The 60,948-nt window shown below is 42.9% G+C and overlaps 1 protein-coding gene across 2 annotated transcripts; it reads left to right on the top strand.

The window, feature by feature from the left end:
- The first annotated feature begins 15,351 nt into the window (after positions 1 to 15,351).
- Positions 15,352 to 30,835, top strand: Tlr8 (toll like receptor 8). 2 transcript variants are annotated; one of them, XM_076561560.1, is made up of 2 exons: positions 15,352 to 15,643; positions 26,319 to 30,835. In XM_076561560.1, exon 2 carries the CDS (start codon positions 26,325 to 26,327, stop codon positions 29,409 to 29,411), a length of 3,087 nt encoding a protein of 1,028 aa, XP_076417675.1. In that variant the 5' UTR covers positions 15,352 to 15,643; positions 26,319 to 26,324; the 3' UTR covers positions 29,412 to 30,835. The 2 variants fall into 2 exon arrangements, with proteins under 2 accessions (XP_076417675.1, XP_076417676.1); XM_076561561.1 differs by lacking the exon at positions 15,352 to 15,643 and adding an exon at positions 16,787 to 17,240.
- Positions 30,836 to 60,948: the final 30,113 nt, after the last annotated feature.

The raw sequence follows: 60,948 nt of genomic DNA, 5'->3' as shown, positions 1-60,948 counted from the left end.
GTATAAGCTGTCATTGGTATTTTTGATCTTAGCCATTCTGACAGGTGTAAGATGGTATCTCAGAGGCATTTTAAATTGCATTTTCCTGATAACTAAGGATGTTGAGTAATTCCTTAAATGCCTTTTGGCCATTTGAGATTCTTCTGTTGAAAATTCTCTGTTTAGATCTGTACCCCATTTTTTAATTGAATTATTTGGTATTTTTATGTCTAGTTTCGTGAGTTCTTTATACATTTTGGAGATTAGCCTTCTGTGAGATGTGGGGTCTGTGAAGATCTTCTGTAGGCTGTCGTTTTGCCTTATTGACCTTGTCCTTTGCCTTACAGAAGTCTCTCAGTTTCAGGAGGTCCCATTTATTAATTGTTTCTCTCAGTGTCTATGCTACAGGTGTTATATTTAGGAAGTGGTCTCCTGTGCCAATACATTCAAGGATACTTCAAAACTCAAGTCCAAGTGAATCAAAGACCTCAACATGTAGATAAATTGTTAAACAGTCTTATTAATAAGAAACTCTGAGTCAGAAATTGGGGTTAAAGCATGAGAGAGATCAGAGGAATAGGAAAAGCCACAGCTAACCTCACCTTACCAATTCTGCAGCTTCCAAAGTGAGCTACTTCATGTCTACCCACACCTACCTATATGCCTTTCTATTCTGTTCTCTCAGCCCAGCTACATCATTTCCTCTTCCTGCCCAGCTCTATCACTTACTGTCTGCCTGTACAGACCTCCAGACCTCTATGGTTAGTGCTGGTATTAAAGTCATGTATCACCATGCCTAGCTCTGTTCCCAGTGTTGCCTTGAACTCACAGAGATCCAGACAGCTCTCTGACTCCCACGTGATAGGATTAAAGGTGTGTGTGCTACCATTTTCTGGCCTCTAAGTCTATCTAGTGGTTATTCTGTTCTCTGACCTCAGATATCTAAGTTTATTAGGGCACACAATATATTGGGGGACACAAAATCACCATATCAACATAAATCCAGTGACACTGAACCTGATAGAAGAGGAAGTGAGAAGTAGTTTCTTGTACTTTTAAATTTTTATTTTAAGTATGTGTTTTGCTTACATGTATGTATATATGTATATCTTTGCAGTTTTATGTATATCTAATCTTAATTCATCATTATATCTACTGTTCCATACACCAGGAGGAATGCAGTTGAGGTGTGTTGTTCTCAACTTGTGGCTTTCAATTTTTTAAAACCCAGGTAAGCACCCAAGTAGCAGAGAACTCTGTCCTATCCATAACAAAGGTTACAACCATGAGGAGTTTTATTGTGTAGATAAAGCCATAACATTCAAGCAAGGGGTATTTCTTTATTGTGAGAGTCCCAGTAAACCTCAGCCATAATTCCTTCACTTTTTACAGTAATTTTTTTTATTTTATTTTCAGAAATGAGTTTCTCTGTGTAGCCTTGGCTGTCCTGGAGCTAGCTCTGTAGTCCAGAGTGTCCTGTAACTCACAGAGATCCATCTGTCTCTGTTTCCAGAGTGCTGGGATTAAAGGTGTGCATCACCACCACCTGGCTTACAGTAAATCTTAAGTTTGACTGCACCTTGAAATTACCTGGACAGCTAAAAAAGGGACAAATAAAGCACTATGCGGGCTCTCATTTAATTGGTTAAAACTGAAGTTTCAGCTTTGGATTTCAAAATGTGAGGTGGATTCCTATCAGCAAAAGGAGAAAGAAGCACTACTTTCTGATCCAATCAATCTTATTGCAGCAGATTTTCCAACATAAACAGCCATCCAAGTCATCTGAGAGGCCTAGGGATGACACTCACTGGAAAAGCTCATGGCCTTGATTTTGACCCTCAGTGCTAGAAAAAAAAAAAATCACCTGTTAATGCTCATATTTCTGTTCCCAGTGGAAGGAAGTCTGGAGATAGAGCCCAGTTATTTGCATCTCTGATGAGCTGGTTCTAGAGCAAAGGTTCTCAACCTGTGGGTCGTGACCCACAGAGTTTCAATGACCTTCCCACAGGAGTTATAACACCATCGGAAAATGCAGATTTATGTACATTATGATTCATAATAGTAGCAAAACTACGGTTATGAAGTAGCAATGAAAATTATTTTATGGTTGGGGGTCCACAATATGAGGAACTGTATTCAAGGGTCACAGTGTTGACAACCACTAGCCAGAGGATGGATGCATTTAGTACCATGTTTACTTTGTCCAGTGGTTCTCAGAGTTCCCTGGTGGAAAAACTCTGGGCACATTCCTAGGTCCTGCTGCAGTGCCTACGGATCTCTGAATGTGATCTCGATTATCTATATTTTAAATAATAATAATTTTTAAAAACCCTACCCAGATGATCTTGATCCAAGCGACCAAAGTTTTATTCGTGAGGTGCACAGATAGGCAGCTGGTTAAGATGTCCGAACCATTGGGTGGGAGCGCCATCTCGTGGCAGAATGATTATTAGTTCTTTCACCGTTGGTTGGGTTTTCCACTCATTACTGACAGGAGGCTTTCTCCAATAGTACACGTGGCACATGCAGAATTATAAACTTGAAAAGGAGAACTAGAAGGAAAGAAGAAAGAAAAACATGTCGAAAGAAGGGAAACAGGCGTCCTAGAAGTTGTGAGACCTTAAACAAAGGAAAAGCTTGAAGAGAATGAAAACTAACAGAAACATCCCCTTCACAAATCCTCATCTCCATACCGTGTCCAGGGTCTCAAACCTGCTCTTGCACTTTCCAGGCTGTCCTAGCGTATTCGAAATCATTCACTGGCCCCAGGTTCTTCCCACGTGTCTTCAGTTTCTGGTACCGACCTTTCCAGCCAGGCAGCCTTTCCCAGAGTACACAAGCACTTCCTCAAATACCCTCCCCCTACAGCAAAAGGTCTCCTGTCACCAACTTCCCCAGGATCTGACAGAAACCAGAGGTCTCAACCCCACCCTCACACACACCCGCCTGTCTGCCTTCCTTCCCAGCCCTCGAGAAGAGGCAGACTTTCCCCTTTCTAAATTGAAAGCCGGTTCATACCCTCTCCGTGCAGGTCACTCGGTCTTGTCACTTGAAACTGGCTCTTTGCCTTTACTTCATTTGTTGGGGAATCGCTCTTCTCCATTGGGATGCCTTTTCCTCACAGGAACCATCCTCATTTTCCAACTAACTTCCTTCTAACATGGTGTGCAATTTCAAAAACTGGACGTGAAACACTAAAGTTGGTCCAGAGGAGACGCATGAAATAAAATGCTACCCATATCATTCTTAATTAATTATTTTTAAAAATCAGATTATAATCCCAGCACGCAGGAGCTCACGGCAGGGGGATTATGAGTCTCAGGCTAACCTAGGCTCTAGACAGAGGTCTTGTTTCAAAACAAAACAAACCTTCCAAACTAAATTAATTAAATTAAAAAAGAAAAAACAGAAGACACATCTATATCCGAAACAGAAGTGTTAAGCACACAAAAATGTTAGAAAATAGCACATTTTCAAACACATATTCATTTTTGCTATGGGTGGGAGGAACCAGTTCTCTCCTTCTACAGTGTGGTTCTAGGGATTTAACTGAAGCTCTTAGGCTTGGTGGCAAGTGCCTTTACCCACTAAGACACAACTCTGACCCCTGTGATCCATCTTTCCAAAAGAATTTTGTATGCAGTTAGATGATAAGATACATATTTTTAAAAATTCTGAAGAACAAACATCCATTCTTGTATTCAAATGTTTGGAATCACATGGGAATAATATTGAAATACATATGCATAATAATATAATCATATGTATATATGTATCAATTCTACCAGTGCCACCCTCTGTGTCTCCATTTCATTTTACCAACTGACAATTGAGTAAGACTGACTTGGATACATACAATATTCTTTGGTTTCACGTTTTACAGTATTGCTGGACATGGTGGTACCTACACACCTATAATCCCAGCACTCTGGAGGCTGAGGAATGTGGATTGAAAACTTGAGGCCAGTCAGGACTGTAAAGTGAGTTTGAAGCCAGCCTGACCTTCAAAGAGCCCTTATTCTCAAAATAAAATAAAACAGGTGAGCGTGGGTGCACACTTGTCTGTGAGTGCCTGTACATGTGCACACTTGTGTATCTGTAGGGGGATGCCAGAGATCAGCACCCGGTTTTGTTTCTCAGAACCAACCACTTTGCCTTTGAAGACAGGGTCTCTCACTGGCCTGGAGCTCACTGATTAAGTGAGGATGGTTTGCCAGCGAGCCCCAGAGATCTGCCAGTCACTGCCCCGTCCAGAATATTACAGGTCCATACGACCACGTCCAGCTTTGTAAATGGCTCTCCATGCTTGCACTTACTTCTTGGAGCCACCATCCCCCCAGCCTTCCAACACATTTCCCAATGTGCTACAGAACGTCAGGTGAAACCACAAAAATAAATCTAGAACAGGCAATGAAAAGTGCCAGGGAGCTTTCCGTTCAAATCCCAGCTTAGCAACTAAGCATAGGTACATTACTGGTTCTCAGCAAGCCCTCTCATATTATTCTGAGAATGAGATTCTAATAACAAGAAAAGAAGCATGTGAGCTGTGAAAGAGAAGGGTCAAAGATGGGTGCGGGTCAATGGACACCACTGAATGATCCACGGGCACTTGGAGACAGAATGCAGAGAGTCTATATCCACTAGAAGAAGACAGTAAACGGGACAGAACTGTGACAGACTGTGTCCCAAATGATCATGGCCAGAGACACTCATGAGAGCACAGAATGAGAGTCCCCCTGATTTACAGAGCTAGGGTCAAGTGGAAGCCTCCAGAGACCTGTCCAAGAAATAGAAATCAGGCCAAGACTTAGCGAGTTATCAAGGAGCTCAGGTGGCCACAAGAACTGAGATCCTGGAGTATTGTGAGGGGCGGTTGAGAAGAGAGTACCTCTCCATTGCAGAGAAAGTTGACTAGCAGCTCACCAGTCCATTCATCTGCTCATGTTCTGCTACCACATCTGCTCATGTTCTGCTCTTGTTTAGCCTACAACCAGACTTGATTCTACCTCCACATTGTCAAAACTACTCTCTTGATTGTCATGGGTAAACTTCTCTTTGACAAATTAGGTGACTTCTACAGTTTCTTGTACTGCTGGGCATCATTGCACTATTATATGATGGTTAAGAGCACAAACTCAGGAGCCAGCATAACCCAATTTTTCTTTACAAGTTCCTCCCTGTAAGAAATGGAAATAGTCACGGCTATCCACCACAGGTTCTCCTTTTTAATTCCTCTTTTCTTCCCTCCATATTCTAGAAATATCTACTTAGCCACCAGGGCTGAGTGCAATGGGTTAAATGGACAGCATTTACCTTCCTGGAGAAACTAGAGTGCCTTCCACACTGTTTGATCAGTGAGTGATAAGAGGTTTTTGTTGTTGCTGTTTTTTGGTTTTTGGTTTTTTGGGGGGGGCTGTTTTTTGTTTTTGTTTGTTTGTTTGTTTTTCAAGACAGGGTTTCTCTGTGTAGCTTTGCACCTTTTCTGGAACTTGCTTTGTAGACCAGGCTAGCCTCGAATTCACAGAGATCCACCTGCCTCTGCCTCTCGAGTGCTGGGATTAAAGGCGTGCGCCACCACTGCCCGGCTTTTTTGTTTTGTTTTGTTTTGTTTTGTTTTTTGTTGTTGCTGTTGTTGTTGTGATAAGAGTTTGGAAGGAGGAAGCAGAGAATGACTAGACCCTTGAGATCCTAAAACAGGAGCCTCAATAGAGCCAGGAGTGAGGCAAGTCCAGGCAAGTCATGGCATCGTGGAGCGATCACAAAACACAGCCCCATCATTGTGCTCAATCCTGGTTTGTCCTCTTCCCTGAGTCGCTCTGTCTGGCCCCTGTGACAGCTCTGTTCCCATAACTTTGATTCAACAATGAATTTTCGGGGCTGGAACTGTAGCTCAGTTGGTAGAACACTTGCTTATCACACATGAAAGTGTTGGGTTTGCTCTCCAGCACCAGTATCAACCCCACCACAAAACATTCGTTTCAATGAGTCATTGGTCTGACTCAAAGCCTCTGGTTTCTGGTACTCCATCATCACTGAGCTGGGCCCTCAACGAAACTCCCCTCAGATAGCCTGTCGCTGCCCCGAGTCATGGAGATTCTGTGGTTATTGTTCTGTAGAACCAGTCCACTTGTGCACTCCAGCAGGTCAAAGATGAGGCAGCTGGACCAATGGCTGAGCCAACGTAAGACCCAGGATGTGGGTCTGGGTGGCAATCGAGCTGGTCTGTCTGTGTCACTGGGACCACACCCTCAGATGCGGGGCAGATCCAGCTCTCCCGTGACCATGGTGCGGGGAAGGAGCATCTCTCTCAAGTGCTGGGATCAGCTCTCTCATAAGGGCAGGGGCAGCGCCAGCTCTCCTGTTATACTGTCCAGTGAGGGCCAGTGAGAGCCAAGGCTGGCTCAGTACGGCCTTTGAATTTCAACACGCTAGGTTCCATGACCCCCTGTGGCAACACTAGCCATGGAAATCAGTCCAGACCCTGCTGTTGGACCACTGGCCCAAATATGGCCCATGGCAGGAGCCTGGGCCTGGGCCTGTGTGTCTGTGTAGGCCACTCTGATTGGCCTGACCTCCATGGTAGTGAAGCCCTCAGACATCAATATGGCCCAGGTGGCAGCCCAGACCCCTGGCATCAGCACTGCCCTCAATGTTATGAAGAGGCACAGACATCAACACAGGCTCTGACTGCTGTAGGGCCACAGACCCAGAAATGGCCCTCAGCAGCAGCCCTGGCCCAGAAGACACCATAGCCCCTGTGGCAGCACAGCCCTGGAAAACCAACATGGCCACAGGATGCAGCCTAGACTCCATGCATCTGTGTGGCCTTTGGTGGCACCACTGGCCACATACATCACAGACCCTGACTGTGTTAGGACCATGGACCCAGACATGGTTCCATGCAGCAGCCTGGGCTTGGATGTCACCATGTACCCAGATCGAGGTCCAGACCCCTGGCTTCAGCATAGCCTTCAATGGTATCAGGAGCCACAGACATAGACTCAGAACCACCCTAGCTGTGGTAGGGCCATGGACCCAGACATGACTCCTCAACGAAGCCCAGGGTCAGATATCAACATGGCCCCAGGTGTCAGCATAGGCCATCCAGATTAGCATGGCTCCAACAGAAGCATGGCCCTTGGAGACCAACATGGACTCAGGTGTTTGACCACAACCCAGTTATCTCCACAGCCTTCGATAATAACCAAAGCCCTGGACATCAACACAGACCCTGGCTGCTGCAGGGGAATGGACCCAGACATGGCCCCTGGCAGCAACCCAGGCCTGGTGTCATCATTTTCCCCAGGTGGCAGCACAGTCCACCCAGACCAATATGCACCCAGTGGCGGCACAGCCCATGGCCACAGGTGTTAGCCCACACTCCAGGCCTTCCTGAGGCCCTGGTGGCAACATGAGTCATGGACATCAACATAGACCCCGGCTGTTGTAGACCCAGATATGGCTGTAGGCAGCAGCCCAGGCCTGGATGTCACCTTGATCCTGGGTTGCAAGCACGCCACCAACATCAGCCCATTCCTCTCAATCCTTCTTCAGAACTTCCTCTTACGACAGCACATGGACCATTCCACCTCATTCCGCCTCTCTTTCTCTCCAATTTCACCACCATATACTTGTTCATAATATTGACACCCAACCACCTGGTGCCTTGTGGTGTCTGGCTAGCCTGTGGATGCTTAGGCAGCCCAGACCTTGAGGACCTAGGCTGCCCCATGGGTGTCTTCCACCTGCCTGACACACAAAGTGCCAGGCAGGCCTGTCCATCTATTTTATTTAAAGATTTATTTTTGTTTTAATTATGTGTCTGTGTGGGGGTATGGGCAAGTGAATGTGGGTTCTCTTGGAGGCCAGAGATGTCAGATGCCCTGGAGCTGAAGTTATAAGCAATTGTGAGTCACTTGATGTAGGTGTTAGATATTGAACTCAGGTCCTCGGGAGAGCAGTAGGAACTCTTAACCGCTGAGCCATATCTCAGCGCTCATCTATTTTATTTTTAATGAGTAAATAGTTGTGTGACTTTAGAATAATTTTAGACTTTCAGAAATATTGCTATCAGTTTTCTTTTTTCTCTCTCAGTTTTTCTTACCACTAGTATCTTACATTACTATGAGAAATTAGTCACAATTAATGAACTGATACTGACATATTTTCATTGATCACAGTTTATTCAGACTGCAGTAGCTTGTTTATAATGTCCTGGATACATTATATTATAGTGTTCATCCCATCTACTTAAGCTCCTATGACAGTTGCTCAGATTTTCCTTATTTTTGATGACCTTGATTTTTATTTCTTTTTTTTCATTTTTCTTTATTAAGACATTTTCTACTCACTCCACATACCACCCACAGATCCCCTCTCCTCCCTCCTCCCACCCCCCAGCCCTCCCTCCCAAGCGATCCCACATCCCCACATCCCCCAAATCAAGGTCTCCCATGGGGAGTCAGTAGAGCCTGGCACACTGAGCCTAGGCAGGTGGTGACCTTGATTTTGAGGAGTACAGGTAAGGTGTTCTGTAGAATGTTCCTTAATTTGATTTTGTATAATGACTGTCTCATGATTAGACTGGGGTCATGATGTTTTTTTGAGATGAGACACCCACAGAGAGGTGAAGTGCTGGTGTATTATATTTTGTTTGTGTTCTGACAAATGAAGCTTGACTGCAGATCAGAGGGCGGAGCTAGCCATTAGTTAACCATAGAGGCCAGGTAGTGGTGGCACACACCTTTAATCCCAGGACTTGGGATGAGAAAGCAGGAAGATTAGAAGTTCAAGGCCACCCTGGGCTGCATGAGATTGAACCACTCTATAAGAGAAAGAAAGCTAGGCAGTGGGGGCTCACACCTTTGATCCCAGCACTGGGATCTCATGCCTTTGATCCCAGCACTTGGGAGGATCATACCTTTAATCCTAGCACTAGGGATGTGAAGACAGGATCTTGGCCCATTCAGTCTGAGGGTTCGTATACACAGGATAGCTCCCCCTCGCCTCCATTCAGTCTGAGATTTCATAGAGGTAAGAAGTCTCTGGTGGCTGGCTGTTCTGACTCTCTGATCTATCAGCTTTCACCCCAACATCTGACTCCAGGTTTTTATTGTTAAGACTGTGGGAGCCCACAAAGGTTTTCTAGTGAGATCTGAACTTGCCTTACACAACAGGGCTGCATTAGAGGATGACTGGACCACATGCATGGCATCCGGTATCTGGGATGGTCTACACCTGGCTGTGCTGGGGGAGGTCTTTTGCTCCACCTCTTGGCATTACTTTAAAAGCCCTTTAGTAGAGACAGAAGAAGCTGGTGGGTTTTGACCCAGACCCTCCCGAAGCTATCCTATGTTTCTAACTGTCTCTCTCTCCTCTATATTTCTATCTACATATTCCTTATTTCTCCCTGCTCAAGAGTCCGGGGGTGGCAGCTGGTCTCCCTCATAAAACTAACTAGGATCACACTTCAAAGTGTCATTCGCCACATGTCTTAGTTACTGTTCTATTCCTGTGACGAGTCACCATGATCAAGGCAACTTAGAAAAGAAAGCATTTAATTAGGGGCTTCCTTACAGTTTCAGAGGGTAAATCCATGACCATCATGGTGGAGAGCCTGGCAACAGGCAGGCAGAAATGGCACAGAAGCAGAAGCTAAGAGCTTACATGTTGAGAAAAAAAAGCACAAGTTAGAGAGAGATTGGGTTTTTGAAACTTCAAAGCTCATCTCTAGTGATACACCTTCTCCAACAAGGCCACATCTAAACCTTTCTGAAACAGTTTCACCAACTAAGGACCTAGCACTGAAATATATGACGCTATGAGGGCCATTCTCATTCAAACCACCACATCACACTTATCAGAAGCACCTGCTGCCAGCTGGACATGGCACTGTTGTTCACATGGCTGTCTTAGAATTCCCAACAGTGAATAACACCCTCATTTCCATGATGTACTCTTTGAAAATGAATTGCAGCCCATGTAGGAAGTAGGCAGTTGGGTGGTGGGACAGGATGGGAATCTCCATGAACTCTTTGGAATTCTTTAAAATGTGGAAGATGTCTCTCCTCTCCCATGTATTTAATCATTTATTCATATATTATCTCTGCATGAAATCCTAGATGTTTGTGTCATACTTTGGGCTGAAGTCCCATATATTTTAAAGTATTTCCCCAGTTCTAGCCATTGGAATCTTACTCTAGCTAGGACAATTTTTTTCCTCTTCTTTTCTTTTCATTCATTGTTTCTTTCTTTCTTTTGGATAGTAGATTTTATTTCATTAAAAAATAAAAATAGACTTGCAAAACAATTAGAAGTCTCAACCATTTTCCAGTATTCCCAGTAACAAGTCAAGTCATTAGAAGATGCTGTGAAAAGATAAGTTCTTAGGAACCAGACCTTCCTATGGCCAAGCTGCAATTATCCTTTTCTCCCAGTCCCTTATTTTCTGATTTGTTCCTGTAGTTGTGTCAGTGAGTGTACCCAGAAGAACTTTAAATGGCCAGGACAATGACAACAGAATCATAACCCAGAAGAACAGCTGACAAGAGTCAGCTGACAGGAAGAGCTTCCTTTCTCGGTGAAGACTCTTTGACCCAGTACTCAATTTCATGTGAACATGTTCATGAATGTGTTCCTGTCCCTGAAGCCAACACTTCCTATCTGTGGTCACCCTTCCGTAAACAACCCTTCATGTTGACCTCCAAATGGAAACTACATGGAGAAGGTGAGAAGCAAAAGCCACACATCTTGGTTCCCAGGGAAGTCCTGAGTCAACACCTCTTGTCGACATCATCTAGAACTTAGAAACATATCAAAAAATCCCCTGTGAAATGTTTTATGTACAGGAGATAACTGTGAGGAGTCAGGGCCATGTAACCAAGAGGAATGCCTTCTCCGAGGGGGCAGTGTGAGGAAGAGGAGGCATGGTCTACAAGCACCTAACATGTGCAGAGTCCTGGGGGAACAGGCTGGCTGTTAGAATCCAGCACAGACCAAAGGCCCTTCAGAACTGCCGGTCATATGGCCTCCTATTGCTGGAGCCCTGGCACTGTCCTGTGGCCACTGATCCCCATGGGCTTCACTTGTTGTTGCCTCTCAACTCTAGAAAGACATCCCTTTACCTATTGATAATGAATGCTGGTTATTAAAATGTAATGAGCTATAAAGCATTTCCACATGACTTCAGTCAGATACAACAACAATCTACAGAATGGCATTGCTTCATCAACCAGCCTATTTGCTGTGGCCCTCAGTCCTTGCTGCCATCCACAGGTCCCCTGACCTGACTGGATCCAGAATTCAATCTTGCAGCAAGCCTTTACTCTTTCTCCAAAGTCTGTCCACGTTATGGTATTCTGGGACTTAGGACAAACCCGAGTAGCAATCTTGAGCCTTCTCTTCTCCCACTCGGTGGTGGTGAGGAAAATTCCAGATACTACTCTTTCTCAGACTCAAATGGGCTGTGAAGTAACCAGTTCCTCTTGTTCTGAGTCTCACAACTTACCCAGGGCTTCTAAGTTCCCTCTGATCCTGAACTCCTAATCATTGGCCCACCTCTTCGTTGAGATACAAAACAGATCTTTCCCTATTTTGTTTCTCTTTGCAACCTATTTTCTCCAGACCAGAGCCAATCCATCCTGCCTATGGAATGGTACACTAATTATTTCTTGTATAGTTTTCCTATAGCGTCTACATGTAGAAATTGCTCCCTTTTGTTTAAATCTACTGAGTCTCCCACCTTACTCCCAGCAGTCTATTGGTGGAGTTAGAGATATCATGGTGGCGGGCATACTTAGAGGAAGGGAGGTATTGCCATACGTAGACTCCCTATAATGATTCTCTGATTCATAAATCCATTTAGGTTGGGAATATTTATCCACACCTCAGTTTTCTTTGGTGGACCTAGAAGCACAGAAATGATCACCAGAAAAAAATATCTAGTCCGTCACTAGAGAAATGAACTAGATGGTTGTGATGAGGGCTGGAGAGATGGTTCAGTGGGTAAAATCACTTGCCATGCTGACATGAGAGCCTGAGTTGAAACCACCATAACCTATGTAGAAGCACAACATGGTGGCATAAGGACCTTTATCTCAGACCCCTTACAAGGAGATGGGAGGTGGAGCTAGAACAATCTCCAGCTCATGGGCTAGCTAGACTAAAGTCAAAGAAACTCTGTACCAGACAACGTGGAAAGTAAGGACCAACACCCAAGTTTGTCTTCTAACCTTCACATATGCACCGTGGCCTGAATATGATCTTATTCACACACACACACACACACACACACACACACACACACACACACACACACAACCACATGCATGCACACATATACATTGTACACACACAAACAAAAGTAACAAATATTTTGAAATATCTATATACAGGGCCATCAAGATGACTCAGTGAGTAAAGGTCATTGCTGCCAAGCCTAACGACAGGAGTTTGAACCCTGGAACCCACACAAACAACAAACAACCCCTGAAAGCTGTCCTCTGACCTCCACATGTAAGCTGTAGTGCATGCACCACACACACATGCTAATGTACTAGGTGTAATTTTAAAATCCTAAAATATTTGTACATGAAAGCAGAGAAACTGGGTGGTTATGATGGGATTTTTATAAAAGAGCTAGGAAGTAAGGACAGGACACTGGTTGAAAGAGATGGAAAATGCATTACAACCCTTTCCTCAAAACAGTGACAGAATACTTGATACCATCCAACTTTTCATTTGGGACATGCGTGAAGAGAGACTTTGAAATGCATTAGCGTGGAACTTGAGTGGTGAGAGTTTGAATACCTACTTTCCCATTATTGAACACTTGGCCTTTGGATTCAATTCCCTTACTCATAAGATTTGAGGACCCTTTTTAGCTCTTAACTTCTCTGCTTACTTGTGGGAGCACAGGTTAGTATTTGGAAAAGCCTGGCTTAAGCAAATGCAGAAAAGAATGGGAACTGGGGGGAAGAACAGAGTTTTCAGGTAATTCTTCTTTAGCTATAGAAGGACTCAAGAAAAAACTTATAGAGGACTGTGGGGATCTTGCCTTCTCTTGTTACTGTGCAGTTATACTAACCATTGGAAGGAGATAGGCCCCTCCATCACGGTCAAATGCACTATTGTGCACAGTTGCAAAGGTTGTCCTCTGCAAGCCTACCTACTCAACCATATGGTCAAATAAGCCTGTCATTTAAGCCCTCCTTCCTCTTACCTAGCTCTGTTCACTGATTTGGAACTCTATCAACTCACGTAGAAGAGTGCCTCTGGCTAACGTGTCTGTCCAGAGAGCCCATCAGTTCCTAAGGAGCACCGTGAAGTTGTATAGATAAACACTTCGAGCTAGGAGTTGAAGTGAGGAATAGGTATACAAATAGAAAACAACCAAAGAGACTAGGAATGAGTCAAGGGTAAATGGCTTGGTAGAGAAAAGGGAAATGTGTGTTTAGGAGGTACCCAATAGCTTTATACCTGCCAGTCAGGGACAGGGCAGGCAGGGAATGCAGAGAAATCCCAACAGTTACCAATGCTAACTCTTGGGCTTGACCACAGGGCAGGATTAGCTGACCACTCTGCATGTTGGATGGAAGTTCTTCTTTTCAGGGTCCTACCTGTCCTCCTGTCAATTCTCTTTTCATTCTCATCATTGGTTGGAAACAGTAACAGATTATTTTATGCATTTGCCTGGCAGATAAAGCCTGTGTGTGTGTGTGTGTGTGTGTGTGTGTGTGTGTGTGTGTGTAATCATATTTTAGAAGATTCCAATTAACTGTTCTATAATTCATTGGTATTTTGAGCCTTTGAACCCAGACCACAAGAGTCATATTCTAGTATCTAGTATCTAGTCCAAGATATCCTGCTCAGCCACCTTGCTGCTTTTCTATTGGTGCCGTTATTGTTTAGAGTGTTGGTTTTCTGGAACAGAATCTCAGTGTGAAGCCATTGCTGACCTGGATCTCACTATGGAGACCACGCTGTTCTCAGATGTGTGGTGATCATCCCACCTCTACATTCCAAGTGCTCAGATTATAAGTGTGTACCATCATACTTGGCTAGAACTTCTGAACAGTGTTTCAAGCAAAACCAAGAAAGTGAGAGGTATACAGATGAAGTCTATGATTTCTGAGGCCTTCCTGGTACTCCTGAGGCTATGCTTTCCTTGTGCTGATGGACTGTATCATTTCTTAGGCTGAAAGCAAATGAAAACAAAAATAAATCTTTCCTCTCTTAAAAAAAAATGGCTGGTTATGTCACAAATGCCTGAGCTGCCTATGTTCCTTGATGACCTGGGTCCTGGAAAGCTTTTCCCAGCCATGGCCAAATCTTGAATTCCTCAAGGACTGGTCCTCAGAGGTCAGTCTAGGAATAATCACCCATGCCATTCTGTGACTTTTCAAGGCATTCTTTCATTACCAGGACTTCTACGGTTCACATAAATGAATGTCACCTCAGTGTAGTTACCTCTTATTCAGTGGAAGAGGGTACTATAGGACAAATCATCTCACTCAGACCTATTTTTTTTCTCCAGAGGCCAACAAGCTCTTTCTGGAAAGAGTTGGCTTTTCAGGACAAGGGGCAAATTTCTGGTATCATATATGTCCTCATACAGTGAGAGAAAAACAATCTCCCACAGCTATTTTGTTTACAAAATTCAAAACCAAATAACAGTTGAGGGCAGTTTTGTACTATCTACTTAGTGATGAGAAAAAAATAAAATTACTTTTTGAGCACGATAATATTTTTATAATTAGAGATCAAAGCTGGTAGTATTAATCAGCATGTCAAATTGCCAAATGTTCCTCTGTAAAATTTCATTTTGAATTCTGGGCCAGATTTGGTTCCAAGGTTCTTGATTGTGGACTTGTGGACACCTTTCCAGGGGGAACTTGATGTGGTCCTGGCCCTGGAAGCTTTAAGACTAAATTTATCCAACCAAATCCAAGAAGGAAAAATCCCCAGCTTTTAGAATGCTCATTGTCCACTCACTCATTCATTCACACAATGAACATTCATTTTATTCTTTGAATGAACATTTATTGAGCTTACATTGCATGCCAGGTGCTACATGAAGTAGAAGGACCCCAGCCATGGGTCAGTGAGCAACCCCCTAGCCACCTATACAGTGTGGCAGCCTTGATAAAATGTGTGCAACAAAGCAGAAGCATTTGTGACTTAAACAACTAAACATGAGTTTCAGAAATTCCAAATTCAATACAAATTCATGGCAAAAGTGTTTTTAAAGGAATACACAACATCTTTTTTCACTAAAATGATATTTTCTCCGTGTTTCATCACCTGTTTCCCCCAATCCAGCTCTCCAACACCCTAAGATATTCATAGACATAAATACATATCAACTCACAAAAGTATGCTGTGTGGGTTATATGAAAATAATTTTATAAATGACTTTTCCTCTGATTTAAGTTGCGAAATTTTGAAGTACGGCCAATAAGTGATTTGGCAACAGTTAGGAAATCACAAGTTTCTGTCTTCCCATATAAACTTCTGCAAATCCTAGGTTCCGCTGATGCTAAAGAGACCAAATTTCAGAAGTTAGCCAATGTCTTCTCTCTGCACACCTACTGTACACAAGGAACCACACTTGCTACTACTGCAAGCTATTGAAAGAGAACCGTGAAGGGACAGCAACCGGAAAGAGGTAAGTGGGGCCTGATCGTGTCTCAAAGATCTCCTGCAAAACATGGTTTCCTACCCAGAAATCTGGGTTGGTGACTGCTGATGAGAACAAAGAAAGTACTAACTGAGCAAAGCAGTGGCAGAAGTCAATGGAGTCCAGCAGCACACATTGCATGCCGGGGAGGATTACCTGTCTGATGAGCATGTGTGGATGTTCGTATAAACTAATTAGAAAGTAAACTTTAAAAGCCCAATGCGGTGAAAATCATATCATTTTAAACAGGAAAGCAAGACCCTTCCAAGATAGAATTTGAGCTGGTCTATTATTTTCTGGCCCCGCTAAAGAGCGTATTTTCTTCTAGAATGACAGGGTTGGAGATGATGGGGGAGACAAACATTTTTAATCTTCCTTTGGCTGTGGAACATGGTAAGATCCCTCCCTTTACAGCAGTGGTTCTCAAACTTCCTAAGGCTGTGACCCCTTAATACAGTTCCTCATGTTGTGACTCCCCCAATCATAAAATTGTTTTCATTGATACTTCATAACTGTAATTTTGGTACTATTATGAATCGTAACATAAAAATCTGTGTTTTCCAATGGTCATAGGTGACCCAAAAAGGGTTGTAGCCGGTAGGTTGAGAACCACTGCTTTACAGACACAGATCAGTCTCTGCAGCCCAGTGATGGCTGAACTGAACTCCTAAAGGCTTGAATTTCAGTAGCAACAGCTACTTTTCCTGTTTGGAGCTTTAAAACACACATCTCACTGCCTCTGCCCCTCTTGCTCAACATTGTCTAGATACAGTAAGTGGTCTGCTTTCATCAGTGTCAAAAAGTATCAGATTGAAAAGCAAACAAACTACAAGTCTTTCTGAATGATGTATTTTATAGAAGAATCAGAGGAGTTTGAAGAGCACTTGGAAAGTCTGACTTGAAAAGAATCTCACCCAAAATTGACCATATGTGTTTTCCTCAGCCATTAATGCTTATTAAAGTCATTGGTGTGCATTTTGACAATAATTTAACGTTTATTTAACTTATTGGAAGTTAATTTTGATGCTCACTTAAGGTCTATTATGGATCTTGGATATCAACTTATTTTGCACTAAATGTTATAAATGACTTCAGTGGGCTATATGAGATTGGTCCAAATAGACCAATAGCACATGTGACATTGCAATTGAACTTGTGCAGTTTCCAGTTGGTAAATTGCTATGATGGTCAACATAGCTGTGACATTAGAAACTAGAATATAGACTAGTAACAGAATCAAAGTAAGCTTGTACAACTACCCACCTCAGTCCCATTGGTGACAGGTAGAAGTCAAGAACCTCTTGGTACAAATTAGAACCATGGAGAGAATCTTAAGGGGATAAAAGGGTTATGTCTATCTAGGCACTGGTAGCTTTTGAAGCCCCCTTGTATCTCCAATGTGAAGCCACAGTTAAAAACCATTTTCTCGGTGACAAATGAAGGGTTTGGTCTCTTCATTAATGAACACAGTATTTTCTTGGGTATAGGAGAGAAGATTCTGGAAAACCCTGAAGCTTGTTTACTAGCCACCACGGCTTGATTTCACAGAGCAAAGTAGAAGTTCCAGATCTACTTCTCTGACAAGGTGAGGTCATGGATAAATATGATGGCAGTTGATTGCCCATATACAACCCAAGATACTAGTATTATGTCTGGAGTTCAGCCTGAGCATGATGACCCCAAAGTTTTACAAGACTACTTTCTCTCACTGTTCTATATTCTACTTTCTTATGACACAGTTATGTTGTCCATCATAGAGTTCATCCTCCTTCAATCACTGCTTCTTATCTTTCCATGTGATAATTCTAAAACCAGCAGAATTTGATGGGAGAGAAGACAGGCTTGTGGGAAGCTCAGACTGAGAGAGAATGTCATGGCAGAGGTCATTAACCATAATTAGTTAAATAATAACTAGGTACATCGTTATGACAGCCACTGGGTCTGTCCTGGACATCACCATTCTGAAGGAATGCCTTTCTAAGTTTAACTGGGATGTTTAATAGAGCTGAAAGGTTTGCTATTTTTACGTGTGTGTGTGTGTGTGTGTGTGTGTGTGTGTGTGTGTGTGTGTGTGCACCTGTGTGTTCAGGAGGACATGCATATGTGTCATCCCTTAGACTATTCACTTTAATGTTTAATGTTTCAAACAGGGTTCCTTGCTTGGCTGGAACTTGCCAAATAGGCTATGTTGGGTGATCACTGAGTCCCAGTAATACAACAATCTCTGCCTTTCCAGCAACTGTACCTAGGTTTTCTTTTCTATTCTTTTTCTTCCTTCCTCCCCCACCCCACCCCTTTCTAAGGTGGTTCTGGAGGTCAAAATCAGTTCCTTGTGCTTTCAAAGCAAGCATTTTATCAACAGAGTGTTGTTGGAGGGCTTCTCTCCAGGATCCACCAAACCCTGCAGTCCCACAATCCACGTATAAAATAATCACTCAGACGCTTATATTATTTATAAACTGTATGGCCGTGGCAGGTTTCTTGCTAACTGTTTTTATATCTTAAATTAACCCATTTTTATAAATCTATACCTTTTCACATGGCTGGTGGCTGGCCATCAGTGTTTTATTTATATAGAACGATATCCACAGCAACAGAGCCATATCCCCAGGCAGATTTTTACTATTTTTTTAAAGATTTTTTTTTTTTGAGACGGGATTTTTCTGTGTAGCCTTGGCTGAGATTTTACTATTTTTAAACTATGGATGCAAACATATGATTATTCATAAATATAAACAAAGTGTTTATTTTAACACAAAGCCTGTGGTTCTGGGTGGGCATTAGCAAATCCAAGTTGTGCATTCTTTTCAGGTGATTTGAGAGCTGCTCATTGATAACTCTATCTAAACTCAGTAGCTTTGGCGTCAACCTATTGAAATTCAGAGGATCAGGAATGTCAGGGATACTCTCTGTGGTGGCCTAATCAGCACAGAAAGGCAAAGAAGAGTATCTGCCCCCAGTGTTTGTATCATATAGATTTGAAATATATGATGGTTTATCATTTTTGAGAGTTGTTTATTTGTTATTTGTTTGACTGTTTTTCTTGCATGTGTGTATTGTACCATGTGTGTGCCTGGTGCCCAGAGTTGTCAAAAATAGTGTCAGATTGCCCGGAGCTGGAGTTTTAGATGGTTGTGACTCAACAAAATGTGCTGGGAACAGAACCCAGGTCTTCTGCAAAGACAATGAGCCTCTTAACTACTGAGCCATCTCTCCAGCCCCTAGCTATGATGATTTTGCTCATCACTGTAACCAGACAATTGTCAATTTGCTCCTTAGGTTCCAGCCCTAGCTCCTTAAGTCATCTGAGCATATTTATGCTCTGTTTCAGTTTGGTTACCTACTATGGGAGCAACCTTGAATAAATTAACCTCTCAAAGTATTAAGTTCCAAGTCTGAGCAACAGAAGCTTATGATACCACCTACCTTGCTGATTTTTATGAGGATGAAATAAACAGATGCATGCACTGTACTTGCCTTATGGCAACCCCCTCCACAATCCAAAAGGCATATTTTTTGCAAATCCTTAAATATGTTGAGTCAGAAGCCATCTCTTCAGCATCAAGTACATTTGATTGGCATTATGTTTTCTCTTGTTCTCCAAAGCAGTGCATGAATCCATCAGATTTAGGGTAGACAAAATGAAGAATCAACTAAGAATGTAAATCATATTTATATATCTATTTATTTTTAATATTTATATTTTATTTTGTGTATATAAGTGTTTGCCTGCATGTATGGAAGCGTACCACATGCATGGATGGTGCCCTTGGAGACAGTGTAAGATTCCCTGGAACTGGAGTTACAGGTTGCTCTGAATCAGGATCCTTTTCAAGAGCAGTAGGTGCTCTTAAGCACTGAGCCATCTCTTAAGCCCCGTGTACATCTATGCCTTGATTAGTAAACTGGCATAACAAATCAGTGATCAATATTATCAAATAAAAACTAATCTGAAGCCATTGAAGGTAAGGCAGAGCTTCAGGCTAGCAAATTTTCAGCTCTGCTTGATCCCATCCACATGGTGCCAGAATAGCTAAGTGATTCAATTTGTATATAATGACCAATAGGATTTTTGGATCCTTTGGAGTTACCAAGCCTAAGCAGGACCATTTCCAGAAAGGGGTACAGCTGGTCTAAGGTAAATTACGCTGTGTTAAAAGAAAATCAAACTTATTTTTCTTGTATTGCTAGAGGGAAGAATTCAGGACCTCTGGCAAGCTAGGTGAACACTCAACTGACTCAACTGCTAAGCTACATTACCATATTCTTTTTGTGTTTTGTTTGTTGGTTTGGTTTGGTTTTTACTTTTTATTTTTTAGGACAGGATCTCACCAGGTAACTCGGGTTGGTCTTGTCCTCACGATTCCCTTGCCTATGAGTTAAACTTGTCTTGAAGGAAACATTGAAGATGGAGAAGGAAGGGGTTATCTATGTAAAATGACTGCTTGAATGCTAAGAGGCTAGCAAAAAGGGTGTAACTCTACACCCTGCCGCCCACCTGCACTGTGGATTGTGTGGGGTTCATTTCTGCCTCACCTAGAGGTGCTATGGTTCTAGTATTCATGCACCTAGAGCTTTCCTGTGTGAAGACCACTGGACCAACAGGTACAGGGTGGCTCCCAGCCCAACCCTAATCAGCTAGGGGGCACTTTTTGAATTGCTCTTTTCATACACCAGTGTTTCCAAAGGTGTCCATCAGGGTACAGTAGGAAAAGAAAGATTTGTGTGAGGTGACAAAGATACAGCTCCTTGGGTTGATTGATGCCTTCAAGAGAACCGAAGGCTGTGTACCATGGATGCAATCAGTGTGCAGATGATGCACAGAAAAAAAGAAAGCAATGAAACTACTTCCAGAGTGGTGGCAGCTGTTTTTCGGTAGACAAAAGGAAGTTAAGCAGTTTTCTTTCTTTCTGTTGTTACTTTTTTGGTTGCTGTTTATGATTCATGGATGTTCTTGAAATAAATGAGTTTCGGTTTTCTCTGGTTGACCAAGGTAACACCCAATAAATCCTTTGAGCCTTGCAGCTCGGTCCCCCTCTGCAGGGATTTTAGGCTGTCAGCTCAAGAGCATGACTGTGCAGAGCTTTTTGGACCAATTATCCTGGTAGCGGGGTCCACTGAACCACTGTTTTTTTTTTAACCCATTATCACTTCAATGTATAACAAAGTGTCACAAATGCGAGTGCTCAAACAGCAGAAATATATGCTTTCACTGTTTTTACCACAAGCCCAAAATCCACGAGATATAGGCAGACTGGAATCCTTTGTGGGGGCTCTGAAGAGAACTCTAAGAAAGGACGGGGCACTAGGAAGCTCAGTATTCAAGATAAATAATCTCGTTTTGCTTTCATTAAAAACAAACCAGGGACTGGAGAAACTGTTCAGCAGTTAAAAGCATGCATTGCTCTTATAGAGGATCGAGAGTTCAGTTCCCAGCACCCAAGTAGGGTGGCTCACAACCACCTGTAACACCAGTTCTAGGATATCTGATATCCTATTCTGGCCTCCAGGGGCACCTGTACTCACATGCACATCCCCAACACACACACACACACACACACACACACACACACACACACACACACACACACACAAGTATACACAATTTAAAATAAAAATAAATCGTTCATAAAAAGAAAGAAATTACAAATCAGGCCAGGTGTGATGACATGCAAGTGTAATCCTGGCATTCAGGGAGCTAAGGAGGATCATGAGTTCAAGGCCAGTCTGGGCTACAGACTGAGATCCTGTCTCAAAACAAAAAGAAAATAAAAAACTCAGCAAGCCTCAGCCCTCAACCCATATCTGTTTATGTGTAGAATGTTCTGTTGGAACTGGAGCCAAGGTGAGGGGAGCAAATGAGGCCTTGCCCTTTTTAAAGATGCTTTTTGGTCCATCATGGATTTTCATTGACCACGTTTTGTTTTCAAGGTCCCCTATCATTTTGGGGTTATGACATGTGTCTCCCTAGGGTCACCTTGATCCAGACCCTACTTCCCCAAAGTGAGTCCATGCAGCTTCCTGCCCAGGCAGCTGAAGTGGATGTTCACCAGTGAGACAGATGCCAGAGTTCCCAGAGCTGAGCATGGAATGAGTATAGTGTCCTGCGTTCCACCGGCAGAGCATTCTTTAACCCTCTATCCCTTCCTGTTCTCTCTCCAGTAGCTCATACTGGCCTTGACTTCTGTCTAAGGCTCCTAGATTTCACCATTCCAGACTGTAAGTCTTGGTAAGGGGTGGAATGAGGATAATCTAACATAAAATATATAACATAATACATACATAACATTATATATATTATATGGGGGTGTTATACCTGGTTGTATGTCTGTCCATCACTTCCATTCAGTGTCTATAGAAGCCAGAGGAGGGTGTTGGATCCCCTGCAACTGGAGTTAGAAACAGTTATAAGCTATCATGTGGGTGCTGGGTATTTAACCCAGGTCCTCCAGAAGAGCAGCCAGTGCTCTTAACCACTGGGCCCTCTCTCCACTCCCCAGTCTAACTTCTTTTTCAAACTCTTAACCAATCCACTGGTCTGCCTCCTCTGAGATAGCTTTGCTTCCCAACTCCCAAACCTTCCCAGGATTCTATGATGCAAACTATTCCATGGAATTCCCCCATCTCTGTATGTGTCTGTCTCTGTGTGTCTGCTTCTATATATTTTATTTTCATTATTGCATTTCTGTGTTTTATTTGAAAAGTTGTTGCTTCTCTATTTTATTCTCATAGGCATCGTTTCATATGTGTTTTATACTATGGTGAACATGAATTTGTGGTAGAGCACTTGCCCCAGCATGTGTAAGGTCCTAAATTCCATCTCTAACATGTCAAAGAGGGAAGGAGAGTGAAGGGTGAAGAGGAGAGAAGAAAGGATTAAGGAAGAGAAGAGAAGAAGGAGGGAGAAGAGGAGAGAGAAGAGAACTGAAGGAGGTGAGGGGAATAAGGAGAGAAAGAAGGAAAAAGAAGATAGATTTTGGTCCATGTTCTACTAGGCTGTGTTCATAAGAGGGCTCTACATATTAAGTATGTATCAAGCACAAATAGTCAGATGAAATGGATCAAAGAGTCTAGGAAGAAAGGGAGGATGGAAGGAGGAGAGAAAGAGGACAGGAGAGGAGAGAGAGGAAAGGAGGAAAAGGAAAAAGAAGTCTACCTTACTTCATCTGGTGATTCAGCTTCCATTTGCTACCCTTACAGTAACACTTTACTGAAGAAATGCAGCCTTTGCTAGGTTATTTTGATGTCTACGCTCTCTGCCCCTCTAAAATCCAGACGGATATGGTATGCTCTGCCAGGGAGTATTTGATGACGTTCCCTGGACTTCGGCTGAGTACCTTGCAATTAGCAATTGTGGTATTTTGAATGAGAATAGCCCCCATAGCCTTATAAATTTGAATGTTTGATTCCCAGTTGGTACACTATTTAGGAAGGATTAAGAGGTGTGGCCTTCTTGAAAGTGGTGTATCTCTAGTGGTAGACTTTGAAGTTTCAAAAGCCCGCACCAGGTCCAATCTCCCCCTATTTCTGCCTACAACTTTGTGTCAGATGTAAGCTCTCAGCTACTGTACTGCCCCAGGACCATGCCTGCCTGCCTGCTGCCATGCTCCTCACTGTGGTAATCATGGACCAACCTTCTGAAACTGTAAGTAAGCCTCCTACTAGATGCCTTTTGTTATATAAGCTGCCTTGGTCACGGTTTCTCTTCACAGTAAGAGACAGTAACTAGGACAAAAATGAACAGAAACTCTGTGAGGGCCTGTGTGGAGTGTCCAGGCATCAACTGGTCAATCAGCCATTTCTCCTCAACTTTCTTGCTGTCCACTGCTCACCATTCGATGCGCTTTTCAAATTTCAGCTATTTGGAATGTGTTCCACTCATGTTTTGTCTCAGTGTCTTTTGAGAACCTAGTGTTAGAAACTTCCGGCTCTTCACTCAGTTCTTTTTTTCCATGACCCATGACTCATACCCAGTTACTTTAGACAGTGTGTGAGACTGGTTTCATCCTGAAGGAACTTTGAGCAACCCTCCATAGACTCCTCTATTGGTGGCAAATGGTTCCTAGCGCTTTTCATGCTCAATTGCTCTGCTTTGTATGAAATAGATAATTGTGTTTGAAACTAGGTATGGAAATCTTAATTTGAAGAAAGTGGGGCCACAGTAGATGGAGCCTGTTCTCTTGATTCACCAAGAATGTCTTACCTATTGATAGCTTTATTAGTTTGCAAAGGAAAATGTCTGGGATACGGTTTTACCATGACACATGTTTCCCATAGTCCTCTTTAAAAATCAATGTTTTTTTTTTTTTATTTTGTAGTTGCAAGTTGTAATAGGAACCTTACCAAAACTCTCTCAGTGAGATGATCGAGGTCTGTATCAACTGGGAAAGTCATGTTGATAGCATGTAGTCTTGGTCTTATTAGAATGACACACTGTATTTCAATGATGCCGTTCTTCCAAAACCTATAGCCTCAGTCTAATCATAACAAAAATGTCATGTAAGTACAACTGAAGCACCTTCTACATAACCCTCTGCCTTCTCATCTTTACTATCTTCCATCTAAACTTCTACCTAACTTTCTAACTTTCAGTATACACATCAGATAGGCAGGTATATTTTTTTCTAGTGTTAAGTTTGAAAACAATTCCTGAAATGAAATACACACCCAATAAATATTTGCTGAATGCATGAATATAAAAATTGTTATATATTTTTCCATTTCTATACAGTATTCTGTGATAGGACTACAACCAGACCTCTATCCATAAACATTTAGATTGTTTTCAATCTTTTGCTATTGATAAAGTTTTGCTTAGAACATCTTTCTGTGTAGACATTGGCATGTGTAGCTATGTCTTCAGGATCTACTTCTAGAATTGAAATTGCTGCTTCCAGGTATATACTTCTGGTTTTTGAAAGGTGTTAAAAACTGCTGTCCACTTTAGAGGTAGCATTAACTTCTATTTCTACCAGCAAAATATGAGAGTTCCTGTTTCACAACAGGTCCATCTGGACAACAGATTTAGTTTAAAACTGAGATCAGTGTAATTTATGGAGTGAGATGTGTTTTTCTGTGCTTAAGAAGTATTCAAAAGGGTGGGAGAGATCGCTTGGTGGTTCACAGAACTCTTCCAGAGCACCCAGGTTCAGTTCCCAGCACCTACATGGTAGCTCACCACTGTCAGTAGCAGGGGGCCCAATACCCTCTTCTGGCCTCTAAGGATACCAGGCACACATGGTACACAGACATACAACCAGACAAAATGTCTATATACATAAACACCTACTCACATTTTTAGTTTTTAATATAAATGGACAGATGAAACAGATCAGAGAGTCTGAAAATGGATCCAAATATGCAAAAGAGTTGTACGTGGAACATTGAGCATAGCAAAGCAGGGGTCGGGTGATTCAGCAGGTGATTCTGAGACAACTGGCACTCCATTTAGAGAAGAATAATTTGCCAAGTGGTGGTAGCTCACGCCTTTAATCCTGGCACTTGGGAGGCAGAGGCTGGTGGATCTCTGAGTTCAAGGCCAACCTGGTCTACAGAGCAAATCCCAAGACAGCAAGGGCTACACAGAGAAGCCTTATCTCAAAATAAAACAAAACAAAACAGAAAAAAATAAGACTTTACCTCTCACACTTAATGCCAAAAGAGTTTTAGTGGGGTAAGTTATTTTAATGTGAGAAAATGAAGTCATAAATTTAACAGGGAAAAATGTTAGGGAAATTGCTGTTTCTAGCAATTGTTGTTTCTAGCAATGTAAAGAACTATGAAAAATGATATGTGTCATCACCACAGATGAACAAAAACAGGAGGGGAAATAACTACAAGATCTATGGAAAGCAGGTGATGACTTCAACTTAAGTGTCCTGGATGGTACTGTTATAGATGAGGGACTTGAGTTCTTGGGAACTGGACAAAGTTTTATCAAGAGTTATGTTAAATAGGGCTGGAGAAACAACTCAGTGGATAAAGCACTTACTGTGTAGTATGAGGACCTTAGTTCTGAGCCCCCAGAAGCCACATATAAGCTGAGCAAATGTGGTGGCCTACCTGTAATCCCAGCTCTCAGGAGACAGACACACTGGATCTCTGAGGCAAGCTGCCTAGCTAGATTAGCCAAATTAGTAAACTTTGTGTTTCCCGAGAGATCTCACTTCAGTAAGTAAAGTGGGCAGTGATAGAGGAAGAAAATTTGTGTCAATATCTGGGTTCCACATGCATGCATGCACACTAATACACACATGTCCACATACATGCACCCACACGCATGCATACACACTACATATGCAAAAAAATTATACCACTAGTTTGCTGCTAAAAAACATATGCCATGCCATGCTATAGACTTTGTATTACCCACAACCATGCTTCATCTCAGACCTGATGTGGTGGGGGCATCTTGATTAATGCTTCTTCAAAATTTTCTTGTCATCATATCTCAAAGAGTTTCATCTTTAACTTTTTTTTAGCCCCCTGGAAGGTAAAACATACAAATATTCTGAAACTCATTGGATATAATGTATTAAACTATCAGTAGCATTTCATACCTCAAAGCTCATGTGAGTATGATGGAGCAGTGCTAATTTCACCAAGAAATGCCCAGCAACTGTTGCCACTCTAATACTGTACTTCCACTTTTGGTTTTCCTTAGGAGAACATGTCCCTTCAGCCATGGATTCTGACCTACTTTTGCCTGCTCACCTCTGGAGCCAGTGGGTCCTTTTTCAAAGCAAATTATTCCAGAAGCTATCCCTGTGATGAGAAAAGACATAAGGCCCTTGTGATTGCAGAATGCAATGAACGTCGACTACAAGAAGTTCCCCAAACTATAGGCAAATACGTGACAGAAATAGACTTGTCCGACAATTTCATCACGCACATAACAAGCAAGTCCTTTCAAGAGCTGCAGAACCTCACTAAAATAAATCTGAACCGCAATGCCAACCAACAGCACCCAAATGAAAATAAAAATGGTATGAATATTACAGATGGGGCATTCCTTAACCTACGTAATCTAAAGGAGTTACTGCTTGAAGACAACCAGTTAGACGCTATGCCTGCTGGCTTGCCTGAGTCTTTGACAGAACTTAGCCTGATTCAAAACAATATAATTATGGTAACTAAAAACAACACTCTGGGGCTTAGGAACTTGGAAAGACTCTATTTGGGTTGGAACTGCTATTTTTATTGTAATCAAAACTTCATTGTGGAAGATGGGGCATTTCAAAACCTTACACGTTTGAAAGAGCTCTCGTTATCTTTCAACAGTCTTGTCCATGTGCCTCCCAAACTACCAAGCTCCCTAACAAAACTTTTTCTGAGCAATGCCAAGATCATGAATATAACTGAGGAAGACTTCAAGGGACTGGAACAATTAATAGTACTAGATTTGAGTGGAAACTGTCCAATGTGTTTCAATGCCCCATTTAATTGTACACCTTGCAGAATAAACTCGTCCCTCAACATACATCGTTTTGCTTTTCGAAGTCTCACCCAACTTCGCTATCTAAACCTCTCCAGCACTTCCCTCCAGTCGATTCCTTCCACCTGGTTTGACAATTTGACAAATCTGAAGGAACTCTATCTTGAATTCAACTATTTAGTGCAAGAAATTGCCTCAGGGGAATTCTTAACAAAACTACCCAGTTTACAAGTCCTTGATCTATCTTTCAACTTTCAACATGAAAAACATTTACAATCTATTACTATTTCCCCAAACTTCTCTATGCTTCATTCTCTCAAGAAATTGCACTTAAAGGGCTATGTGTTCCGAGAACTTAAACGGGAACATTTCAAGCCCCTCCAGAGTCTTCCAAACTTAACGACTATCAACTTGGGCATTAACTTTATTACAAAAATTGATTTTAAAGTTTTCCAAGATTTTCCCAATCTTAAAGTTATTTACTTGTCAGGAAACCGTATATCACCTCCAGTAGATTGTACAAACAGCGCCTCTTTGCCAAATCATATTCTTAAACCTCGCTCAATAGTCCCTGAGTTTGATCCACACTTGAATTTTTATCATAGCACCAAACCTTTAATGAAAAAACAGTGTACTAATTATGGCAAGGCCTTGGATTTAAGCTTGAACAATATTTTCTTTATTGGGAAAAATCAGTTTGAAGGTTTTCAGGACATTGCCTGCTTAAATCTGTCCTTCAATGCCAACAATCAAGTGTTGAATGGCACAGAATTCTCAGCCATGCCCCACATCAAATATTTGGATTTATCCAACAACAGATTAGACTTTGATGATAACAAGGCTTTCAGTGAGCTTCACAACCTAGAAGTGCTTGACCTGAGCCACAATGCACACTATTTCAGTATTGCAGGGGTAACACACCGTCTAGGATTTATCCAGAACTTAACAAACCTCACGGTGTTAAACCTGAGCTACAATGGCATTTACACCCTCACAGAGGACAAAGAGCTGAAAAGCATGTCCCTGAAAGAATTGGTTTTTAGCGGAAACCGCCTTGACCTTTTGTGGAATGCAGATGATAACAGCTACTGGACCATTTTCAGAAATCTCCAGAATCTGACACACCTGGACTTATCTTACAATAACCTTCAACAAATCCCAAATGAAGCATTCCTCAGCTTGCCCCAGAGCCTCAAAGAGTTACGTGTCAGTGGTAACAAGCTACGTTTCTTTAACTGGACATCACTCCAGCATTTTCCTCAGCTCTATTTGCTGGACTTGCGGAGAAACAAGCTGTATTTTCTAAGCAATTGCCTATCTAAGTTTACACATTCCCTGAAGACACTGCTGCTGGGTCACAATAAGTTCTCTCACCTGCCCTCTGGCTTCCTCGCTGAAGCCAGTAGTCTGGTGCACCTGGATCTAAGTTTCAACATGATAAAGATGATCAATAAGTCCTCCCTGCAAACTAAGACTAAAACAAACTTGTCTGTTCTAGAACTAAGTGGGAACCATTTTGACTGCACATGTGACATAAGTGATTTTCGAATCTGGATAGATGAAAATGTGAATATCACAATTCCTAGACTGGTAGATGTTATTTGTTCCAGTCCTGGGGATCAAAAAGGAAAGAGTATCATGAGTCTAGAGCTCATGACTTGTCTTTCGGATACCACTGCAGCGATCCTGTTTTCCCTCACATTCCTTATCACCTCTGTGGTTATGTTGACTGCCTTGGTTCATCGTCTGTTTTACTGGGATGTTTGGTTTATCTATCACATGTGTTCAGCGAAGTTAAGAGGCTACAGGTCTTTGGCCACATCCCGAACTTTCTATGATGCTTACATTTCTTATGACACCAAAGATGTGTCTGTTACTGACTGGGTAATCAATGAGCTTCGCTACCACCTTGAAGAGAGTGAAGACAAAAATGTCCTCCTTTGCTTAGAGGAGAGGGATTGGGATCCGGGATTAGCCATTATCGATAACCTCATGCAGAGCATAAACCAGAGCAAGAAAACAATCTTTGTTTTAACCAAAAAATATGCCAAGAGCTGGAACTTTAAAACGGCTTTCTACTTGGCCTTGCAAAGGCTGATGGATGAGAACATGGATGTGATTATCTTCATTCTCCTAGAACCTGTGTTACAGTACTCACAGTACCTGAGACTGCGGCAGAGAATCTGTAAGAGCTCCATCCTCCAGTGGCCTGACAACCCCAAAGCAGAAAACTTGTTTTGGCAAAGTCTAAAAAACGTGGTCTTGACTGAAAATGATTCACGGTATAACAATTTGTACACTGATTCCATTAGGCAATACTAATGCTGGGAAGTCATGACTCCATACCATCATAAAAACACACAGCTTCTCTTTGCAATGAACTGTGGTAAGCGCAGGGACACATGGCTTCTGGAGGTGCTGAGAAAAAGTAAATATTATGTGCTCAGCCCTAAACAGGACACTTGTACCAGCCCCTCTAGAGCTCAGGTAACTTTGTGGAGGAAGGGGTGGAAAGAATGGATGATGGAGAAGGGCTGAAAATGCTATCTTCTGGGATTGACACAGCCTCTGTAATCATGATCTCATAGCAACTATGGTTGCCTAAAGTGGGCCTACACAAAAGTACTGAGCATGAGGGCTGGAGAGATGGCTCAGAGGTTAAGAGCACGGACTGTTCTTCCAGAGGTCCTGAGTTCAATTCCCAGCAAACACATGGTGGCTCACAACCATCTGTAATGAGATCTGGTGCCCTCTTCTGGCCTGTAGTCACATATGCTGTATATATAATAAATAAATAAGTAAATCTTAAAAAAATTGATCTTATTTTAAAAAAGTACTGAGCATGAGAAAGGTCTTATAAAGGTTGGCAGCAGTGAGAGGGAGAGAGAAAATGGTGGGCATAAGAGTAACTGAGAATGCATCGGTCTCTCTTAGAGACTTCACTCTGAGATCCACTCCCAAGCTCACATCCATGCAATTATCCTCAAGATTCACTTTCTCCTATATGTTAGTCAAAGACTGCTCTCAGCTGCCTACTATGTGGGTTTTTCTCCCAAGGCAGCTTGCTTCATCAAAGGCAAGAAGAGGGGACACAGAGGTCTATAACAAGAGCCACTCTTTTGGAAGCTAATAGGGCAAATGAGAGCCCACCACTGCAGCAGTATTCTATTTTAAAGTCAGTCATTAACTGTTTCCTTGGACTGAAATTGAGGGATAGCCTGCCATCTTTATCACAGATCATCAATACCAGAGGGTTAGATCACATGGGCAATCTTCTCAGGCAGCCTATTATAGCTACTTTTCAATCTCTAAGAATATTTGCTACTGTAACTTGACATTAAGATGGTAGTGAAATTGATGATATAGGCATGGATATGGGGTTATATTACATTGTGATTGCATTGATCCTTTTTTACAATGACTTCTTAAAATATTTTTCAAGATTATAATATAATTACATCATTTCCTCCTTCTCTTCCCTCCCTCCAAATCCTCTCACATAACCCGCTTTGATTTACAGACACTGCCTACAATATTTACTTTTAAGGTTTGGTGTTACTTAAAAACTGAAAGGGATAGTTTTCAAATTCCTTTTATTCTTAACCATTTTTAAAGGCATCCATTTAAATGAAAAGCTTTTGAAGTATTTGTTAATTCCCATTGGAATCTTAAAATGAATGATTAATAATTCTTCATTTTAAATGACAAATGTGTGATAAATCTATAATAGGAAACCAGAATTGTAATATAAAAGTTGTCATCTATATTGATTATTGTTGAGATTTTTTTTTTTGAAAAATTTCAGGGAAAAATCAAAAGGGAAGCAGCTTTCACAATTAGACAATTATTATAGAGAAATTAATTCTATCTTATTTTAGTCTCAGAAGAAAAAATTCCAAGTGTCTATTGGTTTCTTTTACTAATTCTCCTGAACAGAACAAGTTTGACACTTCTCACTACATCTAAAAGCCTCTTGCTTCTTTTGGTCAGGCTATAGCATCCTCTTTTATTGGTGTGAAGCATCTTGTGAAATTTATATGAAAACAACCAGAGATTATGCAAATATAAGAACATAAGGCCTGAGAAGATAGCTCCCTTGGTAAAGTGCTTGCCACATGAGGACTCAGAGGAGTTCTCATAACACTAGTTAAAAAAAGAAAAAGAAAAAGAAAAAGAAAAGGCCAGGTGTGGTAGAATGTACTTAGAATCCCAGGGCAGGGGTTGGTGATAGTGGAAAGATGGCTTGATGGCCAGCCAGCCTATCACAATCAGTGGAGCCCTAGGTCTCAGTGAGTGATCCTACCTCAAAATGCCAGTGTAGATGATACCCAAGAAAAACAACAACCAAGTTGTCTCCAAATAAACTCACATATATGAACATGTGCAACTACCCAGAAAGGGGGAGAATCCCTTTAAATGTAAAGAAGAAACCCCTTCAAAGCACCATCTTTCCTTAAACACAGTTTGTATTACCGTTGTTAAGTACAGCTTTCGTTACCTTGCAGGATGGGATATTATAAAATATGCATTTCTAAGGACTTTACCAAAATAGTATGTTATAATATTATTTAATATGGACAAAACAGAAATTAGAACAAGTTGGCCAAAGACAATTTAATTTTGTCACATTGAACCTGTTTTGTGACCAGGATAAGTTTGTAGGAACAAATGAGGCATGAGGACAAATATCTAAAATACAAAATCATCCTACCAAACTGACACAAAAGAGTGACAGGAGCAGCTAGAGATTGTCTCTTGTCTTGGTTGCTTTGGGCTGCGGTCCTGTGGTACACAGTACCACAGACTGACTGGCTTCCACATAACTGAAATTGGATTCCATCGGCTGTACAGATTTCAAGTGTGAAATGAGGGCACCAGCATGACTGGGTTCTAGTTAGTGTTCTCTTTTGTGTTGCTGACTGCGGATTCCCATGGTAAAAACACGTGAGTGAGCTCTCTGGGGGTGCTTTACACAATAGCCCTCATCTCATTCCCAAGGGCTTCACTACCTAGTTACTTTCCAAAGGCTTCACTTCCTAGTAACCATACTAGCGGGGTTAGGCTTTCCACAGAAGTTAAGTTAGCACAAGCAGTCAGTTCATAATATCCCTGTTGTCACAACATTAACTTCATGACTGATAAAAATATTTTCTTCTAGTCCCTAATAGTTTTGATTAAAAAAAAAATTAAGTAGACATTGTTTCAGTAGTGTTACTCTTATATTTGAATGGAAAATGCCCCCCACAGACCCATGTGTTTGAACAGTTGGTCCTCAGCTTGTGGTGTTATTTTAGGAAGTTGTGGAACCTTCTGTCCATGAGGCCCAGATAATAAGCATAGAATTGTGGAGGTAGGAGTATGGCTTATAGTCTGACACAGTTCCAGCTTGGGTTCTCTGCTTCCTGAGTACTAACATGGGGCAACTAGCTGCCTCATGCCCCAGCTGAGATCCCTCCCACTGCCATGTCTTCCCCCACCAAGACAGACGGTTATTGCCTCAAACCATGCACCACGGTATATCCTTCTTCCCTTCAGTTACTTCTTGGTGGGCTTTTGTTCACAGAGACGAGAAACGTAAGCAATGCAGGAAGTCAGGAAGGCTCTCTATGAAGCATATGCTCTTTGGAAGAAGTCTGTTGACAGAACCCAGAGTTAAGGAAAGTGACAAGCGGTTTTATTTTCTCCTTATGAAATGTACTTAGGAAGTGAAGAGAGTGAACTCGTTTGCTTAATGAAGATGTTTCTGAGACTCATTGATTCCTTATTCAAGTTTCCGGTATGAGAAACTCAGACTTGACATTTCTTGATTAAAAGTTGTTTTGCTCTGATTTTATTACTAATTTAAAAGCATATATGTGCCAGGCAGTGGTAACGCACACCTTTAATCCCAGCACTCAAGAGGCAGAGCCAGGCGGATCTCTGTGAGTTTGAGGCCAGCCTGGGCTACCAAGTGAATTCCAGGAAGAGGCGCAAAGCTACACAGAGAAACCCTGTCTCGAAAACAACAACAACAACAAAAATAAAGCATATATGCTAGTGCTTACAAATGGTTCTTTAATTTTCACATATCACACCAGGATACACAATGAATCATAAATCTTTTTTTTTTTTTTTTTGGTTTTTCGAGACAGGGTTTCTCTGCGTAGTTTTGCGCCTTTCCTGGAGCTCACTTGGTAGACCAGGCTGGCCTCGAACTCACAGAGATCCGCCTGGCTCTGCCTCCCGAGTGCTCGGATTAAAGGCATGCACCACCACCACCACCACCACCACCACCACCACCACCACCACCACCACCACCACTGCCCGGCTGAATCATAAATCTTTACACGACCCATCTTTTGCTTCCCAAGATATCTCTCTGTATTGTAACAAAGTGTATAGGTTAGGTTGTGGTAACACAGAGATCCAATAATACAGAATTTTAATTCTCTGTACCAATATATTAGCTATTTTTCTTGTTGTTGTGGCAGAATATCTGACGAAAAGAGCTTAAAGGAGGAAGAGTTCATTTTGGCTTACAGTTTGAGGGTATAGTCCATCGTGGCTAGGAGAGCATGGTGGCAGGAGCTTGAAGCAATTGTTTATATTGTGTCTGCAGTTAGGAGGCAGAGGGAAATGAATGTTGATATTCAGCTCATTGTCTTTTTTTCCCAGTCTAGAATCTCAGGTGAGGGTATAGTGTCATTCAGTTAAGGTGGGCCTTCTCACCTCCACTATCCTAATCGGATAATCCCCCCAATAGGCATAATGAGAAGCTAGCCTAATCCAGAAACTCTCTTATAAGGCATCCCTGATGTCTGACTTTTGGGAAGTTCTAGATTCTGTCAAGCAGACAATCAACATTAACCATCATATCCAGCATTGATTGACCCAGTAAATACAGTTGAAGTTAATATCGAGGCTCTCCTCTGCGTGGATGTCCAAGTTTCCTTGCTATTGTTATATTGCTGTCCTCTAGGGAATTAGCATCATCTGCATGGCCTCTGGTGACTTACCACTTCAACTGAATTCAATTCAAAATGTCCCACACATTGTGACAAGGGATCAAAAATCAAGAAAAACTACAAAGGTTGAATCATAATGTCCAGACTCACCCATGACATGTTGTCTTTGTCCATTGGTGAAGGTCTAATTGACTCTACTTAACTGCTAGGTCTGCTAGAAAATACACTGAGCAAAGTCATAATGATGGAAGAAAAGAAATACAGACTTATTATACTACTAAGAGTCTCTGCCACAACTTTTAGTTTTCAGTGCACATCCAAGCCTTTATCTCTTCTTCAACCATAAAAGAAAAATAAAAAACACGTCTCCTTTTTGTTTTGCTCTGGGTTTGCAATATTTCTCAAAATGTATACTTTTCAAACATTTTCAAAAATTCTTTCTTTTTATTTCATGTCTTTGAGTGTTTTGCCAGCATGTATGTACGTGCACCATGTGGGTGCTGAGTATTGAACCTGAGACCTGTGCAAGAGCAGCACATTTGGAACCACTGAGCCATCTCTCTAGTCCCTCAAAGCGTTTCAACAAGCACATAGCATTTCCTTTCAGAAATATACCGTAAGGCATTTTCCCGGTCTTTTACTGTTGAACATTTAGATTGCTTCCAATATTTTGCCATTGAAAATAATCACATAATACTTATGTCTTTGTATTTATATGCACATGTTGATAGAGTAAAATAAGTTTACAACAATGACATTTAAAGGGTCATCTGAAGCACTGATCTGTGGACTGAATATTCCTGGTTTGTAATGAGGTAAACACAGAAATTGTGAGTTTCTATCAAATTGATGGGGTCATGACATCCACAATCAGTGATTTTTGGCAGGTTGGAAAGTTTTTCTACATCTTATTTTCCACTGCAGATATGTGCCTTCATCAATTTTCTGTTGCTATAATCGAATACGTGAGACATGATGGTTTCTAAACAAGAGAGGTACCTGTAGGCCTGTTGACACAGAAACAAAAGGTTTACCTCAAACCTAATAAATAACTATTCTCGAGCCAAATCTGAGTAACCATGGTCCAGGAACGCAAGCTTCGGTTGCCCTGGAAGATGTGCTCCAATATGGAAATAGTTACACCAGATTTTATTAGTTTCAAGGCAAAGAAAGTCATACATCAAGGTGGGTCACACATCAAATACCTCGGTGGGTACCAGAGGAAGGTGGGTTGCAGCAAAGCAGGGAAGCCTCTGCCACAAGTTTAAGATGCCATCCTCTGCCATTCTCACCTTTTGGATTCATGGGAGCTAAGAATGCATTTTAAAGGTCTTAATAATCACAAAGATGTCAAACATAGGGGTGAGAAATGAGTAGTTTTCAAAGGGACTAAAAATACCCCCAAGATAATGTGTCTGCTCTGAACATTTTAACCTTCGATAATGAGGACGTACAAACTCTTTTAACACAGGTGTGACTTTTCTGTTTTCTGAGAACTTCGGTTTACAGCTTTATGGTTGTGGATACTGGGAATTTCTAGAACAGGTGGCAAAGAGCTTCATGCTGCCTCGGCTTCTGGTGGAAAGTGAAAGGGCAAGCACAAACAAGTACAAGAGACAAAACACAAGCAGCAGCTTCACTTCATAACAACCCACTCTCGCGAACGTGCGAACTCACTCACGGGAGAAAGCCAAGTGTTCATTCACAAGAGCTCTTCTCACACATCCCATACGCTCCCCACAGTCCTCACCTCCCAACATTGCTAAGCTGAGGAAGTAGGATTCAAACATATATTAATGTCCTTTTGAACACGTAAAACATGTTCATTCCATTTCAATAGTACCAATCTTAAATGATTCCAGCATTGGCTCAAAAGTCCCAACTCTTAGCTAAGACTTGAAGCAATTTCCTTCCAGCTTCAAACCTATAAAATCAAAATAAGTGATCTGCTTCTGATAGGCAATAGTGAGCTAGAGATAGAGCAGACATCTCCCTTCCTGAAGGGAGAATGAAATCAAGAAGAAGAAGTAACGGACTCCAAGGGAACCCAAACCCAGAAATGTCAACATCATCTCTTAAAACTGAAAGATAAACTTTCATTCCAGGTACCACTCTCTGGATACATTGGAACAAAGAGGTGGATTCCTCTGGCTACAAATAACCCTGCCTCTGTGGATTTGTGAGGCTCAGTTCATACAGCTGCTGTCTTCAGTCCGAACCACACACTGTCTGCAGCTTTCCCAGTATGCTGTTCTGTGCTATGCATGCTCTATCTTGGGGGTTGGCAGTACCAGCAGCGGAGATAGCCTTCCCATGGTTCTACTGGGCACTGCACTAGTGGAGATTCCCTGTGTTTATTTCCAGCCCTGCCTCAGGTTTCTGCCTTGTCTGCCAAACAGTCCGCTAGATCCTTTGTAATCTAAGAGGGAGCTGCCACACCTCCGTGGCTCTTGTATTCTGCACACCTGCAGAATGAGCACCACATGGGCATTGCTGAGGCTTATTGCTTGGGCACTCTCGAGTGCTGGTTGAACCCACCAGAAGCGCATCTGAAAACCAGGGAGCAGAGGCGAAGGTGGCCCTGGGCAGTGAGCCTATTCTGCCCTTTAAGGCTCTAAGGTTGCTGGGATGGGAGGGACAATCTTAAAAGTCCTCTGAAATGCCTTTGTTCTGACACATAGCACCTGCCTCTCCTCTAGTTGCGCTGATTTCTGTACTAACTGGTTGCTTGCCAATCCTCGAACGGAACATTCTGGGGTTTGTTTGTTTGTTTGTTTGATGTACAGGCTGCAAATTTTCCATTTTTAATACTCTGTTTATCTTTTAATTATAATTGTAAGTACATCCTGGGTCAGTCCTTCCCACACTCATCTTACTGTAAGTGGGTGTGTTAATTACTTTTCTCTTTGCTGTGACTAAATACTTAACAAGAGACAGCTTAGGAGATGAAGGAGTTACCTGAGCTTATAGTTCCACTTACCACGATTAGGAAGGAAGGCTTGACATGACATCAGAAGCCTGAGGCAGCTGTTCACATTGTGTTTGCAGTCAGAAGCAGAGAGAGGGAGATGAACACTGGTGTGGTGTTCAGCTCCGTCTCTCCTTTTGATTCCATCCAGGACTCCAGCCCAAGAAATGCTGCCCTTCATAGTTGGTTGAGTCTTCCCCTCGCCAGTGAATCCAGTCTAGAAACTCCCTCATAGACATGCACAGGACTTTGTCCCCTAGGTGATTCTATGACCTGCCAAGCTGACCCCAGCACTAACTGTCCAGAGTGGTTAAAGGTATGGCACAGCTGCTTCAACCCTTTCCTGCTTAGACGTTTCGGTCCCTCAGATACCTAGTCAGTCTTTTTAAGCTACACCTCTAAAGGCCAGGTGTGATGATACATATCTGTAATCCCAGTACTTGGGAGACAGAGAGGCAAGAGGGCTGCTGCACATTTGAGGTCAATTTGGTATACAAAGTGAGCTCCAGTCCAGCCAGGGACCCTGCTTCAAAAAACAAACAAACCAATTCTACCTTCCAGCAGCCTGGGCATAAGAGCATGGACATAATACAACCAAATTATTTGCAACTATATAATAAGACTAACCCTTATTCTAATTCCAAATAAGACTTCCTTCGTCCCATCTAAGATCTCATCTGAATGGAATTTCTTTGTCCATGTTTCTATCAGTATTCTGGTCATAACCCATTGCAACCTATTCAGTGACCAGTGTTAAGGGACAGAAGTTGAATTTGAGGTTCAACAGAACCAGGGGGCTCAAGGCAATGCTGCTTAAGAGCCCTTTACTGGGCATCTCTCAAAATTCTGTTCCAAGATAGCTCAGGGTTCAAAGCAGGGACAGGGCAATGATGCTAAACATACAGAGTGTTTCTCGTCACTGTCAGCAGATGTGCTGAGAACACAAAAGGTCACATAGCCAAATAGGGACTGTTTTCACAATCTCCTTGAGTGCAATCAGCTGGATTGTCGAGGAGGGAGAAGAAACATCTTGCCTGTGGCATTCACTGGGCAGGCCAAGGCATTCCTCCCAGGGGTGTACACAAGGTTCTATGGGAACCGGGTTCAGACAGCAGAATAGCATAGCAAAGTCTATTATATGCAGGCTCCAATGACGGCTGATTAACTTCTAAGATGATCCTGAAGTCACTTAATCCTCTTGACATAGGAACCCTCATCAGAATTGCTATTAATGCTGTGTTTATGGTATTCTAGAATTTGCTTAGTCTTCCCCAAATTCTACACTTCTTAGCATGACCTACTTCCAAAGCCACATCCATATCTACAGGTATATTTATAGCGATGCCTGATCCCTGGTATCACTTGTGTGTCTCACTTTGATTTCTATTACTATAACAGAATACCTGAGACTAGGGGATTCGTAATAATAAAAGGCGCTTTTTAGCTTATTGTTTCAGAAGCTGGGAAGTCCAAGATTACTGGCCAGAAATGATGAGAGCTTCATGTTGTCTCCACTCATAGCAAGCAGAAGAGCAGATAGGAGTGTGTACAAGAGGCTAAAACATGAGGGACAGTTGTAGAGACAAAAAGGCAAAAAATAAAGAGACTAAAAGTAAACTGCACATCTCCTACTCTCTAGCAGTTGGACCAGAACTCTACACAGCTGACTTGAGATGCCTTATGTAAACAATTATAGCCTAACTCCTAAAGACTCCTAGCACCTCACCCCAAATACCCAGTCTCAGAAAGGACAATAGGTGTTACAAAATTTACTACATAGCAAGAGAATGAGCTACCCAGTTCTTATCTATTAAAACATGCCCCCACAAAAATGGTACAGGAAGCAAGGCTAGGTAACTTCTCCTAACTGCTATAGCAGGACCGCACTGTGAATTCACCTGCTGTGTTCCTTTGATTCTTTATTAAAACTTTTATAACAATTTTGGGATGATGATAAATACATTGACACCCCACACCTTCAGCTCTGTGCTTCTACCAGGACACCCATTTTCAACAAAACTAATCCAACCCTGCAAGAATGAGAAGTGACTTACATGAGAACATTCTAGAAGACCTCACCTCTGTAACCTAAACTCTCCCCTACTGGACTCCACCTTCCAGTGCTGCCTCATTTAGAAATCAAAGTTCCAACCCACACACTTAGGATTGTCGGAGAACTCTTGATTTAACAATATTCTTAGGTCTTCAGTGTCAGTATTCTTGAACTTAAAGCCATTACCCACTATTTCAATGAGCACCAAAGAAAGTCACAAACCAGTCCCTTCATCTCTAGCATTGAAGAGGGAATTGGAAGGCCCTCAACACTTATTTAGCAATCCATTGTCTCCCTCCTTATTCTCAGTGGCAAGTAGGTTGATTGTGTCTAGGGTACTACAGAGCATCAACAATCTTGGGTGCTATAATGTTGATTCCACAAGGCTCAGTGTCTGGGCAAGACTCACTTGTATTCTTATCTGACTATTGGGCTGTGGTTCAACAAAAGCACAGTACGGATCAAGAGGAGTTCAAGAGAATGTGTCATGAAATAGAAATTAATACATGGATTGCTGTGCAGCAGTGACTTCCTGATGATCCATAAACAAATGTGTAGAATGCCAATGAGTCTGGATTCAGACTTGTGGAAGGCTGGCATTGGCTTCCTCATGTAATTCACATGTCCTATGACATTATTCAAAGCATCATTGTCCCCAAGTTAATTCTATAGCATGGTAAAATACTGTAAATGAAAAATGTTCTTTTATAAAATCCTAAAATTAGAACTACTATACAATCCACATATACCACTCTAGGGTATATAATCAAAGGACTCTATGTGAGCATACCACAAAATACTCAAATATCCATGTTTGTTGCTACACTGTCCACAATGGCCAAAATGTAGAATCAGCCTACATGTCCATCAACAGAGAAATGAATAAGGAAATAGGGGTACATATAAACAATAGAGTTATCCAGTCACAAACAAAAATAGAGTAATTTCATTTATGAGAAAAATGATTAGAAAAAAAAGTAAGCTAAATCACGTTAAGAAAAGTAAGCAAAACTCAGAAAGACAAAACTACTGTATTTGTCTCTTACTTATGGGGTGTGTGCATATTTACTAGGCCACATATATGTGTAAAGTAGAAAGAGGAAAAATGTGGAGAAAGAAAGGGACCTAAAAGGGAGAGACAGCCAGAAAGTAAAGAATAATAGGGCAAAAGCATGACAAGTCTCTACATTCTCGTTCATCTGTGGAATGTGTGTGTGTGTGTGATAAAGAAAACCCTTCTTCAGGGCAAAAGGCTTGGTAATCACACAGTTCTAGTTTGCACTGTGACCCCCGCAAAGAGATCCGAATTATACAGCTTCCCTAAACATTAGTCTGTGGATTTAAAAAAAAAAAAATGTTGGCTTGCAAGGTATGTGCTAAAACCAAAGGTTTCTCATCCAAATTGCTGATTTAAAGACCCTATGGAGAGCCCCTTAGACCCTTGAAAATGTTCCCAAGTGTATGGAGATGGTCACTATTCTCCCATGCATACTTATGTTTTTTAAACAGAAAAAAATAAAAATAAAAATCGGGCCACATTCCTTGAGCTGTTTATATTCCATTGATATGTTTCTTGATCAGAACATACTAGCTTTCCAGAAGGGACTTTATTCCAAAGAAGCAGGTGACAATAAGGTGGATCATACTTCAGAAGTCAAGAATAATGAAAGACTAACCATGACGGTTCTTCTTTGGTATAGGATGAAGAAGCTAACATTCATTTCAAGTAACATTAGTATCATTAGCATCATTAGCCATAGATTGGATAAATCCAGCACTTAACACAAACTGAAAATAGACCTAATACTTCCTTTCATGGACTAGGCTAACTTTTGCTGAGAGTGAAGAAGGTCTCTGGTGACTTATTAGGAAATAATATACTTTCAAAGATGTTGAATCCTGTGGGAATAACTGAAGCAATTTGTTTCTGATCTTGAAAGAATTTCCCCCTTTGAAACATTAAACTTGATCCAACTAGAGTTGGATCATCTGGAGATACTATTTACATTGAATAATAACATGAAATATGTATATGAATGTACCAAATATTTATATGGGTAAGTGTCTACCTGTAGATGGAAATGGCCATCATTAACTGCCTAGTAAGTATAAATGGAAGGAATAATATTTAAAAGAATGAAATATGAGGGGCTAGAGAGATGGATCAGTGGTTAAGAGCACTTGCTGCTCTTGAAGAGGACAAGGGTTGGATTCCCAGCATGCATATGGCAGCTTTCAGCCATTTGTGATTTCAGTTCCAGTGGATCTGATGCCCTTTTCTGGCCTCTGTGGGCACTTGGCACATAAGTTGAGCACAGACATACATGCAGGCAAAACCTATATACATAAAACTAAATAATAATAATAATAATAATAATAATAATAATAAATGTAAAGAATGAAATAAGAACAGAGGGTAGCAATAGTCTACTACACAAATGTTCTGGTTGTATGTGCACATGTATATTCATGAGTATGTGCACATGAATGTGGAGGCCATAGGCCATCCTCTGTTGTAGAAGTAGATAAGCCCAGGGTCATAAGCATTTTTTAAGGTAGCAATTTGTCTTTTATTCTTGTGCTCACCACTGGACCTTAGGAAAATATAAATAAATTGTTAGTATCAAACCTGGGTCTTAGAATAAAATAATAAAATTTTCTAATTAAGGGGAGAGAGAGTCTAGAGGGATAAAGGCAAATTTGTATATAGTAATTTGCTAAGAAAAAACTTTAAATGTTTTCACAGTAACAATGATGGGCTTTCTTTGTGCTCATCATTTTGGAATGTAGCAAAATTTCTTAGTTTCCAGATAAGTGTTTAAGAAATCATCTGAAAACACACCTAGGAGAATGTATCCTCTGTTGGTACATAATTGTCTTCTCATTTCTTGTCTTCACTCAATGCAATGTACTTAATCTTTGTTTCTTTCTTTTTTTTCACACCAGAAGCAGAACTTTGATAAGCATAGATACTCATGACAGAAGATAAAAGGGGTGGTGGGAGAGTGACTCTGGTGTGTGTGTGTGTGTGTGTGTGTGTGTGTGTGTGTGTGTGTGTGTGTATCATCGTGCACATGGGCATATACGTGGGGTAATTAGAGTAAAACATGCACCAATACATTTCAATAAATGTCAGAAATGCATCCCATTTCTGAAAGGAGAAAGAATTGCTTCAGGGTCATAAGCATTTATATGTTGGCTTTGAAGTGTTGGTGAGATATGTCAGGGTGACTTTGTTACCGTGGCACTGTTGACGTCTTGGGTGGCATTCTTCTTTGGTGGGGATTGACAGGAAGGAGCTGTCCTAAGCATTTTCGGGGGTTTCTTCACAGCATTGGAGTCTTGCTTGGGCATTACCAATAGGACCCTCCCTTTTTGCAGCTGTGTACAATACATAGAAGAAAAACATATACTAAATTCTTAGCATGGAAGTCTGCATCTGATTGTCTCCTTTTGCCTTAAAATTTGTTTTTTAAAGAAATTTTTTATTCATTTTACATACCAACCATAGATCCAGATCCCCTTCTCATCCCTCCTACCCCCCCCATTGTGGCTGCATCGCAAGACCCCAGAGCAAGACCACCACAGAGCCAATATCCAATGCAAAACACACAGGGGTTTATTGATAACAAGCAAGCCTGGGCTTGGTCTGTGTCCAACACTCGACACAGCGGGTGGAGGAGGATGGCCCTGAGCTCTCAGGGTGAGGGGTTTTTAAAGGGAAAAACTGCAAGCAGGATGGTACAAGCCTTGGCATCATATGATTGAGTGAGGGTGTGTAACCTTTGAATTTACTGGTTAAGGGGTTATAGTTATCATTTTTAGGCAGGCCTGGACAAGTCCTAGGCTCTGTCCTTGAGTTGCCATGGAGGCTGGCTGGCCTAGCACATTCATATTGATCCCATGCACATAGCTCTAAGTAGGTGAGGGGTCCCAGACAGTAAACAATTGGCTAAACCTTGAACAGTCAGAGTACATGCAGAAAGGGAGCTACTGCAAGGACTATGTCTTTTGTTCATGGCCCTCCCAGAAACTGCTTGCTCAAGTCTCAGAAACTGAAATTGAGGCCTGATCTCTGAGAGAAGACCGAGCAGCCTGTTATGGCATCTGCTTGGTCCTTTCACCCCCAGCCCCTCCCAGACCCAGCCTCATCCCCTCCTCCACAAAGGTAAAGGCTCCCATGGGGAGTCAGCAACGCCTGGTACATTCAGTTGAGGCAGGACCAAGCGGCTCCCTCCTGCATCAAGGGTGAGCAAGGTGTCTGACCACAGGTAATGGGCTCCAGAAAGCCAGCTCATACATCAGGGATAGATCCTGATCCCACTGCCAGGGGTCCCTCAAACAGACCAAGCTACACAACTGTCTCCCCTATGCAAAGGGTCTATTCCGGTCCCATGAAGGTTCCACAGCTGTCAGTCTAAAGTGCATGAGTTCCTATGAGCTTGGTTCAGTGGTCTCTGTAGATTTCCCCATCATGATCTTGATGACGCCGCGCCCCCCACAAACACACACCTTGCTCATGTAATCCCTCTTCCCTCTCTTTGACTGAACTGGTGCTTGGCTGTGGATCTCTGCATCTGCTTCCATCAGTTACCGGATGAAGGCTCTATCATGACAATTAGGGTATTCACCGATCCAATTACCAGGGCAGGCCATTTCAGGCACCCTCTCCACTACTGCTAGTAGTCTAATCTGGGGTCGTCTTTGTGGATCCCTGGGAATCCCCCTATCACCACGTTTCTCCCTTGCCCTATAATGTCTCCCTCTATCAAGATATCTCTTTCATTGCGCTCCCCTTCATCCCTCCCCCAGCTCGACTCTCCCATTCCCTCATGTTCCCATCCCCCACCCCTCCCCTCTATTGTCCCCCTCTCATCCCCCAGTTTACTCATGGAGATCTCCTCTGTTTCCCCTTCCCAGGATGATCCATGAGTCCCTCTTTGGGTCTTCCTTGTTATCTAGCTTCTCTGGAGTTGTGGGTTGTTGTCTGGTTATCCTTTGCTTTATATCTAGTATCCACTTATGAGTGGGTACATAGCATGTTTGTCCTTCTGAGTCTGGTTACCTCACTCAGGATGACATTTTCTAGTTCCATCCATTTGCCTGCAAATTTCATGAGATCATTACCACCAAAGTGTCTACTTTGACTGGGGGAGAGAAGAAGAAAGTCGCTAGTTGGTGAGATGTGGATGCTTCTGAAGATGCAAACTCTACGAGTCTGGATTGACCCTGAGGGCTGCCATTTTCACATCCAGTCAGGGGAGCCCATTTGCACTCACGGGAAGGGTCACCCCGCATGAACTGAAAACTCTCTAAGCGGCACGAAGGCCATTGTAAAGGCCACATCTGCAGTGAAAAGTGTGGAGTGAAAAACCTCTCAGACTCAGGACTCATTCAAGGGCATCCTCAAGTTCACCACATGCCTGCATTTTCCCATGGAGGACGGATAGGGCTTTACAAAAATGAAAGGGGGCTGGGGCCATAGCTCAGTCAGTAGAGGCCTGCCTAGAATGCATAACGGCCTGTGTTCCATCCTCAGCATCACGTACACTAGATGTGGTGGCACAGGCCAGTCATCCTAGAGCTTGGGAGGTAGAGGCAGGAGGGTCAGAAGCTCAAGGTCGGCTTCAGAGTGAGGTAGAGGCCATCCTGAGCTACATGAGACTCTTGTCTCGAAGCAAATAGATTCAGATAGATATGGACGTAAGGCAAGGTCCACTACCATCAGATAATAATGTCTCCCTCTCATGGCTACCTCATTTGATATATTGGAAGGGGTCCTTTTGCCTACAGAGACTAAGGTAAAATGGAGCAACAGCATTAGGATATTCAGGCTTTATTTACCAGAGGGACCTTGCCACACTCACGAATCAATACCAAGCACTGCCAGAAGGTGGCAGTAAAGGTCCGTCTGGAGCTCTGGCTTTGGGCTGGCCTGGAGCTCAGGGCGTGGTATCTTCATTGTTGATTCTGAAACCTGGCCCCTCACCTGCCTAAGAAATCTGATTAAAAGCCAAATTCCCTGTGAATCAGAGCTCTCCTAAACAGATCGCTGTTGGGAACCTCGCCATACACGGTCAGATGTGCAGCCTACGTGGAATCAATTCAGACCTTAACAAGTAAACTCAAGTGCAAATTTTCTATTGGCTCCCGGTGATGTCACTTGCTGTGGCTGGGAGGCTGGGAGAACTGGTTTTCTAGGTGTGGGGAACCTTTGTTCTCTGCAACACCCACCTGGAACCCTGGGGCCTCTCTGTGAAGCCAGGGGCCTCCACGGTAACTGAATACAGTAACACTGCTTTGCCCCAGCACACCCAGAAAGCCTAAAAAATGCAAGTGCAAAGAAAGGGTTAGGCAAATTCACTGTGTCTCACCTTGGCTTCACGGGACTCAATCCTGGGGGGCCTTTAAGCCACTCACATGATACCCTTTGTTCCCCAAGGTCCTGGCAGACAGGTCCTGGGCTCTTTCTGAGAAGCTCCTGAGTGGTTGCAGGCATTCTGTCTTGACTCCTGGGTTCATTAAATCCCCGCACCCACTAACCATTTTAGATTCCTTCCACCTCCGGCACATTTAAAATGAACTGCAAACCTTAACAAGGCAGTGTTAGGCAAGGGCTAGAAGAATAGAAGCCTGATTACTATACAGCATCAAATCAAGCAAAAGCGTTTTCTCCACCAACCTCCCCACCCCACCGCCCCAAACTGCCACAATTTACATTGTTCTTAAAAGGTCAGCTTGATATTTGCTTTGTCCCTTTCTGAAAGAAGCACTTGTGTCTGTCTGACTGTGTTCAAAGACCTATAGGTTGTCTTAGAGGAAGTCCGGTGAGGGTGTTTTTTTTTTTTTAAACTTTTGCAGGACCTGGCATTTGTTTACATCTAATCCCTTTAAACCTCCACAGCTGAGGGTGGAGAACTCATGGTTTTCACGTGCTGTGGGGAGCTTCACGCTTGATGTAGGACAGGTCAGCAGTGACCCAGGTGAGCCCGGTGAAGTGCCATCTCCCCTGGTCACACTAACAGCGCCATTTCCCCTCCACCTCTGATAGTGTAGTGGCTGCACTTGAACTCGCCCTTTAGTCCCACAGTTCGCCTGGGTAGTTAAACTACTAAAGCCTTCCGAGGTAGCCAGTGTCCCAAGAGTACGGAATGGTTGTGAGGGTGTATGGCAGGAAGCCCAAAGCTAGTTGAGGGCACACGGAGCTGAGCACACTGGGTGGCCGCCCACTCAAAAGCCGGGTGAGCTTATTTATAGGACTTGCCACTGCCTCAGAGCCTCTTGGTCCACCTCTGCTATCAAGGAAGAAAAAACATTCCCGGTGGTTTTTCTTAACCTGCGGTGTGCTGAGAAATGGCGGGTGACTGACTGACTGGTGGGGTGGGGGGAAGCCCTGTTTGGTAGTGCTTGCCAATTTCCCTGAGTCCCAGCTCACGTGCCCTCTCCCGGAGTCTCTTTCTTGCCCTACCCAGGCTTTTGCTTTCTTCCTTGGCTCCCCATGCCTGGCTCTTAGCACTTCCCCTGTGATTGTGACTCTGAACACCTTTCAGCCTTTCCCCTAATCCCTAAGGATAAAATGAATACCTTTGTCATTTTAGTTTGCATCCCCCCCCCATACTTCCTTCTTCTCAAGATCACAGCAAAATGACTGGATCTGGAACGTATGCTTGTGGGAATAAATGAAGGGGTGAATGGAAGCTGACATTAGCAACGGTAAGGCGGTGCCTCCCCGCCGGGAATTGGGTGCCAACCTCTGCATGCGGCAGAGCAATGGAAATCATCTCTTTTTGGTGGGTAGGGGCCTATCCAGGCCCTCCTGCAATGTATCCTAGGATCCGCAGGGGAAACCAAGTCTGGCTGGCAGAAGCAGCCCTCCCCTCAGAGACCAGCTGTGCCCTCTGTTAGCATTTTCTTCGTGGAGGGAAAAGGTGAGGAGTCCTAGGAACCACAGATTCTGCTGCAGGTACCTTTGTTTCAGTAAAGCTCCTAACTGGGTTTGGGCCTTTAGACCAGTTGCTTACTTACTCTTCTCATGTATCAAATGGGAGAAACCTTGTGCTCAGCTTCCTTCTAAGACGTCTGGAAAAGGAACAATAGTGTGTGAGCAGGTTTCTGAGTCCTGCCACATAATCCATGGCCAGCAGATGTGCCCATGTGCTAAGAAGGGGCAGGGCCACTGGGAAAGTTCACATTCTCATGGGAAGTGAAAGTAAGTCCCAGCACCATTTCTGTCACGTGACAGCTGTGGGACCCGATCAACTCACTGACTTCTGCTTCCTGGTGAGAGGGTGACAGCAGGTGGTGGCTCCTACCTGTAAATTCATCACTCCGAGGCTGAAGCCTCCCTGAATTATAAATTGAGACCCTGTCTAATCAAAGAAAACAACAGAAACGGGGTGATAAAGAGGTTTCACTTAGTAACCACTTCCAATGTCACTCACCCCAACCCCAGAATTTCAAGATGGCAGCAGCAGCTTGATTTGTGTGGAATGGCACCGAGCATCTTCGCTGTGCTGATGTATACATACATACCTCTTTTGGATGTTTTTTTGTGAATCACCTTCTCAATTTTTTACTTGTTTTTATGACTGGACCTACATTATTTTTCCTTCGAGTATCTGCTTAAGCAGCCTGAGCTATCTCATAATAATACTCCTTCCTGCCTCAGCTTCACCATTATAGCCATGCACCACCATGTCTAGTGAGGGTTGTTTGTACACAGTCGATCTTTTGATCACATTTTGGATGAATTCTAGATCTGATAGAATACATTTGTGAATATTCCTTACTCCGTATTTTTACATTTTATTGTCAATGCCTTTTTAAGGAGCAGAGGTAATTGATTTTGAAACTGAACTTTTCAGTGTTTTATTTTATGGGATGTGACTTCAGTAACATATTTAAAAAATATTTGCTAGCCGCCCATATGTATGGATGTGGGGCATCCACTAGAGTATGAGAAATCTGCTTAGAGCCACACCCTAAAAATGAATGGGTCTTCCTCCCCCAGCAACTACCGGCTGCCAATAGTTTTTCAGTAAGAAGCAGAGTCTGGAGATCGTCTACCCCATCTATGACAGATCTCTGGCTTGATGTTGTACAGGTCTTTTGCAGATAACCACAGCTGCTATGAGTTCAACCATGTCATGCGCAGAAGGCAGGGTTTCTCGGCTCTCTGCTCCATCTTTTACCTCTTACATTCTTTCTGCCTCCTCTTCCTTGATGTTCACTGCTCAAAGAGTTTGTTTTTTATATGGTATGGGCTACGGATTTAGTTTGTGAATATTTATATACCTTGGATTTCCTGAAAATTATTTAAATTATTATTATGTATATTAAAATGATACATGATATCATTTTTTTAAAGAAGAACATCAAGACAGTGGCAGCTTAATGTTTTATCAAGTCAGGAGCCCTCCTAAGCTTGGGCTCTAAGCCACTGTGTAAATGGCACGCCTGGGAAGCCTGGGCAGCATGAGCATATGTATCCTAGCAGTCTGACTCCAGGCTTCTCTAGTAATACCCTTCGGCTGCTTGGTAAACATTTGGGAAGTTAAAAGCAGGGTAAGGCATCCCTAGACTAGAGAACAATGTGGAAATGAAGACATGTGGCAGAATCAGAAGGAAGAAACTCTAACCTTTTCTGGCTGAAGTGTTGCTTACTTAGAGGAAGTAGAGGTGCTAGCACACAGCACTGGCCGCAACCGGTGGCCCCAGAAATCCTTCTTTGTCGTGCTTCTTGGGGCAAGAAGTGGTGCCAAGTTCAGAAGCAGGGACTGGCCTATATACAAAGTCAGGGAGGTAGCGCTAGGGGCCAGAGCTGGCTAGAGCAAGGGCCCCTTGGAGTCAGTTGTTAGAAGAGCCTCCCTCCCCAGGCGGGGTTGATGAAGGAAGCTAGTGGAGAAGAGACAGGAAATGACACATGGGGAAACACTAAAGGCAAGCAAAAAGGACTTTGGCCTCTACTCTGGATATAGTAGATGGGAGACGAAAGAACATTTACCATACATACTGCTGGCTTACATCTTTGTTTGGGAGAACATCAAGCCTGTCTGGGAGTATCATCCATGCCATACAGGCTAGGCCTAGCACATGGCAATGGCAGTTACAATCTTCTGGGAATAACAAGTCTTTGGGAAGAAAACAAACAAAAAATTAAAAAACAACAACAAAAAAAAAACACCAAAAAAAACCCCATCGTACACACATACAACACCAATTGAAGTTCCTTAAAAGAACAGATGTTAGTGGCCGTAAACTCAGCCATTTCTCAATTTGGTTTTCCCCCCAAATATCCCCTTTTGATTCTCAGAGGCATAATCAGTTCTCTGCTTCTGTTCCTTGCATATAATTATATCACATAATAACAATAACAATGGGGAATGCTGACAGAAACAAACAGTACAATTAAGCAAAACAAAATCAGAAAGAAAATTAACTTTGCAAGTAGCTCCAAGACACTTCTCTAAAACTAGATAGAAGACAACAGTGTAGAATATCACAACCCCAGATGACAGGGTTCAAGTCCCAGCTCCTACTTACTAGCAAATTCATGATTTGGGGCATGCAGGTAGCAAAGTTTCCTTCATAAAGCATGGGCAATCTCAATCATCATGCCATCTGCTTCTGCAGGTAAGACAAGAGATGCTTTGACTCACCTCCAGCATACAATAAGCGGACTGTAAATATCAGGCATTATCCTATTCTCCAGGTTTACCACATTGACCTGGAATGACAGTTACTGTCAGCAGTATCTCTATATAAAGCTATTACACTATTATCATAAACATCTATCTTTTTCCAAAGTGGATGGAAGACACCATGGATGTCAGGTTGGGTCCAAGCCTTATGACTGCCCTAGAAGCCTAGAAAGAAGGACTCATAGGCTTCCCATGCTGCTGCTGCTATTAACAAAGAGGATCTCTGGCAGAATGTGGGAAACCTGAGGCCACTCAAAAAGAGCAGCAGACCCATGACTATACCTTTGTTTAAAAGGATCTCTCTAAGTTAACAAGTCTACCCTTCATAATTCAGGGTTCAAGTAGTGCTGGCTCAGTTCGGTTAGTTGCTTCATTTTCAACAAGCATCATCGATTGCGGGCGGATGTTGCTGTTCCCTAGAGACACAAACCAATGTTGAGTCTTAGCCTATCATTGAGGAGACCCAGCCCAACAGGGAGGGGGAAACAAATCAACAACAAATGGCAACAAGGGGGACAGCTATCAGCCCAGAAGACTTCCCAAGGTGCTGGAGTGTGAGAACTGCCCCATGGTTTTCAATGCTCATGGAACACAGACAAAATAGATGTATTTTGTTTTATGTTATTAAACCCCAGTCAAATTGGCTCTAAGAGTTCATAAGGAAAGGAAGTGAGTTGGCCTGTTAGCACATTGCCTGGTACACAGTGGGCTCTTGGAAAAGCTTTGCTGAATGAGACCGTGAGGCGTTCCGAAGTACGGCAAGGCTAAGACAACGCTTCACACTTACAGCCCAGGGGCTTCCTTTCATCCTCCATGCCATCCAGCTGGACAAGGCAGGGAAGTAAGGGTCAGAGGTGGGGACAGGAAATGCTACCCCTTCCCTGGGGCCTCACTTGTTTTTCCAGCCTTCCCCCCTCCACCAACCACATGAGTCCCTCCGTTACAGAACCCTTCTTCAGCACCCCATTGGCACTCATTTGGGGGAGGCCTAGAAGAAGTCTGTGGAAACTTCCTTCTACATAAACGGCCGGCTGAGAGGGCTGCCTGAGAGATGATGAAACCGAGGAAACCGCCGCCCCTCGCCTGGCTGCGGGGGCACCAGCCCACAACCCTTCGGCTGAGCTTGGGACCTATTTCCGGCCTCATTGTTTGCCCAGAGTCCTTGTACAAATCACTTACCAGATGCCTCATTTCCTCACTTGTAGGTGAGATGCTGGCTACCTAGTGACACCCTTCCATGGCTTTCTGGGCCACGGGGCAAGAATGAGTTACCAAAAACAAACTAACGAAAAATGAACCAAACACTTGGATGAATGTGCCCTTGTACAGTGGTACAGCCTGGTCATCGGTGCTTCTACTTCAAGAAAGCCTTCACACACACACACACACACACACACACACACACACACACACACACACACACGCGCGCGCGCGCGCGCGCGCGCGCGCGCGCGGTAACCCCAGAACAGCTTCCCCACCTCGTTGAAAAAAGGAAGCAGTTCAGCAAATGTAACGTTTGGCTCCATTTTACAGGAGGCCATGTAAGGAGTAGCTTCTGAAATTAGGATGGTCTTAATGGGGTGTAGATGGCTTAAATAGTGGGTACCAAAGGTACGTTTAGAATGGAGTCACAAGCACAGTGGCCCAAGGGTTCATTTACTTTAAGATTGTTCACAGCTACAGATACAAGAACTGTCTTCCTATCTTTTAAGAATACAAGTTCCTTTATTTGCAAAAAAAAAAAAAAAAAAAAAAAAAGCAGGAAGTCCCCCTCCTTGGGTTGGGCCTCTGGGTGCTGCCTTTCGCTTCCTTCCAAAGGTGTTTTCTTACTACACCCCAAGCACCAAGGTCACATTCTGTTACTTTCACAGACCTACCCAGCTGCTTTGGGGTGGGTTTTGTGGAAAGTTTCTTGATCAGGAAAAAAAAATATTTTTTAAATACATGAAAGGTGAAGGTAAAATGTAAAACATATTTTAAATCAATATAAAAGTAATACTAGGCCGTGTGGTGGCAGCGGCACAGGCCTTTAATCCCAGCACTCAGGAGGCAGAGCCAGGTGGATCTCTGTGAGTTCAAGGCCAGCCTGGTCTACAGAGCGAGATCCAGGTCAGGCTCCAAAACTACGCAGAGAAACCCTGTCTCTTGAAAATTTTAAAAAAAGTAATACTGTATGTTTCTGGTACAAACGTCAAGTTTTATAAATGGAATTTCTACTCTCTTTTCCCAGAAGTAGACTGTTAATAGTTCTTGAGGTTCTCTTGTCCAGAGCCAGTGAGGGAACGAACTCAGTGGGCAAAGGGGCTTGGCACCAAAGCCTGACAGCAGGTGTTTGGAACCCCGAGACCGACATCATGGAAGGGAAGAATTAACTCCTGAAAGTAGTTGTTCTCTGGCCTCCACGTGTGGTACACGTGCTACACACACACACACACACACACACCTGTATCCTTGTGGGGGTGCAGGACATGCATGCATGAGCATGTAGAAGCAGAGGTTGATGGTTACTCTCCACTTTATTCCTACAGGCACATCTCTCTCTGAACCCGGAATTTCCTTACTGACTAGATTGGCTGTCCAGCAAGCTTCCTGTCTCCACCCACCACCTACCCGCAATAGTCATGAGGCCAACTCAAACGCCCCAGCTCCCACTGGTTTTCCTAAATGGCCCTAGTTCTTCTTAGCCACAATTACCCAAACTACTGAGTCCACTTTCCCTAATAGAATAGAGGAAAAATTTCAAGTTGAGTCTCCCCAGCTAAAACTGGTATTTCCGAACAAGGGTTAGATGTTGGCTTGCTGGAAGAGCTTTTGAATATCTAAACACTGCAGATGGGAAGAAAAGAAGAACAGAGGAAGAATATCTTCCCACCTCCTCCTCCTCTTCCTCCTCTGTATTGCTGCAGTAACAAATGAATCTAGGACCTTGTGACATGCTATGCTGAGAAGCACTCTACTTATGAGCTGTATCCACAGACCTTGTGGTCTATTTTTAAGATAAATGAAATCATTTTGTGCCCAGCAAACAGGTTGTTGATCCAGCTGTTGCTTTTAGTCTCTTCTGAAAAGATCTTCAACAGCCCCATAACTCTAATGCTTCTTTAGAAAAGAAAAGTCTCATGAGAGTAGTTATCATGGGTCTACTTTGTAAACAGATTTTTCAGAGTGAATTTTGCCACATTGTGCCTTTGAAGATTTTCCCTGTTGGAGGACACTGGGGTGCTGTCAGATTCTAGCAGAGTCTTGTAAGGTACTGTCATGGAGGAGCCTTCACTCCTACACAAGATCTTGCTGGTATTGGTGCATGGTGGGGAGAATATTTCACCACCATGGAGGTTATAATGAATCCTCCTGGAAGTGACAAGCATCATGTAGGAAACAGAGACATTAAAAGTGCATGTCTTGGGACTGGAGAGATGACCATCAGTTAAAATGATCCTTTTGTTGCTCTTGCAAAGGGGCCAGGCTCAGTTCCCAGCACACACATGGTGGCTTACTAACATCTTTAACTCCAATTTCAGGGGGTCTGATGCCCTTTTCTGACCTCCTCAGGCACCAGGCACCCATGGGGTACATATACATAAAACAGGCAAAATACCCATACTCATAAAATAAAAATAGATAAATGTTTATAAAAATAAAATAAAATTTAAAAAAACATGTCTCAAATCATTTAGCTTTCTGGTGGAGAAATTTGGCATATAACACCTTCATCAAGTCATCAATGTTATTTTTTAACATTCCAAGCAACTAAATAAACCAACATCACACTGCTCCTGATACTAGACACCAAGAAGGTCACAGCACCCCTCATGCAGTATTCCTGACTCCAAAGAAAGTACACAAATGTAATCCTGAGGAAACATCTATTAAGCCTAAGTCAAGAGAAAATCCACAAAGCAGCTGTCTGGTTATCAAAACTATTAGGATCATGGAAAACCAAGAGAGGCCAAGGAAGTTCTAGAATAAAAGATGTCAACAGGACATGGCAATTAAATGCGTGACCCTGGATTGGAATCCGGACTAGACAAAATTGTTAGAAGAACATTATCAGTCAAAACTTGAATACGTCTGTCGATTAGATCTCAGTACTATAGCACAGATAATTTCCTGACATAGATAATTGTACCAGCAGCTATGCTGGGGAATGCCTTTATTGTTAGGAAACACACATCTAGGAGTGGAAGGTAGGGTGGCAAAAGGTTGCATAGCCACAGCTTATTCTCAAATGGTTCAAAAAAAGACACAGGCAGAAAGGTAGATAAAATGACTGGTAAAGCAAAGCAGTAAAATATTAAAAATTAGAGATCCTAGGTGAAGAATATACAGTCATTAATTATTTTTGAAGTTGTTCTGTAAGTTTGAAATTATTCCAGGTGATTTTGTACCTAGTCTGGTATTTCCAATCATGGTTTGTGTTATAAACAAATAACAAACCAGGCCTAATTACCAACAGAAGACTGTAGTAGGTAGCCATTCCAGCTTTGATCTGGAAGTTCCAAGCCCCATTGAGGCTTCGGCAACTGTCACGCCTACAAGGCAGGGCCAAGGGAGGCACTGAGAAACCTGAGATCTGGATGGGCCAGCTCATTCTCTGTTCCTGGACCCTAGACGGTGGAGGTTGACTGAGCAGAGCTCCAGAGAACACTGCTGGACTGCGATACACCTTCCCCAGACCCCACAACCTACCTTTCCCTTTTTTGTAAGTTACCCACTAAATAAATCTTCCTTTTAACTACATGGAGTGGCCTTAATAATTTTGCCAATAGAAGCCAGACCAATGAAGCTTCAAACACTAAAGGCGAAAGAAACCAAGCGGCAAAGGGGCAAGATGACTCATTGGGTAAAGAGGCTTGCCACAAAGCCTGATAACCCAAGTGATGGAAGGAGGGAACTGACTCTGCAAGGTGTCCTCTGACCTCCACATGTACACTGGTATGTGTGTGCACACATACACAAAGCATAATAATAGTGAACAAAAAAGTATCCGTTCTCTCTTGACGCAAAGTGCTTCTTACCCATTTTCATGGGCTAGCTCTCTTTTTCCTGGCAGTTTTAGCATTTTTATATACAAGAGTGAGAATTTTGTGTTTTCTTCAACTTCTCCTCCCTACAAAGTCGAAATCTCTTTCATTCAACTCATTTACTACCCAGTAGGTTCCACATAATGATCTTTATGAATTCAACCTCCAACAGTTGTTTCTCTGTCTAGAAATGGAAGCCAGAGAAACCCATATCCTGAAGGTCCTGTCTGGGTTGCCTCCTTTTTAGTACTCTTTTTGTTGCTTTAGAAAAATGTATGTAACATTTTTGTACATAGCATTTTTATATATTTTTATATTTAGCATTATGTAACAATGAACCATTTGAAGTAGACAGCTGTCATTAAGTGGACAACCACTACCTCTACCTAGTCCTAAACCATCTTTATTGCTCCCAAAGTAAGCCCTGTATCCACTACAAGGCCATTCCCCATTCTTCTCAGCCCTTAGCTCCTGGCAACCACTCTTACACATATTGCCTCTGGATTTATCTAATCTGGGTGTTTAACATAAATAGAACCATACAGTGTGTGGTCTTTGCAACTAACTTTTTTTGCATTGCATAATGTTTTCAAGGTTCTTTTATGTTGTAGTATGGTTTAATACTGTATCCTTTTTTTGTGATACTGGAAGTGGAACCCAAGGCCTTGCTCCTATTATGAGCTATACCACCAGCTCTTTATTTATTTGAGACAGAGTCTCACTACATAGTTCACACTGGCCCTTAAAAATCAATATATAATCAAGGAGGACTTCAAACTTGAGACCCTCCTATCTTTACCTCCTGAGTACTAGGATTATAGGTAGATGCCAGCATGCCTGGCATCATATGGCAATTCAGTATTTAACATTTGAAGACTAAGATTAATCTTAAATCTTTAGTTGAACTTATTAGCTGAGGTGAAATTCGGGAATATCTGTGGATTTCAGTTGTTCATATCATCTTTACCAATTCAGATCATTTAGACTTGGCTCTAATTTGCACATTATGGTATAGAAACTCAAGTGGTATTTTCCTCGTAGTTCTCTCACAATGAGTAGGGTTCTTGTTTATACTTTCTACTTTAGATGCAAAGCCAAATGCCATCATGAAGGAAGAGCAGATATCAAAGAGAATCAGAAATAGGGGTCTAGATGCTAGAAAAGGTTTACTCTCTCACTAGCCATACATGTCAGTCAATTCCATGCACAGGTAAGCTGAGAGCTGCAGGTCACCCTTAGACAGGAACAAATAACACAGCTGAAAGGAAGAGAGCTTGTATTTGCGTACTATACAAACCCTAGGGACAGTAGCGACAGCCTTAGGTCACCAGCTTCAAGGGTAATGAGGCTAGCCTGAAACCTTGAATAGAGGGGAAAGGCTGAGCCATCTTGTGCACACAGTCTGGCTATTACAATAGCAGAGAATGGATGAAACTGGGGTGGCCCAAAAATCTTCCAAAGCTGACAATCTGAATTGCAAAGCAGGATGAGACAGCCCAAGAACCTCCCAGAAGAACTACTTGGGGTCATGTAGAGAATTCCTTTCCCCCCCCCCCCCCCCCCCCGAGACAGTGTTTCTCTGTGTAGCTTTGCGCCTTTCCTGGGACTCACTTGGTAGCCCAGGCTGGTCTCGAACTCACAGAGATCTGCCTGCCTCTGCCTCCCGAGTGCTGGGATTAAAGGTGTGCGCCACCACCGCCCGGCTAGAGAATTCCTTTCTCATAGACATCAAAAGACCAAGATTTCCCAGAGTGGTGTGTTTGTGTGTGTGTGTGTGTGTGTGTGTGTGAGAGAGAGAGAGAGAGAGAGAGAGAGAGCATGCATATATGTTTGTGTGTGCATATTTGTACAAGTGCCCACATATGTGCTATATGCTATGCACAAGTGTGACTCAGCCCCAGGTTAGCAAGGCTGGACCTCAATAAGAGAGGAAACTAAAAAGGTGAGAAGGTTGAAGAATCCCCAGTGGTGGCATTGGTGCTACCAGCTCTACTGAAGAGCTCCAGTCCCACACTCCTCCCAAGTAGGAAGTAAGGACACCAACACACCGGGTAACCTCTAAAATTGCGACAGCCACGTTCGTGTACGTTTGGATTTCCCTTTGCTTAATTTCTTGTGCTTTCAATTGTGTTTTCTTCTACTTTCCTAAATAATCTTTTTGCAAATCATCACTACTTGTTGAACTGAACCAGCAGCTGAGCCACACTGGTGATTGTGGCCACGTCACCAGAGGCAAAAGAAGGGGCAAAGGAGCACATGGGTCCATCCTAGATGCAGCACATGGCCGTGGCACTGGAGACACACAGGAATCTGTAATCTGAAAAGGTAGGATTGGCTTCATAACTGTAGGAGACTCTGAAAAAGGAACACGTGGGGCCTCTATGGGAGATCATAAAGAATTCCAAGATGGCGCCAGCACAGTACTATGCATCAGGCCTTTCTGAATGAAGGGCCCAGTCCATTACACAGGCCACAGACCCAGAAACCCAGCCTTGAACAAGCTAATGCCTTATTCAGTGTTCATTTCACATCTGAAGCAACTGTCTACTGCTTGTACCTGGTTTCCTCATCATAAAGCCATTAACCACCTTCTGCTAGTAATATAGGAATTATATTTCAAGTGTGTGTGTGTGTGTGTGTGTGTGTGTGTGTGTGTGTGTGTGCAGGTGTATGTATCTGTGGGTGTGCAAAGGATAACTTTTGGCTGCACTGTCTTCCTCATTTTTTTTTTGTTATTGTTTGGTTATTGTTGTCATTGATTTTTTGGAGCAGGATCTCTTACTGGCCTGGAACTTATAAAGTAGGATAGGCTGGCTGGCCAGTGCACCTCAGTGATCTGCCTGTCTCCACCTCCCCAGTGCTGGGGTTACATGTAAGCACCACCACACCTGGCGTTTTAGGTGGGCTGTGAGAATTGAACTCAGGTCCTTATGCTTGCAAAGAAAGCACATTGCTGAATGTGTCAGCCCTGGGAAATATATTTCCCAGGAGAAAGGTTTGACAGGGCTGAGGGTGAAGTTCAGTGGTAGAGTGCTTGCCTGGCATGTGTAAGGCCCTGGGTTGGAATCACAGCACCACGAGATAAACAAAAACATAAAGGTAAAACCAAGTTTTGACAGCCATAGCTGAGCATGGCCTTGACTGTATGATCTTCTTGTCTCCATCCCTAATGGCTGGAATCACTAGCATGCCATACCACTGTCAGCTTCTAGTATCTACAATTTAAATTGCCAGTGTGTCTGTGCACCATTTATGTGTCTGGTACCCGCGGAAGCCAGAATCCAGAAGAGGGTGTCAGATCCCCTGGGACTGGAGTTACACAGACAGTTCTGAGTCAACATGTGGCCGATGGCAATTAAACCTGGTCCTCTGGAAGAACGGCCAGTGCTCTTATCTGCTGAGCCATCTCTCCAGCCCGTCCCTATATTTTAAAGTGGGTTATTTTTGTTTTTGTTTCAGGGTGCTGAGGACTAAACCCAGGGGTTTGTGCATGCTAAGTATATGCCCTAATGATGAGCTACTCTTGGGCCCATACAAAAGCCTTTTAAGTACATTAAGTTGAAGGCTTTATTGAGACAGGATATAGCTTTTTTAAATTATTTTTTAAAATTTTATAATTTAATTTAATTTTACATATCAGCCACGGATTCCCCTGTCCTCCTCTTCCCATCCAATCCACCCCCAATTTCCACCTCCTCCAGGGCAAGGACTCCCCTGGGGATTCAGCTCAGCCTGGTAGATTCAGTGGAGGCTAGCCTTATTCCTAGCTAGTCTACAAAGCCAGCCTGAAGAGCTCAGCATGCTAGAAAAATGTAGCATTTAAATGAGGCCATCTCTAAGACAGCTGCTCTGAATCTCAACCACATCATCCTGTGACCATAGCCTAGTAAGTTACTTAATTTCTCTACAACTCCTTTATCTACAACATGAGGGAAATAATGGGCCTCTAAGGAGGTCTTGTGAGATACTGCAGGGAGGGATCCAAGAATAACGCAGACACTCAGAAAATGCTGGTTCTAACTGCTGCTCTTATTATTATTATCATCATCATCATCATCATTATTATTATATCATTATTATCTTTGTTTATATTTATTTTTATATGATAAATTATCTATTTTGGTAACTATTATTATTACATCGTACAGATTTATCACATAATTGTATCATAGTATTATTACTGCTGCCATGCTCACAAGCATTATTATTCTTCAGCCTGGACCTGCCCCCTCAACATTTCCTGCCATTGTCGTTCTCCTATGCAAGTCCCTTGCCAAACCGAACACTCACTGCCCTCTGCAAGACTCACAGATTCTGCACTTTTGAAGCGGCTCCCTGACTCTCTGGAGGCTGAGTAACCACTTGGAGGGGATGTTGTAGAGGCAAACTCAAGCTGCAGAAGGAAGCAGGCACAGACATTCAATCAGATCGAGAAAGAGGACAGGGCAATTAGCAATGCTGCACATGCACGGGGTGGGGTGGGGTGGGGGTGGGGGTGGGGGGCTTCTCGGTTCCGTCTGTGCTCGCCTGCTTCCCTAGGCTCATTTTTCTCACACTGGCAGGGGGAGCCCTTTGTTCGATCTTGCTGGAGCTACAACGTGGAGCTGCCATGGGTGAGAATAGCGGAAAACGCTGTAGAAAGATCTCTTTCAGTGAACCCAGTGGCAGGAGTGGGCCTCAAGGAAAAAACACAGACTTAAAACTGGCTGTTTGATTCAGGGAAAGTTGCTTAAATTCTGTGAGGCTCCGTTTCTTTTGTAGTAAAACCAGGAAGTCAGTCCCCACCGTGTAGGATGAGAATTGACTCCTACTCTAAAAGGCTTCAGGGAGGTACAAAATCGAGCTAGGACTAGATTTTTGAAGATCCTTTCCTTCCTTTGTCCTTTCTTCTCCCGGTTCCTCAGGGGCCCCGGGCTGTTCAAGGGGATTTAGATTCTCTTGGGTACAAGGGGCGGGGGTCAGCTGTAAGGGGGAGTTTAAGGGAAAGGTGGCAATTGTAGGAACCCCAGGGGAGTGTGGGCTTCAGGCAGGTGGGGCAGATGGTAGGAGGCCCGGAACCCAGACAAAAGGAGTGGGGTTTGAACAAGCAAATCGCTGAGAGCCTCGCTGCAGCCCCTGTTGTAAGGCTCCTCCTTTCTCCTTCTGATTAGTGCTCTGCCCCAAACGGAAAAAAAAAAAAAAAAAGTTCAGAATCGTAGGACTCATCTTCATGAGCTCCGACTTCAATGGCTGTTTCTCCATCGTTGGAAATACACACAGTTTTGGCCCAGGCCCACGCTGCAAAGCAAAAGAAAACAAAGCGTCCGCTCACACTGCTTCCTGGTTCTGTGGGGGCATGGGCTTGGACGGGGCCACCTTGTTGGTACATGTCTCACACGGTACCATGGCCTGTGAGCTGAGAGAGGCAAGGCAGTTAGTTGCCAGGTGGGCTCTTTGCTTGCCTTTCACTGAAGGGCACCCCCCCCCCCCAGGTCAGAATGCACCCTGCAGCTGAAGTGACCAGTGGCTTTGAAAGCAACCTTTTTGCCTCTCCATGTCATTGTCACTTTAATTGGAATTGAAAACTCCCACCTCAGTGGTTATTGTGCCCAGCATATGCTAATCTACTTATAAATGCTTCCTTCCCTGAAACAGCAATTATCCCTGACATCTGGAACATTAATACTAAGTAGATTCAACTGTCTGAGATGTAAACATGGTTATTGGAGTCATCGGTTCAGGAACTGAGTTCAAGTACTGAGAATCGACCAAAGCAGTGCAAGCATGGTTTATTGAGCAAATACTATCTTCTAGGAATCAAGGAACACACTGCTTTATAACCCAGGCTGGCTTCAAACTCACTCTGGATAACCTGCAATCCCTGATCTGCTTTCTTCTACCTCCCGAATGCAGAGGTTTCAGGCAGGTCATTCCATGCCTGGTTTATGTCATGCTAGAGAGTGAACCTTGGGCTTGGTGCATGCTGGGCAAGCGCTCTGCCAACTGAGTTATGTCCCCAGCCTTGGAGTTATTTTTATTTGCTATAAAACAACAAAGTATCTCCTTTTTATTGATAATTTATTAGAGAAGTAATATAGTCATGTATTAAATATGTAGAAATATACAATGAAGTATATAAATGCCCCTTTATAAGAGAAGCAATATCAAATCACTTGAGGTTTTTGTTCATG

The sequence above is a fragment of the Peromyscus maniculatus genome, chromosome X, assembly GCF_049852395.1.
Source record: "Peromyscus maniculatus bairdii isolate BWxNUB_F1_BW_parent chromosome X, HU_Pman_BW_mat_3.1, whole genome shotgun sequence".
NCBI lineage: Eukaryota > Metazoa > Chordata > Mammalia > Rodentia > Cricetidae > Peromyscus > Peromyscus maniculatus.
The sequence above is the reverse complement of the archived record's forward strand: the minus strand, read 5'-3'. Positions and strand labels throughout refer to the sequence as shown.

Coding starts and splice junctions, on each gene's coding strand:
- Tlr8 (XM_076561560.1), top strand. CDS start 26,325: ATGTCCCTTCAGCCATGGATTCTGACCTACTTTTGCCTGCTCACCTCT.